The sequence below is a fragment of the Hordeum vulgare genome, chromosome 5H (assembly GCF_904849725.1).
Source record: "Hordeum vulgare subsp. vulgare chromosome 5H, MorexV3_pseudomolecules_assembly, whole genome shotgun sequence".
In the NCBI taxonomy this organism is placed as follows: domain Eukaryota; kingdom Viridiplantae; phylum Streptophyta; class Magnoliopsida; order Poales; family Poaceae; genus Hordeum; species Hordeum vulgare.
In genome coordinates, this window is record NC_058522.1 from 557,765,854 (window position 1) to 557,837,942 (window position 72,089).

Below are 72,089 nucleotides of genomic sequence, written 5' to 3' on the forward strand. Positions count from 1 at the left end.
GCGTTTCTTCTTCTCCAGAAAGAAGAAACGAACGAACACGCACAGCTACGATGCACGTACGCAGCCGGTAGACCGCCGACGCGCTGCATGCTGTCTTTTCCAGTGTCTAGTCTGGACGTGGCACGTCCATCCCAACTGTCCATGACTTTACCAACGTGCGTACGTGTGCGCTCGCTGCTGGATAGAAGGGGGGAAAATGTGTATGAGATGGATCTGCTGCCGTTGGCTCCTTTGCATCTAGACTAGAAGATGGAAAATGCCACGGGCGTAACTCTGGTCTCTGGCACGTACTACTAGTGGAGAAACACGGTGCCGTTGGCAATAGCTGGTTCATTTGCATCTAGGCTAGGTCTAGAAGAAGGTGCAAGAATCCCACGGGAGTCCCGGCCTCTCGGGTAAATCTTGGGAAACACACGTGCGTAGCTAGGGTCGAATTGGCACTGCAGATGACGGGCGATGTGTCATCCGTTCATGTGTAGCCTCATGGCTCCGTAACGGCGCCATCAGGTCACCGGCCTGGCGAGCTCGCCCGCAGGTCTTCAGCAGACGGCGACACGTACACGTGCCCTCCTGTAGCCCATAGGATGCGACGAATATTAAAAGTGTGCAACTACTAAATCATGAGTCAGGTTCTTTTCTTTAATGCAGGTTCTTACTAAAAAAACATTTTCTCCGCTTTGTACTACAAAGCAACCAATCGAACCATTAAGGAATAGGTGCTAGGGCGGAAGCAGCACAGTCACGCCAAAAAAACGACACAGAAAAAACAAAAGAAATAAATGCCAACAACGACGGATCAACAAAAACGAAGAAGCCTCGCGACCGCTGCGTCCACCGGGGATTCTCCACTAGGCTCCAAGACTTCAAAGCGCCGGCGCCAATCAACACCTTTAAGAAGGATCACGACGATGACGACACTGCTGCCAAGGGTTTCCTCCGATACACGATGAGGCGAGAAGAAGGGTAGCCCTCGACGCCCTCCCGGAAGGTCAGGTGGCACCCACAAGTGCCACCGTGCCGGTGTCGGCCATGCCGACAGGGGTTTCCCCCGATCCCAACCCGCACCTCGGGCACTTCGGAGCCTGCCACCAAACCAACCACCACCCTGCGGCAACGCGGTCTTGAGGCCCCCACGCCGCCTCACCACGACACCGCGAAGTGAGGACAACACGATGATGATTCGGAGTCGGGACTAGGGCAACAACGTCGTAGGCACGCGAGAGGGCTCAACCTCCGCCGTCAGCGACGATAGCCGTCTGGACGCAATAGCAGGAGTACACCAGGCCTCGTGGTCCCACAGACCCGGCCGAGCCCTCATAGACCCGTAAAGCTCCCGCCCTTGCGTTGCTGCAGGCACGCCGTCGGCGCCGCCACCCCATATCCGAGTTGCTCCTCCTCCTCACCGCGCAGCAGACAACGAGGCACGCCGGGGGGCGGCCCACTAGGACCCAGATGGGGACTGCCGGGCCTAGATCTGGGTCGGGGGCGCGACGCCGGCCACACTGCGCCACCACGCCGCCCCGACGTCAAGGAGCGGCGCCGACACCACGCTTGTCGTCGGACCATAGCCAAACCGGGTTGCACCGCCGCCGCCTCCCTACCCCGGGAAGGGAGCACGCGCGCGCGGGGACTAAAAGGCCCGCCGCCGCCGGCATCACCCGGGCCAGCGCCGGGGGCGACCACCGGCAGCGGCGGGGAGAGACGGGGGAGGAGGGAGCCCGCGGGAGAGGAGCTCGAGCTCCGCCCTTGGCCCCCGGCCACCTCCCAGGAAGGTGGCGCGAGGGCGGATCTGGATGGGGGAAGGAGGGGGGCGGAAGGGGACGGGGCCGGGGGGCTAGGCCGGCGGCGGTGGGAGGGGAGGAGGGGGAACCCTAGTCACCTCCTGGGCGGTATAGCTGAATGAATCCAGGTTCTTGCACGCATGCATGCATTGACGCTACTGTAGATTATCCATCCAATCAGGATCGCGCCGTCAAATGTGGGATCTGAAGTAGTTTCGGCTTCAGACACGCACATGTACACGTCGTCATCGCTCTACATAGGCATAGCAACGACAACTTTCATGAGGCCTATGATAGGCTTCAGTGGGTGTTCCCGGAGAAAACTTTGGAGCGGTTCGGTTTTGCCCAAGCCTGGATTAGTATGATACTGAGATGTGTTCAGAGTCCTAGGTTTGGTGTCAACCTGAATGGGGAGGGTGACCCCCTTTCCTCATATTTGTTCCTGTTTTGTGTTGAAAGATTTTCAGCTTTGCTTCAACAGCTAACAGGCACAAAGAGATAATCTTACTACTGGGGTATGTTTTGAGAGCACCGGCCCCCATGTTACTCACCAGTTATTTACACATGACAGCGTGGTCTTCTTGGAAGGATCACATGTTAAACTCCACTGCAATCATACCAAGTGGCGTCTGGATAGAAGGTCAATCTACATAAAATCATCAATCCTTTTTGGGGAAGGATGTACTGATGAGGACAAGGGCACTCTAAAACAAACCATGGGTATTAAATCTGAAGCACTGAGAGAGGGATATATTTGGATCTTTCAACTGTGGTAGGGAGATCAAAGGATGGTTCTTTCCAATATGTCATAGAGAGTTCAACTAATGGTTCTAGATAGAGGTGAAATTCATAAGATCTCGCGACCAACTAATGGTTTTGGATATATTATGTTAATAAATAAATAAATGTTGATTTTTTTGCAGTACTTATTACCTAAAATATATTTCATGACCATTTCATTTGGTAGTTTATTGCGGTGATGAGACGATTTAATCATATATAATAATTATATACGGTACCAAAAATATAATTTTAAAACAAAAAGAAATTCTGGTAATATCTGACATTATAAAACTATCCGAGTTTCCCACAAATAATTAAATAAAATAATAAGTCAATCGAAGTTGATATCTATATCTAACCTAATAATAAATGGGCTAGTGCTTCTGACAATATGTCATATAAATTTCTCTCAAAATTCTAAATACTACCTTCGTTCCTAAATATAATTTTTATAGAGGTTCCATTAGATGAATACATGCGGATGTATATAGACATATTTTTAAGTATAGATTCACTCATTTTGCTTCGTATGTAGTCCTTTTTTGATGGGTAAAAGACTCGTATGTAGTCCCTTTGTAGATTTTTTAAAAAGCCTTATATTTAGGAACAAAGGAAATATTACCCATCAATACCATCTATAAGTGACAAAACAGTTTCACGTAGAAAAATTCTCTGACTGAACCGGCCCATGTAGGGACCTCCTATACTGCACACTGGGCACTGTGGGAATGCGCACGGTTCCGTTTGGGCTGGCCCATGTCCGTGCATTACATTTCATTTTTCATTTTATTCTTTTCTATTCTATTTTCGTTTCTTCTAATTTAATTAATTTGGTTCTTTAAAAATGTTCAGATTTTTCTAAAAAAATGTGAATTTTGAATTAAAACCGTTAGTAAATCAGAAATGATTGTGGTTATAAAATATTAGTGATTTAATAATAAAATGTTTGCTTATGAAAAAATGTTCAAAATTATGAAAAACAAATGTTTAAGAAAAAGTGTTCATAATTTTATTAGTAGTGCGTGTAGGTAAAAGTGTTAATGAAATTGAATACAATTTCACTAATCCAAAAAATATTCATGAACGGAAAAATATTCTAAAAGTTTAAAAACTGTTCATGACTTACAAAATTATTTATTCATTCATGAAATGTGAGCTGATTCAAAAAATGGTTGTGTATTTCGAAACATGCTGTTTAAATGAAAAATAAATTCTTCAAATCAGGAAAATGTTTGCGAATTTCAAAAATATGTTCCACCAATTTTCAATAAGTCGATTGCACAAATGTTCGCCAATTCAGGAACATTGTTTAAAAACGTTCACATTTGTTTTCTTTGCGAATAACATAAAATGTTCATGAATTCAAAGCAATTTCTTGATGTTGGAAATTTTTTAAGTGTGTACGAATTTGAAAATGCTCACAATTTCAAATATGTACACGAGCTTATAAAAATCCTCATGATTACGCAAAATTGAGAGTGATAATGTATCTCGATGATGCAACAAAATGTGATCACGGCCATTAAAGGTTATGATTTTTTTTGCTACTACAAGTGTAAATAAATAGAGGCATTTTGCCTTGCAAAATATGCAAACATTTTGCGAGCTAGAAAGCGTAAAACGCGGGTACGCTTTCGTTGGCCTCCCTGTGCGTCATCCTCTGGTTTCACTGAACGGATGGAGCTCCCCGGCGGGTGAGGTGAGGCCGCGGTCGATTGCGCCGGAAGCTCCTCCACGGTCCGATTTCTACGAGCGGATGCCCGGCTGCAGCAGGAGGCTCCCCCCCCCCCCCCCCCCCCCCCCCCGGTTCCAGCGGGCGGCGACCTGAATCCGACTGGCGGCAGCCCGATGCCGACGAGACCCGGCGGCCTGACTGCGAAGGGGACGACTCCGGCTACGAGGTAATCGAAATTTTTGAAGCTCGATTCTGATTAGCGCGCGCTAGGAGTAGCACCCGGAATCGTTTCAGTCTGCACACAAACATGCTCTGAAACTGCGGGATTCAGCTTGCACACAACGCATCTCTGAAACTGTGAGTGCACATACATATCTGAAAGGGAGTGTCTAATGAACACACATCTGTTTTTTGATTTGGTTTAGGCCGCTTTCTAAGTTCAATCTCATTTAGACACGTGTCTATGGTCAGTAATTAGTGTACAACTCATTATAAAAAACGTTTGTTTCTCTTCTGGGCTCAGGCCGGATTTATGCGTCCGAGGATACATAGCTGGGCTCAGGTCACTAGTATATTCTTAACGGGCCGCGTACTCGGATCCGTGAAGGAAACCCACCACTCATCCAGCCCCTGACCCGTCCCCGGGCGTCTCCCTTTGCCCTAGCTGCGTGACGGCGGCTGTCGAGGGGAGAGGACATGAAGATTGATCCGGGGTTTGATGCAACTGGAGCTCCTTGCAATCCAGATCATGACAAGTTCGAGCCGCCGCGTGCGGAATCAACTAAGGTACGCCTCTCCCTGCCCCAGCAATGCAACATCCCCATCCCGTTCCTGCATTCTGAAAATTAGTGTTGTGCACGTAAACTGAAAATTCAGAAATGACAGACATTTCTTAGTTGGTGTGCGTATGTCAAGTCAGTGTAGAGCAGCCGTATGTTGGTGTGGATGTGGAGCTGATGTGCATGTGTCAATCAGTTCAGAGTTCTGAAGTCTGAACAAACATATCATTTGTGGAAGTTTGAGTATCTGAATCTATCATCATCCATGCCTACCTGCATCCCAAGGGCAAGGAGCATCTCGAGCTTTTTTAATTTGGTTGAGAAAAAGTTTCATTGCATTAGTTTAAAAATGAGCAGGTAGAATATTTTGCCCCAATCAGTTCAGGTAGAACATTTTGCCCCTAGAGAGTAAATAACTAGTGCCAGCAAAGTGCTCATACACCTTTCAAGACCGCAATTCTGCCAGCAAAGGACGAGCTGAGTTTTTGCCGGCTCGGGCCGCTTCTCCTGCTTCCGTTTTGCCCCATCTTGTTTCACCTGAAAGTTATGCACGCCAAATGAGGCAATGACACTACCAGAATCTCCATGACAGCAAAAAGCCCAAAACTAGATCTGGTATCCCATCTTTCAAAAAATAAAAGGAGACACTTCGATCGGTATTCCTTGAAATACTAGTGCACTTACATCGGTCCAATGTCCGCCAATGGTTTTCTTGATTTTGGCAGCTGGGTGCTAGACTGTTGAGAGTATTTCTTGTAGCCGGTGGCTGATCATTTTGCTCACATTGGTTGCACTAAACAAACATATGCCCAAACCCGGACTAGGAAGGCAAAACTGAAAGACTGGACAATTACAAAGATTGCAGAATGAGTGATTTTAAAATTTAATGACAAAATACAGAAATCTGAAATAAAAAAACAGAGGACACATATACTGACCATCAAAGAACAAAGAGCGCTAACCAGTTGGACTGGAGAAAAAAAAACACCTTCCTAAAACCGACAACAAGATTCCAAAACATGAATACAGGGTGTTGATATACAAAATCAGGAATACAAAGCCTCAGTGATACAAAATGTTATAACCCAAACTAATGTTTTCTGAAAGGAAGAAACTGTAGACCAACCGAATGGTTCGGCACAACACTATGTTTATTTTAGGAGATAAGGTTTTGCTATTCTTATGGTTTGGCATTAAAAAGAACAAACTTCAGGAAATGGGGGTGCTCTCTCTAATTTTTTTTAACCTAAACTAGACTAATGATGGATCAAAGATTGACCTACTGAAACTAAAACAGAGAGAAATAAAAAAAAATTAAGCTAACTACAACATGACTGAACATAGGCAGATAAAAATACAATACTGATAACTGACACTAAAATTACAGCTACAATGATAGAAAAAATTTCATGAAGACTGAATGCCCGACGAGTGAGACTGAGCAGAACTGAATATCAACACCCTGTATTCGAAAACTTACTGAAAACTAAAAATAATACAACACAAAACTGAACCAAAGACGACATATAGTGACATATACTGAAATGTAAATAATGTATGATGGACTGAAATAGTAAATAATGAGGCTGAACAAAAAAAAATCTGATGAAAAGGTACTGCTGAAAAGTGACTCAACAACACTAAAAAATGAATCCTGAAAATAAAATGGTGACAAACAAAACACTGAAAAACTGAAATAAATGACACCTAAACTGAAAAAAGGCAAAACTTAAAATAATGACATCTAACACTTAAAGTACTGACGAAAACAATTAAATGATAAATAATGAGGCTGAATACTCAAGCGCGAAAGACTTAATGACAAGACGGAGAAAACACTGATGAGTAGCGACAAATATACTGAAAACTTAAAATAATAAAACACATAACTGAACCAAAAGTGACATATACTGAAATGTAAATACTATATGATGGACTAAAATAATAAAATCAGTTGAAACTAATTTTTTTTGATAAATAATGAGGCTGAATACTCAAGCGCTAAAGACTAAAGACGAGACGGAGAAAACACTGATGAGTAGCGACAAATATACTGAAAACTTAAAATAATAAAACACATAACTGAATCAAAAGTGACATATACTGAATAAATAATGAGGCTGAACAAAATGCACTGATGAAAAGAAACTGATGAAAAGTGACTGAACAACACTAAAATATGAATGCTGACAATAAAATGATGACAAACGAAACACTGAAAAACTGAAATAACTGAATAATGAAGGAAAGTAATGAGATAATGAGATACAAATAACACTGATGATAACTACAATACTGATAACTGAATAAACTATGGACATGAAGAACTTACTTGCATTATTCTTATTTTCAGGGACATGGTTCTCGGGATAATTACATCCCACATAACTGCCTTGGAAGCCAAGAAAGATTATTCATGCAGGTAACTGATAAAGAATTACTCCTTTTTATGTATTGATTCTTGATAAAAACTTACTGATGACAGAAGAGAAAATTTTGTTGCATAAAAAATACAGCCAAACTTCTCTTACGTTGCGCTGCTGCGTGGATATCTTGATATGACCAACGGACAACATCTGTTGGATCACACGGTAAGCTGGTTGTGAAAAAAAGGAAAATAGTTTTGATTACAGGAAAGGAGAAAAAAGGAGGAACAAAAATGAAAAATTATATACAAACGGCTAATTGCTATTAACTATGTTCAAAATATATGCAGGACCATGAGCTATGTGTTACTTCAGGTGAACACACAAAATCAAATGTTGATGCTGATTATGAGGATGATTTAACTGATCAAAGTTTTGCTGAAAACTTGGAAGACAACGGTGCATCAACCAGCGCTGCAGGATATCAGGTACGTCAAATGAATAAACAAACGTTGATAACAAAAGGGGAAAGACACTCACCCCAACCCTTTGTATTAGTTGACCATGGAAAAAGATTCGTGGTTCTATGTATGTTCCAGGAATTAGGGGGGATGGGTGTCTTTATGGATGGGCCACAGAGTTATGCAACTCACAGTCCCAATCTTGGTGAAGAAGATGCAATGATTGCGGTCCGCCAACAACAAGACAATGTCTCCAATGATGAGACTGATGGAGATCCTTGGAGGATAACCTTATTTGATGATATACAGCTGGACCAGGTTAGTTCCACAAAAACATGAAAAAAATAGTTATTTATTTCAATATCTTTTATTGGGGGTGGGGGGCACATTAAAAAAGTTTAGTTATCTAATGCAATATCTTTTATTGTGGGGACAGATGAAAAAAATAAACTAACATATCATTGTATGCTTTTCATATGCAGGTTGAAACGAATAATGCAGGAGGTGAAGGGCCTAAAGTAAAAAAAGCAAATTCATACTTGGAATTTGGATCAAGAAACAACTGATGATGAATGTTCCTATGACGATCAGGATCGGGAGCGAGGCACGTCGCTTGATGCAGATGGACAACAAACAGAAAACAATGAGAATGAAGAAAATGACATCAATGAGGAAACCATATACGCTTTTTTGGAGAGTGAAAGACATGCTTCTCAGGAAGGAACAATAGAAGCATTGACAGTGAGCTGAAACCTGCAACAGGGATGCAATTTCAAACAAGGGAAGAGGCTCAAAAATTCTTAAACTTCTACGCCTTCGTAGCTGGTTTCTCCATATCAATCGTCTCGACTTCCCGCACGACCAGCAAAAAAAGAGATGGGGAGGTCACAAGAGTGACACTAAAATGCAACAAGTATGGACACAATACGGAGGCTGAGAGGGAAAAGCTGATTGCAGAAAGGCAGAGCACTGTTATAGACAAAACAAATTGTGAAGTCAAAATACTGATTGCTTTGAAAGATGTGGTGTGGCGCATAACAAATGTCCATCTAGAACATAACCATCCACTTGACCCTGGGAGTAGGTTTTTTAGGTCCCACGTTTACATGACTGCAGAAGAGAAAGCTTTGATCAGAACAATGAAACAGTGCAACATTCCAACAAGAAAAATTGTAGCGTTGTTGGCTTACATAAGGGGATGTATGGACAAACTACCATACAACAAACGGAAAGTGAGTAATTACGGAACAACCATAAGCAGAGAAATGGAAAATACTGATGTGATGGAAATGCAACCGTTTTTCCAAAAGAAACAAGCCGAGAGCCCTGGATTTTGTTATTCAATAGAGGTAGATGCAAAGAACAGGGTCAGGAGTGTTTTCTGGTCAGATGCAAGGTCTAGACTTATGTACCAAGAGTATGGGGATTGCATCAACTTTGACACAACATTCCTAACTAACAAATACAATCTCCCGTTTGCCCCTTTTGTTGGTGTTTCTCCACATGCGAAGACATACTTGTTTGTAATAAAACATAGTAATGTCAAACTAGATGAGTAACCAAAAAACAAGAACACAAAAAAGAGAAACATATAAGGTGAAGCAAAAAAATGAAGAAAAGAAAGATAGATAAAACCGCTTGCCTGAACAAGTAGCACATTAGCGAAAGTAGACATCAAATTGTCCTTGAAGGCTAATGACGCATCCATTGACCTTGTGTTGCTATGCCGAGCCCCAACATGTGCTTTGGAATCATCCTGGCCCCACAACAACAAAATGAATCAGCACATTTATGAAGACCAAAGGAAAGATGATAATCAAGGATAACAACAACACAAAACATACATGTTTCTTGAATTGTCTCCTTCCGAACAAGTTGCTCCTCTTCCGATCAAGTTCTGAAAAGTGCTTTATCAAATTCCCCTTCCAAGCAGTAGTTCTAGGGACGCCTTGATCGACCACCCGTACACCAAAATCAAGCTTGTCAAGGTATAAGACCTGACAAATTACGCCCAACAAATAAAATCACACATATATTCAACATGGAAAAGGAAGAACAAAAAAATAAAGAGGTGCACAAACAACACAGGGAAATAAAAAGAGAAAGAAGTAAAAGACCAACCGCGAGGCAGTAGGCACAGAAGTCAAAAACCTTCGGTTTCCGGCCAGTTTCCTTACCGAACATCACATACTTGTTGATGCCAGATAGGATCCATTCGTAGACGAGAAAACACATGTCGAAACCCCTTGTAGCAGAAGGATCTTCTAGAATCGACAAGAAATCGGTGTGTATCTGATCGCTTGAAGAAGGGAACAAGAAACATGACATAGCTACTATCATAAAGCAAATGAAAGTATCTTCTTCGCTGAGCTCTTCAGATGACATGAGCAAATTGCCAAAGTAAGTGATGTTGGGGAGCTCTGCTAAATTGAACCGAGACAGAATGAAATTCTTCCCACTCTCCTTGTTAGGCATTGCTACAACACCGCTCTTAGGCAAACCCAAAACAAGATGGACAGATTGTTTGGACAACTCTATAATCTTCTCATCGACAATGATTAATTGCGAGGACACCGTATCGACACAACCAACAAGCCATCTGACAAAAGGAGAAGGGACTTCTGTTCTCTCATACTTCCGAAGACACTCATATCCGTATTTTGAGATAACATCCTTCCGTCCTATTGGCATGCGTTTGATAATTTCAGAGAAATACTTGCCAGAATACACACTGAATGCATCCCTTCCCACACTTGGTGCTTTTAGCCTTTTATTCTGAAGAAACACAAAGTGATAAAATCAGTAACTGAAAAGAAAGGAACAAAGAAAATAAGAAAATCAGAAACTATAGAAAAAATCACTAAGAGTTGACAAAACAACCTGGGATGAAAACTTGGCATTGTGGCAAAACTTTGAGAAATCTCTCTTGAGTGATTTAATAGCCTTCCCAAAGAATAAACATACACAAAAAATAGAGCATTGTCAGAAAGGTGTATACCTCCTTCTTGAAATGTCGTCATAGAAAAAAAATAAAGCATTGGGATGAAAACACAGGAAATGCCGTCATAGAAAAAAAAATAACTAACAAAAAATAAAAAGGAAGTATACCTCCTTCTTGAAAAAACCAAACAAAGCATCCTCTAACAACCTTTTCTGCCTAGACACGTTCTCCTGTTATTGCAAAACAAAAATATGAATAAACAAAAAAGAAGAAGGAAGAAACTAGTCAACCATCAGGGCCATAAACCACTGCAAAAAATGACTAAAACATGATCATACATCATCAGTCGATGCGCTACTATCCTCAAGACTATCGCTGTCCGACAGACCACCATCAGGGTCGTAGTTGGGTTCGAACCCACTACATGATGACCTGTGACCCGCAAACTCTGCACACCTGCATGAGAGGAGAATAAATGTAACTGAAAAAGAAAGTACCCATGAAAAATATCATATATACAAACCTTATATCTACTTGTATGATCGGCATAAGCTAATTAACATAGATTTTGAATGTAGAATTTCCTGAAGTTGTCTCTGTGAAGCCTAACAATTTTCACCAAATGCACACAACTAAGTTGGGACTTCCTTGGCCTTCACCATAACCAGCCAGCACAACAACTTGGACTACTAAAAAAAGCAAAGTACGGTGAAGATATCATCATTGGAGTGATCGATTCAGGTTCGCCGTCTCACCTGTAATCTTAAATACAAAACATGAGAAATCCCAAGACAGGTAATGAGTTAACTCCATGCATTTGCTTGCTTATTTACAAGCATATGGCCTGTATGATGCAGAAAAGATTTTTGGATCGCATTTCTCCCCAAACAATTAACCCAATATGCCTCTCATTCTGCAATCGTAACCATGAATGAATGACAATATAAACTGGAAAATACAAGATTTAATTTGATTCAATTCGCTCGCTAGCTCGATACTGAAAATGAAAGTACCCATTACCATATACAAGCTACTATAACAGTAAACTACAAACACCCAAATACTGATTGATGGTACTGAGCAATTTGTGGTACTGAACCCTCTAATTGATGGTACTGAACCCACAAAAACATACATGACTGCAGAATGAGAATTTCTACCAGGCTTGATTTATAAAATGTTGAACTCACATGTAGAATGATAGGTTTGCTAAAAATGCTGAACTCAGGGTCAACTGGAAAATTTGAATTAAAAATCAGACACGGGGAGTGAGGGGGTGGGGGGGAGGAGGTACAAATAGCGAACACACCAGTACCTTCCGCTTGAGCGGCGACGACGGCTATCACCTCCCGCCCCTGCGACGGCTGCTGGCTGAAGGAGTGCCCGACGGGACAGCTCCGCCGAGCCCACCGGACCATCTCTGGTACCCCTCCCCATTGCAGGGAAGTGCCTCTCCCGCGTGGACGCGTTACTTGCGGCCGCCTCGCCGCACGCCATGGACCTCCAGCAGCCTCCGCCGCCGTCTCCGCCCACCCTGAGAAAATCCCCTCTCTCGGCTACACACCTACTGAATGGAAATTCAGAAAAAACACACGGAGGAACGCAGACCCGCAAGCCCGCAACCGAGAAGGAAGAAAGCCCGCACAGAAAACAAAGACGTCGAGATTCGTGCTGATCGGACGGATGAAAAAACGACCTAAAACTAAATCGAAAACATACGTCTGAAAATTAGAAAAAATGTATCTGAAATCCCTGCAGTGCAATTTGAACAGCAAATCTGCCACAAATCTGTACAAAACACACGCGCATGAAACAAAGGAAAATGTTCCTGATTTCCCGAAACAAGTTGCACAAAATGGTCCGAAAAGCAAACATACATAAAACCGTCCAATACATACAAGATACAACCTTATGAGCATCTGAATGAAATTGCTGTACGTACTTTAGACATGCAACCGATCATCCTCTGCACGTTTATTTCTAGGACATGCTACTACTCCCTCCGTCTCAAAATAAGTGTCTCAAGCTTAAGCTTACTATAATTTTGTACTAGAGTTAATAGAAAGTTGAGACACTTACTTTGGAACGGAGAGAGTACATTTTAATATATGTGCTCATACTAAACAGCGCCAGTATTCAGCGACGAAATTCTGTGGGCATCATCTTCCTCCGGAGAGGCCAGACATCGTGCAGAAGCTCGACGTGATTTGCGGATATGACATGATGAATGCATTGGGTCCATTGTTTGTGGCCAATGCCGCCATATTCAGGCTCAACTCCGTCTTCCTCAGCTCGGGCAGTGGCATATCACCGTCGAGGTATTGCATAACTTCCCGCATCCTAGGCCTTGAACTAGGAAACGGGTGCGAGCACAGAAGCCCCAGCTTTAACACGAGGCATGCCTCATCAACGTTGTAGTCACCTTGGAGCCTAACATCCACTGTCTCTATAAGCAACCCGCTGTTCCAATTCTCAAGTACCCAATCAACCAAGAAAACTTCATTTCCCTCTGCATTTTTCTTGACAGGCTTTTGCCCACAAGCAACCTCGAGAAGGAACAGGCCGAAGGCAAAAACATCTGTCTGAGGAGATGCCTTCCCTGTACGCAGTAGCTCGGGGGCTAGGTACCCTTCGTACCAACCATATGTGTGGTCTGTGGGTCAGTGCCATGATCATATAACCTAGCAAGGCCAAAGTCACCAAGCCGCCCATTCATTTCACTGTCCAGGAGTACATTGCTTGCCTTGATGTCTCTATGGATCACTATCTTCTCCCATTTCTCATGGAGATAAAGCAAGCCGGTAGCAATGCCTTTGATTACTCGAAACCTCTGAACCCAGTTCAAAATGGCTGTCTGCACTTCAGAGTGTAGGTATTTATCGAGGCTACCATTTGGCATGTAATTGTAAACCAAAAACAGTTCACCTTTTCTCCGGCAATAGCCAAGTAGCTGCACAAGGTTGCGATGGCGGAGTTGACCGATACTAACAACCTCAGTGACAAACTCCTTCATCCCCTGTCTTGATTCATGAGACATTCTCTTCACAGCAATCTCTACATTAGACAATGGAAGCACCCCTTTATATACTTTCCCAAAACCTCCTTCTCCAAGTAGGTGTTTGTTCTTAAATCCTCCCGTGGCATGGAACAAATCCTTGTACGAGAATCGGTGCGGACCAAACTCTCCCTCCCAATCCTCACGCACCTCAGCATACTTGATTCGCCTTCGCATAACTAGGGTGACAAGAGTGCCCATAGAGAGGATCAATGTTGCCGTGGCTACTGGTAGGATGATCTCCAAGAGCTTGGACTGGGCCTGGGGACCAACAAGAGGCAACTTAGGAAGCTTGGAGATGTCAATGGATGGAGCTGGTCTATTCATGCCAAAGCTCCAACCCATCACATAATCACGGGTGTTGATGGGAGTAGCTACGGATGAGAATCCAATGTATTGAGCTGAGTCAGAAAGTACAGTTGAGAGATCATAGGTTGCAGAGAGCAGTGGCCTTGATGGTTTGCCCATGTTGATTGGAGCCAAGGTCACATTGATCTGAGTATCACCCTCGTCATAGTCTACCCATAGTTGCATAGCCTTGTTTCCATTCAACGTCATGTTATTGAAGGCACCACCCTCGTCTTCATAAAAACCAGCTGTTGTAGATTCCGAGGAGACTGCACTGTTGATGTTAATGCCGATATGGTTGTCGTCGATGTCTTGGATCTCAGCATTTTTATAGGTGTCTAGCTCGATCATGAATATGTGTTCGCTTGTGTTGCCATTGTTCTTCTCGTTGAGGACACCAAAATACTTGGCTGCCCGTGCATCAGAGAAATTCTTGGTGGGGGCGATGAAGAAGGCCATGCCATCAGCGCTCAGGTCTGGGTACATGATAAAGATGCTGAAAACTACATTGACTGAGAAGGATTGGACTTTACCACCCAGCGACTTGCGGAAATGCAGAGGAGTGGGGTAGAAGGCATGGCCATTGAGACCACTCCTCCCATTGGATAGATCAAGAAGGCCACTTTCTGTGACTACACCACTGCCATCGAGGGTTAGGCTCGATTGGTTGAAGCCGTAGAAAATGAATTGATCATCACCAGAGGCCAAGGTTGCGATGATAAGACCAAACAGGAGGAGGAACTGCTGAAGGAAGGATGTATGCTTCATTGCAAGCATGCTTGTGACTTGCAAGCTGAAACTCAACAAGTGGCATGTGGGAGGTAAGTCTTTCATGGGGAACGAATGGTATGTAGTTTCAGGTTGCACTCAGTGGTGCAGTATTTCATATTACAATTCCACACCAAGTCTAGTCTCTTGGTTTTCGACACCTATCATTGTCTAAACTTCAATAGTTGATGGAGACGGTGATATTTCTTCAGGTTATTGTGAATACCGTATTAGAACTAATTTTGAGGAACACCCTAACAGATAGTCAGTCGCTAGATTAAGTTACTATAGCATGTCACAAAGACAGCGCTGAGTAGTTCAGATTTATTTCCTGCCATAGATGGGAGATGCACATCGGGTGTGTACGCGTCGTGTTGTCTGGATTGTATTATGTACTTTAATAAATCTCCTACAAAAGGCATATTTCGTAGCTGTAAATAAGTTATGGATCCAAATTAAACTTCTAAAGAGAACCACCATGTACGCCCCCAACAGGCTACAAATTTCAACACAAGCATAATGTAGAATCTCTGCTTTCATCCAAGATTTATAAACACTGTCAAGCTTAACAAAAATCTGTCTAACCAAGACAATGACTTGTGGGATTTAGACGGGGATATGAAGACAGTCCAATTTGGACATCCCTGTTCCGTTGCAGCGAAGGCAGAGCAACCCGACCAACCTTTTGTAGTCTTTTGTCAAGTCAAATGGACTAGAATGAAATTTGATAGTGCATTTAAAAATGGAAAATAACTGACAATGAAGCTCCGTGCAACGTATAGAGCTTTGATGTGTACCTATGATATGGACTGTTTGTCCAAGGCGTTGCTGATATTCCCTAGGATGGAGGGAACTTGCCATCTCATAACTCAGAGTTTGGAGTACCAAGTCCAGAAGCTGTAATCGTACTAGTATTATTATTTTTGTAGAGACAGAGAACGTAATCCTACTTGCAGAAAATGTCTAGTCTGAGTGTTCCGTTGCGGCAAGGGCAGAGGATTCATACGAACCTTTGTAGCCTTTTCGTTTTTATCATGTGAAATGGACACGAGTAAAAGTAAACAGATGCATTTAAAGATGGACAATAACTGAAAAGAAAGCTTGATGCAATGTTCATGCTTTCATGCATATGTACGTATAGTCATAGCACAATTTTTTTCCAGACAGTATTCTTTGCCTAACTGTGAAATGTGGAGGTTTTCTAGGATCAAGGGAACTTGGCATATGTGTATTCACTATTCAGGCTTCAGAGTGCAAAGTCCAGAATAGTACTTACTGCAAACATCTTATGTACATTCAGTAGAATGTGTTGAAGTGTATACGTGGATTGCCGAGCCTTTTTCATCAGTTCGGACTTTTGGTTGCATTGGCTAATGCATGAAGCTTAATAGAATGGATTTCAAATATGCCCTGTTTCTGGAAGAGAGTATCTAAAGAACACACACTTAGCTTGCCCGTAAATAGTAATTGGTGGCAGATGTCTGCTTAGCCTTCATCAAGGCTGGGGGTGGAAGTCCTTTTTGTTTTGTTTTGTTTTGTTTTGAACAACGCCTACTTCAGCCATGTGGCGTCGGGAGTATTTATTTATTTAAAGTTTTAAACCAACATGTATGTGTATACTCTTATTAATAAGAAGCAGATAATGGATATTACTCTCTCCATTTTTATTTACTCCATATTAGACTTGACCTAAGTCAAACCTTATGAAGTTTGACCAAGTTTATCAAAAACAATCTAAACTTCCACAATAAAAAATATATATGGTATGGAAATATATTGAATAATGATTCTAATGGTATTGATGTTGTATTGTGGATGCTATTTTTTTTTGTATAAACTTGGTCAAAGTTTAAAAAGTTTGATCCGAGACAAAGCTAATATGCGAAGTATATAAAAAACGGAGGGAGTATTTAAGAAAGATGGATAGACATGGTCTAGTAGTATTTATCATCCACGTAAGAGATGCTAAATACTCCCTCCGTCCGGAAATACTTGTTCGATGAATGGATGCATCTAGATGTATTTTAGTTATAGATACATCCATTTCTATCCGTTTTTGCGACAAGTAATTCCGGACGGAGGAAGTATTTTCCTATGAGTGAGTTATAGTAGTCTTAATTGCATTCTGTGGAAAACATGTGCAGCCTCATGTATCAGGAACTTTCGAAGAATACTCTAGTTTCTAGTGTAACCTCCCCTGTAGAAACGTCATCTCAGAAAATTATATCTTGTGCTTTAGACTTCGATTCTTATTGCCACTCAAGTTGCTTTCGATGACATGACTCTGATGTTGTCCTTTGAGTCCATTTATTTTGCGGTCCAAATCGGGCATCAAGTGGTGCTTTTAGTTTCAATCCCTCAAGTCAGTAAAAATCAACTAGCTGAATGGTGTTGCACGGCCAGTATTTCAAACATGTTTACTATACATGTATAAACTTGAACAACTTATACCCTGATTTGGTGATGATCTTTTTTCTCAATTCTTGCAAGAATTGTACTGTTTCTATAAAATCAGTACATTCTAAATTGGCAACTGTTGTAGTTTAATTAATATAAATTGTTCTTTATGTCCATCTTCCATGTTTGTAGAAAATTGAGATACTATTTTTTTAGCATTGGTATATTGGTGCATCTTTGATTTATGACCAAATTGCAGAAAATCATAGGTACTCGTACATTGGTAACAGAAAATCCTACCAAAATTGCCTGTTCATGCCGTTACTTTTCCGGAGCGCTAAATATTCTTGACAGATAGGATACATGTAGATGTTATCATATACTTCTACCATTGACCTCTTATATGAATTGCAGATAGGAAATTTCTGGGGGAGTGAACAAGTTGCATCTAGCTTAGTTGGTTGGGTTTTTTATCCATCCAGATTTATAATTTTTCTGGACACCACATTTGAATTGCTATTAAAACAAGCACACTCCATATGAATGTTGTGAACACTTACCATCAGAAGGCTTTATGAAGGCAAATCTAGTGATTTATTACACTGGCAGTATGTTACAGGAAGATGACTCACTGGAATACACGACATAACAGAACAAACAAGCAGTTGATGTTTTAACAGACAACCTAAAACTATCCTCAAGGTATAAAGATAGGCTTCCTATATATGCGTCGTCACACTTACAATATATGTGTTATCCTTAAGTTATTTAATAAATAAACCGGGATATCAGACATGACAAAACACCATGCTCATCTTCCTTCTGAGATGTGAGACATTGTGCCAATGCTTGTAGTTGACACAGGGTATGAGATGATGTATGGCTCGAATCCTTCGTTTTGCATCACAACTAGTGCCTCGGAGCTTAACTCTGGAGGTTCAATTTCTCCATCTAGGTATTGCATGACTTGCCGCATGCTAGGCCTTGCATTGGCAAATGGGTGTGAGCAGAGTAGCCCTATCTTTATCGTCAAGTATGCCTCACCAACATCAAACCGCCCTTTTAGCCTAGCATCCACTGCATCACAGAATGATTCTTTCTGCACATTGTCGATCACCCAATCAACCAACATGAGCTGGCTGTCTTGTGTGTTTTGGTGATTGACAGGCCTTTGTCCACAGATGACCTCAAGGACGAACATGCCGAAGGAAAATACATCAGTAGGAGGAGTGGCATTTCCGCTGCGTGCTAGCTCTGGAGCTAGGTAGCCTATGGTGCCAACCACATGTGTAGTCTGTGGGTCGATGCCATGATCATACAGCCTTGCAAGGCCGAAATCACCCAATCGCCCATTCATCTCATCATCAAGAAGCACATTGCTTGCCTTGATGTCTCGATGAACAACCACTTTCTCCCACTCCTCGTGGAGATAAAGCAAGCCAGATGCAATTCCTTTGATGATCTGAAACCTTTGAGCCCAACTCAATACTGTGTTATCCTCTTTGCCATGCAGACACTTATCGAGGCTTCCATTGGGCATGTACTCGTATACCAAGAGGAGTTCACCTTTGCGCCGACAATAACCAAGCAATGGCACAAGATTACGGTTCTGAAGGCGGCCTATGCTGACAATTTCTGCGATGAACTCCTTCATGCCTTGCTTGGAATCATGTGACACCCTCTTCACGGCTATCTTCAACCTGGATCTTGGAAGCACCCCTTTGTACACTCTTCCGAATCCTCCAACTCCTAGAAGGTTTTTGTCTTCAAATCCTCCCGTTGCATGGTACAAATCCTTGTACAAGAAACGGTGTGGGCCAAACTCCACCTCCCAGTCGTCTCGTACCTCCGAGTATCTGAAATGCCTCCGCACAAGGATGAAAGCAACGGCGCCCAAAGACAGGAGGATTACTGCCGTTGCTACCGGCAGAACTACCTCTAGCACCCAGGATTGACGACCCTTGGGATGATGCCGTGGAAGTTTTGGAAGCATGGTGAGATTGAAGGCTGGAGCAGGACTGTTCACGGCAAAGCTCCAACCAAGCACATAGTGCCGTGCGTCGATCCTGCCTGTTGAAGATGAGAAGCCGATGTATGCCACGTCTGTGAGCACAACTGAGAGGTTGTACCTGGCGGACACAGTGGGTTGCTGGGGCTTGGTGGCCATGTCGAGAGGAGCCATGGTAACATCGATCTGCGTCTTCTCTCTATCATAGTCCACCCACACCTGCATCGCCTCTTGGCTACTGAGAGTCAAGTTCTTGAATGTGCCGTTCTGGTCGTGGAAGAAGCCGGCTGGGTGGGACTTCACGGAGGCGAGGCCATTGATGTTGATGCCGATGTGGTTGTTGTTGATGTCCCCAAATTCAGGGTTTTGCCATGTGTCAAGCTCGACAGCAAAGATGTGATTTGTTGTGTTGCCATTGTTCGAGCCATTGACGAGGCCCAGGTATTGTACTGGCATCGCCTTGGTGAAATCCTTGCTTTGTGCGACCAACATGGTGAGGCCCTGACTGCTCAAGTCATAATAGATGGAGATGATGCCAAACACAAAGGAGGCAGAGAAGGACTGTATCATGCCGTTGGGCGAGTGACGGAGGCGCAGCGGAGCCGGGTAGAAGGCATGACCCATGCTCATGGCCGTGCCATTGGTCAGCTCGAGCAGCCCGCTTGGCATGACCGAGGCTGTGCCATCAAGGGCGAGGCTAGCATCGGCGAAGCCTGAGTAGACAAACCGATGGTTGTCATCGCCGGCGATAAACTGCGGTGCACTAAGGCCGATGAGGAGGAGCTTTAGAAAGAACATGGAAATGGGTGCCATTTTTGACATGGCCATGGACAAGATGGCAAGAGCAGGTGCGTGGATGGGTAACTGGATATGTCTGTGAAGTACAGCAACGCTCAACTTTTTCACTCTGCTCGGAGGGCAGAACTAGAAGGCCACACTACCTAGTAGGGGTACCCAATTTGAAGATTCGGCTTAATTTGAACATCATTGTTCCGTTGCAGCAAGGGCAGAGGATCCCAATCAATCCTTGTAGTCATTTGCCAGGTAAAGTCAGTGAAGTTGACGGGCCCAAAAGTAGTAAACAAGTGCATTTAAAGATAGACTAACTGAAAACGATGGGAAAATGTGTCTAGACTCTAGAGGACAACATTGTTGTCTGCCTCTTAAGTTTTGGAGATTATTCAGTTGTTGCATTCTGAACTGGAATAGTAATCTTAAATGCATAATGTGGAAAACCTGTGCAGCCCCCTGTATGAGGAACCTTTGAAAAGCCTAGCAAATTTTCTCTGGTTTCTAGCGTAGCAACCATTGCAGAAACATCCTCTAGAAAATAATATCTCAGTTCACGGGAAAAAGGAAAAAAGAAACATTCAACGTCTTGTGCTTTAGACTTTGATTCTTGTTGCCACTGATGTTGCTTTCCATGACATGATTCTGATATTGTCTTTTTGAATCCATTTATCCTGCAGTCTGAATCGGAGGGCAGAAGGCTACAGTACCTAGCAGGCGTACCCAATTTGAAGCTCCAGCTTAAATCTTAACATCGTTGTTCCCTTGCAGAAAGGCAGGTGATCCTAGTCAACCTCTTGTAGTCTTTTGTGTCAAAAACATTAGTAAAATGGACAGGACGAAAAGTAAACAACTGCATTTAAAACTGGATAATAACTGAAAGACGCGGAATAGTTTGTCTAGACGACAACATTGTGTGTGACTAGTTATCTCGAGATTATCTAGGATCAAGGGCATCTGAATATTCAGAGTTCAGATTAAGTACAAATTCTGGAATTTTCTATTTTTTCCTGGAGGGAGTAAATACAATTCTACCTCTAGATAATATCTTATGTATGTCAGTTGAACTTGAGAAAAAAGTCGAGTACCACTTACCGGCGGTAACTGGCAATACTTGCCATTTACCACCCAAAATATTTCAAATGGAATTTGAAGTTTGTTGTTCTTTGATAGTTTTCTAAATCGATGCTTATTCAAACCTTATATTTTTTTTATCAGTATGGTTGTTTGTCCACGGCCAACAGTTAGGCCTGGTCACAAGAACACCGGCAAGTATATATCATGTGTATAAGACATTAATAAAATCCTACTGTCACGACCTCTCCTACAGTTTTCCATGTCAAGCACTAGTTCTAGGAGGTAGGCTGCTATGTACATTCCGTTGTGGTTTTATCAGAAGGACTGACGGCAGACGCACACATAGTCAAGATTATTGGTGAGGCTTACCAATGAAACAAGATATTATGCTAAATATGGTTTTTTATTTGTCGAGAAGCTCTCTGATTTCTGTCCACGCCTTTGTTTTTCTGTTGAGTATGGAAGTTTTCATGAACTGCGACCAAAGCAATGAATAGGATGCAACTATTAACAAAGACTATCCATGTTCATTGCGCATCCAACAGAGGTCCTGTACAGAAGATCACGAGTGTAATGTGTGTAATTAACCATGCTTTATTCCTCATTTTCTTTGGTTGGTAACCTTCATGGTAAACTGACATTGCCTTTCATTTGGTTTGCAGGCTTGTTACTGACGACCTTTTGTTTTCGTGGTGAAGTGAAATGTTTAGTAACTTTGGCTGGAGCAGAAGCTTTTTCTTCTAATGGGTTCACGATTATGATTAGACTGCAGATGACGGCAAGTGTTTTACTAAACAGTCCATGCTAACTTTTTTTTTTAAGTAACCACATTCCATTAAACATGAAGATTACAACGTACAAGGACGTGGAAACCATACGAGCATCCAGAGAAACCGATGTCAAGAAGTTATGCACAAAGGAACCTGTAAAAGGAAAATACACATTCAGAACATCATATTCCCTTATACCTTGCCGGAACTGTCACCCCGTCCGTCACCACCGCCGACGTAGCGCCGCTGGAAGTACAACGGGTCATCCTTCAAACCCAGATCAGGACAAGCACCATCACAGACCATGCTGTTATTTTGAGCCGATTAAACGATCCGTCGCAAGTGACAAGATCGAGTCCATGCTAACTGTATGAGTAAGAAGCAAAGGAACATTTGTGAAACCGAACTCTCGCCTATTTGGTAGGACATCCTGTTGATCCCAAGGGCAAATGATGTGTTGTTTATGAAATCATTGCCAAATGGTGGATATGCAACAAGAATCGTCAAGCTCTAAACATTTTGCATGAATGCTGCAGCCGTCTGGTCCTTGTGGCAATGCAGGGATGATCTTCTGCTCAGGCCGTGCAAAAAAGCGCGTGGAGGAGTTGAGTTCGTCTCTCGGGGTGATGGCCGTGTGCTTTCATTTCCCTATCCTTGTGGTGTTAGCTTTCTCTGTCTCTCTGCGGTTTGCTCCAGCCCTGTGCCCTCGCGCGTTGCGGTAACTGAATCATGGTGGTTTCATTTCGATGAAATGGATCTGTAGCTTTGAGACCTTGTGCAACTGAATCCGCCTCGTAGGCTTGCTGGGTCTTCAATCTCTGCTAGTTGCCACATACTGAACGTAAATTCAGTCTTTTACCATCGTGTGTACTGCTATGATTTTTGTTCAGCTCTGACTCCATACTTTGTTCTTGATAGCTTGACGGGGGTGTGGCAATTGAACTGAAAACATCGTCCATGCATACGCCATGTTTGAGTTCATGGTATAATCGAGCATTGTGCATAAACTCCATGTTATCGAAAAAGGGTTTCCCCCGCTTTATATTATAAGCAACCATCACCGAATACATTAAGGAGACTTAACAATGCACACAACCAAGACAAGATACAAAGGTGCCGGACACCGACACATAACCCCACCGAGAACAATAGAGAGGTGAATCAGACACAACGAAGCCAGGCCTCCAAAGCGATGCCTCCAAGAAGGGGTACGACCAAGGATAGCCGTCATTGCTCGATCAGTGAAGATCAGGTTTTCACCCGGAGCAAGACAACGTGAGGGGGAGCGTCGCGACGGAGCTTTCAGGAAGGGTACGACGTCAACGGCCGCCGCCACCATCGGCCAGTCAAAGGACTGGGCAAGTGGTGTACTCCGGCGGTCACACCACACCATCGCACCCTAATTCCATCAACCACCCGCAACCACGCCACCCGCGAGGCCATGGTTGCCCGCCCGCACCTGAGACGCACGCTCCACCCACAAAACGCCGCGCCTCCCGCCGTTAGGGCTGCCACCCTGCAACCAGACAAGCCCGAGACCTATACAAAGGCCCTGGCTTTGGACCAACTGACAGCGCTCGACCGATAGATCCACCTACAGATGCTTCCCTGGGAGAATTGCACAGCCCGCCCGCGGCTGAGGAACGAGGGAGAGAGGGGAGCAGATGAATTTGTACTGGCACACCCCTTGCCGGCGATAGGTGACACGACCGCATCGAGGCCACACATCCCTCCAACCAAGCTCCTTGCAGAACACGCCACCATGGAACCGGCACAGCTCTCCGCGAGGCCATCTGCAAACGCTCGCCCGTCGACGAGGGAAACCAAATCAACCCGCCGAGGTAGCTCATCGGGGAAGTTTTTTCGCGCCGAGCGCCGTCGTCCAATCGTAAGGGTCGGACTAGACAAGGGCCGCCCACCTCCACCGTGGCCGTGATGCCCCCTCACCACCGCGCCACGGCGAGAAGGCCGCCCACGGCCCAGGCCGCCCCCACCCCGTAGCGACACAGGCGGATCTGGACGTGTCGTGCCGTCACCACCCACTGGCCTACAACACCCGCACTACAGCGCCGCTAACCCCGCCAGCATAGCCTCGACAGGAGGCGACCGCGTGTTAGGGAGTTCTGGATTAAGGGGTCCTCGGGCAGTCGGGTTGTCCCTTATGGGCCGATCATATGGGTTGCATCATTGAAGACCGGATTATCTGACAACTGTGTGATCAAGATGGGAAGCTCCGAAGACTAGGCGTGCACTACAAGGCAGGCGGACCAATTCAGCCCATCTACCCCCAATTAAAGTCGGTAACATGTAACCCTAGGGGCCCTGGTGTCTATATAAACCAAAGGTTCTTATGCTTAGAGGCAGGTTATCTCATCTAGGGTTTATCTCGTACGATCTCCAGGTAGATCAACTCTGTAATCATCGTTCCCCCATCAATATAATCAAGCAAAACGTAGGGTTTTACCTCCTCAAGAGGGCCTGAACCTGGGTAAACATCGTCTCCCCCTCTTTCCTGCAACCCATTGATCTAAGGTCCATAGTTCGGGACCCCTACCCGAGAAGTGCCGATTTTGACGCCGACACTGGTGCTTTCATTGAGAGTTCCGCCGTTGGATCACTGAAAGGATCAATGGATCATTTGATCATCAACGATCGAGGCTGCGACGGGGGCATCTTTGCCCCCCAATAGGTCCCCGGGCTCGACAGCATCACGCCACGCGTGGACCTAATCGGTCGTCCTGGTGAGATCGGAGGTTTCGTCCCCGGTCACTGAATAAGGTTCAGAGACTTTGAATTCTCCACCGACTCGCGAGGTGATCTGTTCCCCGCCAACATCACGATCTCGGCCGATGAAACTCAAAATCCCGAAGCCTTGACTCCGGGTCCCTCTCTGGCCACTGTCTCGGTCCCATCCTCATGAGAAAGGTGGCCTTGAGCTTGGAACCGACCATAGTGTCCGGACAACAGGAAACAACCATTGCCGAACTGTCTTCCCTTGTGGAAGTCACGGGGGTCAGCTCCAGAAATCTCGAAAGAATTGGTCAGGTCAACCTCTCGATGTTAAACGAGACGCTCGACCAGATCCAATCACTTCAAATCTCACTTACCCAAAGTCCGCCTTTTCGAAGATTGGCTCCGAGGTGGATTATGGGGACTCTTACGACCCACCCATTACCCACTTGATCGCCACCGTTGAAGATACAACCGACACATTGGACTATGCCTCCGAAGAGCTCGAGGATATGGACGATGAGGCCTACTACCCCACCCCCATAAACACCGGGCGGTGGACCGCAACATCTACCTACGATGTTTACATGGTAGACACACCTCGCGACACAGATAAACGTCACACCCGAGCAAAACGGTGATAAGCCCGCGGAAGAGCCCTCAAAACGTCGAAAGCCACGTAAGCGCACCAAGGCAAATAAGGGAAGGGGCTCCGCACAAGCCACATGGGAGAACGCGACCCCAAATGGGCACGACAACCCTGAAGCTCCCAAGCACCAACCAGAGGAATCGGCCAATGCCGATCCCGATGACCGCCACAATTCGGACGACAACGACGATTACCTCCCTCCCGTCGACGACCTAGACGGCCTTGAAGCCGAAGAATTCGTAATTCCTGAAGATCGTGAAGGCTAGGAGCAATTCCGGCAGTGGCTTATAGCCACCGCCCAAAGCTTAAAAGCAAAACAACGACAACTCGAGGACGAACATGATACCATCAATAATAGGTGGACCAAAATACTAGCAGCCGAAGAAGCATACATCACAGAGTGGCCGGACCAGAAGAAAACATACCCACGCTGACGACTACTCCCACACTTCGATGACGATGCCCCAAAACAAGTGTCCCCCCCGACGCACCGACTATGACCAGCCTGACCGCCCACCCCAAGGGCATGATAGAACGACTACAGACCCGAACCTCTGCGCAGTAAAGGCAAAGAGCATATCACCATGGGGACAGACCCGACCCACGATATGTCAAATCAGGTCCCAACAAGTCCATCTACGGATCTAGGAGGTACTCTCCCACTCGATGGGATTACGATCCACCTCGGGTCGCTTACAAGAGTAGAGGTCGGGAAACCTACCGACAACCCGGAGCCGATCTCCGACATAGCATAGCCCGGATCAGAGGCGCCACTCACCCATTGTGTTTCACAGATGAGTTCATGGAGCACCAGTTCCCGAAAAGGTTTAAACCCGTAAACATTGAACAAAATAACGGGACAACAGACTCCGCCGTGTGGATAGAAGATTTCCTTCTCCACATTCATATGGTCAGAAGAGACAATCTCCACACCATAAAATACTTGCCGCTAAAACTCAAAGGACCGGCACGACATTGGCTAAACAACCTACCTGAAGATTCCATTGGAAGCTGGGAAGACCTTGAGGAGGCTTTCCTATCAAACTTTCAGGGAACGTATGTTCGGCAACCGGATTCATCTGATCTAAGCAACGTCGTCCAAAAGGCGGGAGAATCAACCAAAGAATTTTGGAACCGGTTCCTCATCAAGAACAATCAAATCATAGATTGCCCGGATGCCAAAGCAATAGCTTCTTTTCGGCACAACATCTGGTACGAATGGCTTGCCAGACAGCTCGGCTAGGAGAGGCCAAGAACAATGTTCGCTCGTACCTCCCTCATGACCCGCTTTTGCGTGGGTGAAGATAATTGGCTAGCTCAGTGCAAACATAATGCGGACGACCTTGGAACCTCTGAAGTTTAAGAGGAAATGGCACACCAAGAAAAAAGAAGAATAAACGCTTCCATCGTAATGGTGATGCCGATGACACAACAGTAAATAATGGATTCCGTAGTACAAAGCATGGACAGAGGAAGATACCCTTCAAAGGGAACAGGGGTGGACCAACTCCATGGGATAAAACTCGGCCGCACATCTTCCGCCTGCTTCAACGTTGTACCCTACTACGCCTACATGAAGCTCAAAATGCCCGGACCCAAGGAAGTCATCACTGTCAACGACAATACAGAGCATTCTCTCTGGACTGAGGAGCATACGGACGCACTGGCAGCTGAGTGCCAACATGACAACGAAACTTCAAGCCACAGGCCGGCAATAAAGGCGCGGAGGGAAGGCAAGCAAGCACCAGCTCAATCAGACTAGTCGGATACCTCTTTGGCTCAGAGTACATAGGGATACGACTCCCACGGCACGACATGAACACCTTCAAGGTATGTCCGTCGTAAACACAATTTCATCCTTAAAATTCCATGGGCAGCCGTGGGAGCAACCCGCCAGGGATTATGTGATTGGGTCAACCGAGCTATGGTCCAACACACCCCTATGGACCAAAGGCAGGGCACCATGAAGATCCCCAAGAGTCAAGCTCCTCCGTTTCATCAGCAGCTTCTCAAGGCCCTCTACTCAAGGTCCGCATGTTGACATCAACTTCCTGTAAAGGATAGTACCTCCACCCCCGGCAAAGGTAATATATATAGTACGACCGAAAAAGGGCGGACGTCAAGTCGCCCCTAGAAGGTCACTCAAAAAAGTTGCTTTAAAAACTTGTATCGATAGTTACCTGTAACAGCTGCCTTGGTGCCACGAGTTATAAAATTTCATCGCACACATTATTCCAAGTACTTTTGTATACACATATTTCATGCTTATCGGCGCTGACAGGTCAAAATTACTTTTTACACATGATAAAGTGCTATCGATCATATACCGGGGGCTTCGATGGGAACACCACCCTGATTACTATGCAATCACTTCTTCTTAAGTGTCCAGTCTCTCGGGTCTTGCGTTATATGCATCGGTTTCGAATTATGTCTTGGGTCCATAGTTGGGTTACCCTGCTCCTGTGCTTACCTCCTTATGCTCCGCTAGTTCGGCTAAGGGGTAAAGGGAGAACCACTACGATTGTATTGCCGGCTAGTCTGGCTAAAAATACCTCAGTGGAGAAAGACGAAAACTGGTGTCATAATCAGCAAGGATTGGTGTGCAACCCGAGCTCAAAATAAAAAGACATTGGAGGCTATTCCTTGATACACGGAGGGTTTATGCCTTTACGAACCCTATGGTAGCTATTTCAAAATTCGGCTTACCCGACTACCCTAAAAAAACATGAGGGCTTTCGATCACCCCCCCCCCCCTAATTTCAACTCCTAAGGCTAAGTGAAAGTGATAAAACTGCATGTCTGATTGCCTCATTTCCGTCGCACACTACCACCTTCAGGCACCTACTCATCGGCTAAGGGTAATAGCACCAACGATGAAACACCCCTAATAGTACCTACCCGGGGGCTGAAGCCGACGACTAGTAACTTTCATATTAAACTGGCCAACTGATAGGAGTCAAAATAATATACAAAACACAAAATACTAAACATTATAAATATAAGTTTTTCGGATGCACATGACAATACAATTACTCGAAGAGTACATATTTCTAGCACTGGGCCTCTATAACCCGAGCACCCTCCATCGCGGAGGGAAAATACAGCTCAGGGCGTGTGTGCTCCTTCCCCGCTGGTGGAGATGCGGTGGCCATCGTCAGGGGCTTCATCCCCGGATAGTGCACCTGGGTCCTCGCAAAGGCCATCTGAGCTCCTTCTATGCAGACGGAACGCTTTAGGACCTCAATCTGGGGCACGACATCAACCAACTTCTACACTAAGCCAAAGTAACTGCTCGACACAGCCTCGGTAGGCCATAGCTGGATGCAAAGATCCTTCGTGGATGGCTCCGCCATTCTATGCAACTCCATGAACTGTTTCATTTGATAACTCAGACTAGGGTTGGGCTCGGGAGTCTGAAGTTGAGCCCAGAAGAGCCTCCGCTCAACATCCCCATCATGTGCCGAGTAGTGCTTGTTTGCTTCCGCCATATTCCTTGGGAGGTCCGTGAAGGCGCCTAAGGAATGCCACATCCGCGTAAGAAATGCATACCTATTTCCACCAAAGGCACATTGCAATAAGTATGGCTTACCAGTTGCCATCTGCTTGGTCTGGCGCACTTCTTGTTCATAGAACCTTCGTTCCACCCACTCTGATTTAAGCTCGGCGAAAAACTTGGAGAGCTCGGTCATCTTCTCCTAAGACTTCTGCTCCAAAGCCTCACATTTAGACTTGGCTTCATGCAGCTCCTGTTGAGCGTCGACCACCCCGGCCTCATGCTTGCTACTTTCAACCTTAATGGAGCTTAGCTCGGCCGCCACCTTGTGAGCAACGGCCTCCTTCTTGGCCTGCTCCAGTTCGGCCTTGAGTTTCTTGAACTCTTCGTCCTGTGCTGCTGAACAAATCGACATAACGAGGTAAGACATTAAAAATCAGGAGAGGCCTTCTGTATTAAAAGGGAGTAACACTATTACAACAGTACTTGCAACTTACCCTTCTTTTCATCAAGCCGAACATTCACGCGACTGAGCTCCTCATCGGAAACCTTTAGTTTCCGGTTCAGCTCGGCTGTCCCGAGCGCGTTGGCATTCGCAATGGAGCATGAAGCATGCATGGCAGGATTATGAATTTTAATGACTACGAGTTATTGGCATACAAGGCATTTGACCAGAATTACTTTAGAACGCTGTTATAATTGGAAAATATCATGATTACTCTTCCTGCCTAGGAGTTATTCTGAGCCACGGATAAGCTTGTCAAACTTACCCCTGACTTGGGGGTTGTTATACCCACAAAGGCATATATAACTTTGTAAATGAAATTTAAAAGATTACACGGCTTACCTTAAAATCCGTCAGCAAGTCGTTGAAGGATTCGTTCAGTCCGCTGTTAACAGACTGAATACTTTTTAAGACCACACCCATAACGGTGCGATGTTCTTCGACAATAGAGGAGCTAGTCATGGTGTCCTCCATTATGGTCGGCCACCCAACCATAGCTTGTTGTGCTATGGGCGGTGATGGGTGCGGCACTGAAGACACTAGAGCATCAGGTCCCATGGAAGCTTTCTCTGGGCAATGCTTGGAGGGAATTTGGTTCCTTTCTCCACTTGCGGAGAAGGAACCAGCCCCCTCGGTCCCAATGAATGAGATATGGACCTCTGCCAAAATCTCCTGGTCTTTGGTAACCGGTGTATTAACACCAGCTGGAACCTCTCGGTCCTCGGAGGCTGGTGTATCAACTTCGTCCGGGACCTCCTGATCCTTTGCGTTTGATTTATCCGCCTCGACCATCGCCACCTCGGTAGTGATCGGCGGGCCCTGATGGGACATCACCTCAGCCAGCTCAGCCAAGGCCGTGATACGTTCCAAATGTATCTATAATTTTTGCTTGTTCCATGATCTTTTGGGTGACACTGTTATATGTTTTTCTACACTTTTATATCTCTTTACACATATTTGGACTAACCTACTAACTCACTGCACCCAGTGCCAGTTTCTATCTGTTGATGTCTTTTTTGCAGGGGCTTTTACCCAAATTTCCAGAGCCCCAAAAATCCCTAGAAAAATATATAAAAATCAGTGTGACAGAAGCTTCCAGATCACCGAAGAAGGGCCAGAGGGGAGCCATGGGCTGCCCAGGCGGCTTCCCCACGCGACCTGGCCCCTGGCCGCGCCCACAGGTCGCCTGGGTGGGGGCCACCTCCTTTGACGCCCTCCTTTGGCCTATATTTACCCCCTCCGATCAGAAACCCTTCCAACATATCTAGAATCGCGAATTTCTCCATCGTTCCGTCGCCGCAGCACTTCCGAAATCGGGAGCGTCAGCAGACCTCTTCCCGACACCCTGCCGGAGGGAGGATTGACCTCCGGGAGCTTCTCCACCGCCATGGACGCTTCCCGTACATGTCGTGAGTAGTCCTCCTTGGACCATGAGTCCATGACCAGTAGCTATGTGATGTTTTCTCTCCAATCTTGTGCTTCAATGATTAGCCCTTGTGAGCTGCCCTACATGATCAAGGCATCTATGTAATTTTCCTCCTATTGCTATGCTCGGTTTGCTGGGATCCAATGGATTATGAGATTATGTTCAGATTGTGATGAGTTATATATTTGATTATCCTTTTATATTATGTTCTTTAGTGATGCATGCATGTTCTCCGTTGCTCTTTATTGCTTTGGCCGAGTAGTAGATTGTAACTCCAAGAGGGAGCGTTATGCATGATTGTGGGTTCATGCCCCCTGATGTCTAGCTTGAGCGATGGAAACATGAGACTAGGGGAAGTGTTGTTGCCACCGAGGAGAAAACAACAGTGCTTGTGACCAAGGTTGCAAGGATTGTTTACCTTACACATAGTTAGTTAATGCAGTTATCCGTTGCTTTGAGTTTACACTTTGGGTGGGGCTCGCAACTTAATACCAGCGAGATGTTCTAGATAGATATCTCAAGGTGGATGATTAGTAAGTAGATGTTGATGAATAAACGGTCTAATTGTCTTGGCGTAGTGCCCATTACTATTGAGCCTCTAACTTTCTAGCAGCATAATTAGCATTGCAGTGCGTTTATAATTCTGTCAATTGCCCACCTATAATTTGTTTACCCAAGCATAGTTGTTTATCGTCTTTTGGGAGAGAGACATCACTAGTGAACATCATGTGACTCCGGTCCATATCACCACCATTGCTTACACCTCCATCATTTACTGCTTTTATTTTCTTTTCCGTGGCAATCACTATCACTATTCCCGCTTGTGTTTTGATCCTTTGCAAACTACAAGGCCGGAGAGTTGACAACCTCTCTGTACTCGTTGGGAGCAAAGTTATTTGTTGTGTGTGCAGGTCCACGTCTTCTGCTAGCTCCAGAGCAGCGCACACCTACTTGTTGATCTTCGTAGTCCTCCTGGTTTGATAAACCTTATAGTCCCCGTGTAAGGGAATTTTGTTGCTGACTACATCTCCACCTTCCACTTGGGGTAACCAACAAGGGTCGAGAAGTATATCCATCAACTCTTCATCAAGCAAGTTTCTGGCGCCGTTGCCGGGGACTCCAGTCTTCAAGATAGGGGAGTTGCAAACTATCTTTTACCTTTGCTTTTTAGTCTTGTTAGTTTCATTTCTAGTTTTTGCCTTAGAATCTTATACCAAAAACCACAAAAAAAATAGTTACTTTTGCTTTGTTTAGTAAGTATGTCTAAGTCCTTTGCCTTTGGTGTTGCACCCGAAGGAGAGATTTCCATCTTCAAACAAAGGGTTGGAGAAAGTTTGAAAGATGCTTCGTATTGAATTAAAAATTCTCAAGATAGAGCCACCAAGAAGCAATCCACCACTACTTTTCCTAGAAAGTTTTAGGGCCAATTCCATTCCCCCCCTAACTTTGTCCCGAGCTCATCTTTACCCCTAAAATAAAACGGTGCTCAACTATACCCCTCTTCCGTTAGATGGCGTTATGGAAATACCCCTCCGCACCGTTTCCGTCCAGTCAAAGGAGTTTGACTGTCTTCGGGACTTTTTCTGGACAAGTATGCCCCTCCTTACAAGTGGGACCTGACCGAACAGTTATCTATCTCACTCATCTTCTTCAACCTCACGACGACCATAGGAGACAGGAAGGTGGCAGAGCACCGGCGATTTGGAGCTCTGGGAGGGAGGCACGACTGGGGCCTGTCCATGTGTACGTTCGCAATGTCGTCTGCAAGCTCCTCCGCAGACAATGAGGTAAGTCGATTTGGATTTTCGGTTGACATTGGATTTGTGGATTTCTCATCTAGGGTTTCGCGGGATGGGCCGTAATATGCGCCTTTCTGGCTCGTAGGTGGATGGCTGCAGGATTGTGCAGTTCCAATCGGAGTTTTTCATTCCCAATCCAAGTTTCTACGGCCTTGAGGAGCGCTCGAAGCACCGTTGCCTGGGGCATGGGCTAATTCCTGCTCGTCGTGTTTCTTGGGGTGGAGCAAGCACAGGAAGAAGGTTTTTGGGTTGTCCACTCGATGTAATTCCTCAAAACATCATTTGGTACTCTGTTTTCGTCGATTTATTGCAAAGTTATGAATTTCACCTAATTATGTGAACTCTGATTTAACAGCTTCCTCATGAGTGTGATTGGGTTATTTGGATTGACCCCCTCCCACTGAGTTAGTGGGGCAAGCTTTTGAGGAGCTCCATGGTGGCCTTGAACGTAGTTGGATCAAAGCTAGTAGGATGGAGAAGAAGGTTATGGATCTGAACAGTGAAAACAATAAAATGCAATTGAAGTTGAAGAAAAGGAATGAGTTCATGGAAACAATGGGGTTTCTCTTTGTTCTTGGCATCAGCATTGTGGCTAGTTTAGTTTCTATTTGGTCTAAGCAAGCTAATTAAGTGGCAGTGTGTGTGCTATGTTTTTGCTAGTGTGTTGTGCCCTAGATGTAATTCTATCATTTGTGCACTGTTGTGAACTTGAGCAGATGTAATGCTGTGCCCTAGATGTAATGGATATCATGTGTTGTGTTAAAATTGTCACCAATGTCTGGTAGTTCAGCATAGAATGACATCAAAAGGTGCAATTTTGAGCACCTAGCAAGATATTTAGGGGCAAAAGTGAGCAATCATATGATTCCACAACACACTCGAGCATTAAACAGAATAGATTCCACAACCTGATCAATTCATCTACCTGGCTCACTTTTGTCAATTTTGAACTCACTTTGTGTCTTGATTGAGAAAGTTGCTAGTGCATTTCTGCATTCTATCACATCAGAGAATATAGTTCCTTCTGCCAAAGAAGGATCATCTATGTTAAATTGCACTTCTGCCCTATCCTCATCAGAACTCTCAGAATAAGCCATGTCATAATCCTCCTCTCTCTCATCTGAATCTGTCTCTTCAAATTGAGGGAGGGGATAGAATCTTCATCTTCTTGAACTGCCTCTTTCCCATTGGGCACTTTCCCAATTACAAATTCTGGATGCAAGATTTCATCCTCATCATCTGTGGGAACATCATCAGGAGCTTCCTCTTCTATGATAGGAGCAAGATCTGATTGTTTGCTACTGCTAGGACCAGCTCCAATTGGTTCATGTACTGAACTAGCCTCTGAATTTCCTGCATTCCTACCACCAGAACTACCTCTGCCACCAGAACTACCTCTCCCTCTTGTCTGGCTGCACCTAGCTTGAGAACTATTAGCTTGTGATCTAGTAGTTCTCCTCTCAATCTCTCCTCTCATTTTTTGTATTACATTGATTTCAATCTCTGCTGACTTACTTTCTGCACATGTTCCAAACATGATAGCTAGCTTATCATCACACTGGACAGGCAGCCAAGCAGTATTTGCCATGTCCCAATACCTAATTTCAACAGCATCATATAACCCCCATGGATATTTCTCTGATATAGCACTTCTAAACTTGATAAAAGTTGATGTACAATCAACAACCAATGGGAAAGAAAACCTTGTGCCAGATCCTTTGGTACCAGAACTGCCTAACACACTTGTTTCCATTCTACAGTTCAGATTAAACGCTCTAGCCGAGTCCATCCTACGTCAAATATTCAGAAAGAAAAAGCAAGTTCATGAACATAGCACAAACACGGGAGCCCTTGACGAAATTACCCTAAACAAGCGCGCATGCAAGCAAATGATGAGTGCACATAAAGACATACCCTCTTGGAACCGCCCTTGTAGTCGCCGCCGTGCCGCCCCCGCCGCTACCATGAACAGCGGCCATTCCGTTTGGTCGCCGCCGCTTCTACCACTTCTAAAGACCGACGATTGAGCGGGGCAATCAGATCCATCGCCTCCACATGTGGATCCACGAGCTTGCCCTCGGCAGCCGCCGCGATAGAGGAAATCGATGAACTAGGGTTATAGTTTGTGTCACGAGAGAGAACATAAGAGAAGAGAAGGGGGAAATGAGATGGGGTTCGAGAGATGCGTGCATACCCCACATGTAAGAAGGAAGGGGCAAAGATGTCCAGAATAACCACCTAACATGGTCAAAGCACTTTGACCAGACGAAAAGGGTACGGAGGGGTATTTTCATTAGCGTCATAGACGGAAGAGGGGTATAGTTGAGCACCGTTTTATTTTAGGGGTAAAGATGAGGTCGGGACGAAGTTAGGGGGAAAAATGTAAATGTCCCAAATTTTTATGTTGGTATTACTTCTTGGCATAGGTTTGTTCTAGACACACCAATAGGAGGGAATTTCTTAGAAGCTCCCGTTGGGAACACTCTTAATGTTATGGAAAATCTTGTCAGAATCACACCTATTGTTGACATAAAGGATGATATCACTTTAGCTCACATTATGAGTAAACTTGAGAAGATAGAGCTAGAGATGCCAAGCATGAGCAAAATAAATGAAGTAGATCGTAGGATTCAAGGGAACTTAAAATAGACTTGATAGCTCCATGCACAACATTTAGAAAACTTTGGAGACCCTTAAATCCCATGATATGGATCCTTCTAGGATTGATAAGATCGAGGATATTTTTGAAACTTTAGGAACTACTCTATACTCCATCAAGACTAAAAAGGTAGAAACCCCCGCAAGGAAGGGACCTAGGTTCGTTAACGTACCCAAGGTTCCTCAACCCAAAACGAGTATACCTATTGCTAAGGGTGTTGAAACTGTGAAGACCTTGGAAGAGATAGCTCTCTTAAATAGAATTAGAAATGAAATTCCAATTGGTCCTACTACCTTTGCTTTTGTTCCTAGAAGTGTTGCCACTAGGACTCTCTTTGAGAGTCCTCTTAAGATTAGTTTTACTATTGAAGATCTTTTTGATAATCTTTGTGATGGTTCCATTGATACAACTTGATCTTTTTGCATCATGCCTAGCTCAAAGGCATAAAGGAAAGCGCTTGTTGGGAGGCAACCCAATTTGTTTTTACTTTCAGTTTTAGTGGTTTTGATGCTTGTTACTACTGTAGCAACATCACTGTATCTTTATTTTCAAGCTTTGTATCAAGTTTTAGCCTCCGATTGCAAGAAAGTTCAAAAGTTGTGACATGTTGTCCAGAAACAGATTATGTCTGCTTGACGAAAAAATTCGCCAAAAATCACCAAATCATCTTTTTGATCTGATTTTTTTACAACATGCTCTATATAATTGTCTTTCTGGCGTATGTTCCGAGTTTTTTTATTTGAGTTGAATAAGTGCCCCGAATGTTTTTTACTACCTGTTGTTCTGTTTTTCATAGATTCTGCCACTTTTTGCGTTTTCATCATTTTGCAAATCTTAAGCTTGCTTTTTCTGTGCAAAAAACTTTTGGCAATCATGAGAAACACTAGCTTTTCATGAAATCTTTATTTTCAATATGTAATGAATTATTTTATCATGGGTACTAACCACTCTAATCATCTTATGATGAGTTTCGTATGAAGGGTGTTTTCAAGTATGCGATGGAAGATGATGAAAGAAGATCCAGGAGTGTCAAGTGCTCAAGCTTGGGGATGTCCCCATGCACCCCCAAGAAATATTCAAGGAGACTCAAGCGTCTAAACTTGGGGATGCCCCCGTGCATCCCCTTCTCTATCAACAATCATCAGTTCGTCCATCTCCATGCTATATTTTTATCACTTCATATGTTACGTGCTATACTTGGAGTGTCCTGCTCTTTAATTTTTAGTTCGTTTTAGTTTTGCTTGATGTTCATAACAAGTCGGAAATTATCCTTCCTTGTTTGGGAGATAAACATGCTACATTCCACTCGAGAACACAACATAGGTTTCCATGCTTATCTTTTTGTGTGTTCTCTATGTTTACATAGCTGTTGTCATGCTTAGCTCTTAGTTTTCATGCTATATCTTTTTAAGAGCTTTTATTTAGGTTGCTTTTGGAACTCTGTTGAGTTATCGTTCTTATCTTGTTTAGAGAGTTGGCATGTTGCACTAAGTTGTGTGTCTTGCATGAGTAGGTAATTGAGGTTGCTATTTAAGTATAGTAGTAACTTGAAATAGTTTTGAGGTATTGATTTGAGTAATGTTTGGACTATTGGTGCCAAGATCTTGAGCTTATTAGTGATAGGTGTCGTATTTTGGGAAATCCGTGTGTTTTTCAAAAACTAAAAAATAGTTGAGAACTCTAGCTACTAAATTGATCGCTAACCTCTGGAGGGGATGGAATATATAGAGTACCCTCACATTACCATGGGTCGAGGATGTGCATGCATAACCAAACCCCCAAACACTCCTCCTCGGGGTACTTGTATCTTTGTGAATCTCTTGACTAGATAGAGAGTTATCGATAATAAGTGTATGAGTTCTTCGGACTAATGCTGAGTATTCGAGTGTTGGCACTTCCACCATCCATATTTTGCTAGCCTCTTCGGCACCGTGCATTGCCCTTTCTCACCTTGAGAGTTGGTGCAAACTTCGCTAGTGCATCCAAATCCTTGGCATGATACGCTCTGTCATCATAAGCCTCATCATATCTTTCCTCAAAACAGCCACCATACCTACGTATTAAGGCATTTCCATAGCCTTTACGATATACATTGCCATGCAACATCCACCATCTCACGACTTGATCTTCATGTCATACATGCTTTTGCTTGATCGAGGAGCCGCATGATAGTTGGGCCTTGCCCTTATTATTGCTACATGACGCGCTAGTTTCATTGCATATCCTACTACACTGGCAGAGGCATACATTTGCATACATCATGATAGTTTTCATTTGCCTTTATGTGAGTACTTCTTATAAAGTGTGATGATCTTTTTTTATTCTTGTAAAACATAGATTATTTCCCTTAAGTGAGGAAAAGATCCCAAAGAGGACAAATTAAAAGATCCCAAAGAGGACAAATTAAAAGATCCCAAAGAGGACAAATGAGAGATAAATAGAAAGAGCCAAAGAGGCCACAAAAAATAAAGAAAAAGAAAAAAGGAAAAAAAGAAATAAAAAGAGAGAAGGGGGCAACACTACTATTCCTTTTGAAAGATCCACACTCATACTCCATTGTTATATTTGTACTCCATAGAGATTGTCATGCATGCATAACTATGTGGGGACCCTTACACTATAGAATTTGGCTTGTATATTCCAATGATGAGTCTCCTCAAATGAGCTCTAGTCTTCATGAGCAAGCAAGTTAGATGCACCCCCACTAGTTTCATTGGAGAGCTTACCATAGCTCATATGTGCATCCGTTGCATGGCAATCCCTATTCCTCACATCATATCTATTATTTGGCTTTCTCTCGCCTATGGTTGTCCTCATTGATGTGAGTCTTCCACACCTTTTTGTTTTCCTTCCCCATCATTATTCTCTTTGCCATTCTAAGTGCCAACATATCTTGCTCGCTCTCATCCATTGCATGAGTGCTCAAAGTCGAAAGGGGGAGCATCATTTTGACTTGTGCCTGACTACTGGTCTGGGGATGAGTCAAAATAAGATTCCGAAGGAGACCAAGTGTCAAGTTTAGTAGATTGAGTTCTCAATTAAAAAAATATATTTTATACTCTCAACCCATCTCCCATTTCTTGCACGCAAACACCATTTGGAGACATTCGAGTCACGGACAACGAGAGCTCTTGCACCTTTATGTTCTTACTTTGCTAATTTCAATACTAGATATAGACTCTTGCTTGTTATTGTCTTGACTTTAATTGCATATCTTACTTGCTTTACTTTGAAGTTCTTATATGTGTGCTGGCATGTCACCATAGAAATTATTTGTGTTATCATTTACCTACTCGAGGATGAGCAGGAATTAACCTTGGGGATGTTGATACGTCCCAAACGTATCTATAGTTTCTGTTTGTTCCATGATCTTTTGGGTGACATTGTTATATGTTTTGCTACACTTTTGTATCTTTTTACACATATTTGGACTAACCTACTAACTCAGTGCACCCATTGCCACTTTCTGTCTGCTGATGTCATTTTTGCAGGGGCTTTTACCCAAATTTCCAGAGCCCCAAAATCCTGAGAAAAATATATAAAAATCAGCGTGAGAAAAGCTTCCAGATCATCGAAGATGGGCCAGAGGGGAGCCATGGGCTGCCCAGGCGGCCTCCCGGCGCGGCCTGGCCCCTGGCCGCACCCACAGGTCGTCTGGGTGGGCCCCACCTCCCCTGACGCCCTCCTTTGGCCTATATTTACCCCTCCGATCGGAAACCCTTCTAGCATATCCAGAATCGTAAATTTCTACATTGTTCCACCGCCGCAACGCTTCTGAGATCAGGAGCCTGAGGAGACCTCTTCCCGGCACCCTGCGGGAGGGAGGATTGACCTCCGGGAGCTTCTCCACCGCCATGGACGATTCTCGGACATGTCGTGAGTAGTCCTCCTTGAACCATTAGTCCATGACCAGTAGTTATGTGATGTCTTCTCTCCAATCTTGTGCTTCAATGATTAGCCCTTGTGAGCTTCCCTACATGATCAAGGCATCTATGTAATTTTCCTGCTATTGCTATGCTCGGTTTGCTGGGATCCGATGGATTATGAGATTATGTTCAGATTGTGATGAGTTATATATTTGATTATCCTTTTATATTATGTTCTTTAGTGATTCATGCATGTTCTCCGTTTCTCTTTATTGTGTTGGCCGAGTAGTAGATTGTAACTCCAAGAGGGAGCGTTATGCATGATTGTGGGTTCATGCCCCGTGATGTCTAGCTTGAGTGACAAAAACATGAGTCTAGGGGATGTGTTGCTGCCACTAGGGAGAAAACAACGGTGCTTGTGACCACGGTTGCAAGGATTGTTTACCTTACGCATAATTCGTTAATGCAGTTGTCCGTTGCTTTGAGTTTACACTTTGGGTGGGGCTCGCAACTTAATACCAGCGAGATGTTCTAGATAGATATCTCAAGGTGGATGATTAGTAAGTAGATGCTGATGAATAAACGACCTACTTGTCTTGGCGTACTGCCCATTACTATTGAGCCTCTAACTTTCTAGTAGCATAATTAGCATTGCGGTGCGTTTATAATTCTGTCAATTGCCCAGCTATAATTTGTTTACGGAAGCATAATTGTTTATCGTCTTTTGCGAGAGAGACATCATTAGTGAACATCATGTGACTTCGGTACATATCACCACCATTGCTTACACCTCCATCATTTACTATTTTTATTTACTTTTCCGTTGCAATCACTATCACTATTCCCGCTTGTGTTTTGATCCTTTGCAAACTACAAGTCCGGAGAGATTGGCAACCTCTCTGTACTCGTTGGGAGCAAAGTTATTTGTTGTGTGTGCAGGTCCACGTCTTATACTAGCGCCAAAGCAGCGAGCACCTACTTGTTGATCCTTGGAGTCCTCCTGGTTCGATAAACCTTACAGTCCCCGTGTAAGGGAAATTTGCTGCTGACTACATCTCCACCTTCCACTTGGGGTAACCAACGAGGGGCGAGAAGTATATACATCAACTCATCATGAGGCCCGGGAAGGGGTATTGTGGGACGCGTTCCCACTCTCTGCTAGCTCGGCGGATAGCGAACCCTCCTCCGACACCCGATTTGTCGGAAGATCTCGGACCGGGCTATGATAGGAAACATTTCAGTTCTCATTATTGATAAAATTTGGTATAAATTCTGTTAATTTAAGGAGTGGATTCCCTACCTTCAGGTCGGGGGCTTGACCCTAGGGGTTCGGTAAGGAATCACCCCGAAGGCTCCGACCTCATCATCGGAGTCCGGGCCAACACTGAGAAGGGCGACCTTGCTCTTGCAAGGTTTCTTCGGAGCCCGAGGGGGTCGTCCCTCCTTGGCCCTCTCCGGTGCCTCCCTCTTCCTCGCCTGAAGAGAATCTTTCTCTTCCTCCTCATCTGCATCCTCCCCCTCGTGGGTGGAGGAGGCATGAGTGTCCCTGGACTTTGTATCCGGCGGACCCCTCGAACAGAGACCCCCGTGGGTCTCCTTCTTCTTATTGTCCGGCGCGATGTAAGGTGCCTCTACCAGCATCAGATCCAGCGGAGGAGACCGGGATTCCTCGGGCAGGGGAGCTAGGCCGTCTATGTTCTTAGTCAGTTCCAGCCTATCCTGCAAAGAAGGAGGGGTAGTAATACCTTTAGTAAACCAAGGACTTCGAGTAAGTATAAGAGCTCAGACGTACCTCCAAGGGGGGAGTATTCTCGTCCAAGCCAGTGTCTTCATCCTCAGTCGGCCACTCCTACTGCGGTTTGAGTAGTATCCGCCACAAGTTTTCATGAGTGGTGCGGTAGAACTCGAGCACCGTCCAGGGCTCATCGTCCTTGTGAGACCACATCGGGTTGTCCCGATGCTAGCAGGGAAGGATGTGGTAATGGAGCGTGACCTGGACTACGTCGGTCACCTGGATGTTGGACACCACCATCTTCTTGATGCATTTTTGCAGCAGCTTCACCTCCGAAGACGAGCCCCAGTCCAGACCTTTCGTGACCCATGAGGTCAGCCTCACCGGGGAACCACACCTAAACTCAGTGGGCATCACCCAGTTTGCTTCTCGGGGTTCTATGATATATAACCAATCCTTCTGCCAGCTCTTGATGGTGTAGATGAGTGTGTGATACGTCTCCGTCGTATCTACTTTTTCGAACTCTTTTGCCCTTGTTTTGGACTCTAATTTGCATGATTTGAATGGAACTAACCCGGACTAACGTTGTTTTCAGCAGAATTGCCATGGTGTTGTTTTTGCGCAGAAATAAAAGTTCTCGGAATGACCTGAAAATTTACGGAGAATTTTTCTCGGATTTATGAAAATACTGGCGCAAGAATCAGCGGAGGGAGTGGAGCCGTGAGCCCACAAGCCCACCAGGCGTGGGTCCCCCCTGGCCGCGCCTGGCAGGCTTATGGAGCCCACGACGCTCCACCGTCTCTCAATCCAGCTCTATATAGTCCGTTTCGTTCGGAAAAAAATCAAGGAGAAGGATTCATCGCGTTTTACGATACGGAGGCGCCGCCACCTCCTGTTCTTCATCTAGAGGGTAGATCTGGAGTCCGTTTGGGCTCCGGAGAGGGGAGATCGTCGCCATCATCATCATCAACCTTCCTTGATCGCCAATTCCATGATGCTCTTCACCGTTCGTGAGTAATCTCATCATAGGCTTGCTGGACGGTGATGAGTTGGATGAGATCTATCATGTAATCGGGTTAGTTTTGACGGGGATTGATCCCTAGTATCCATTATGTTCTGAGATAGATGTTGCTACTACTTTGCCATGCTTAATGCTTGTCACTAGGGCCCGAGTGCCATGATTTCAGATTTGAACCTATTATGTTGTTGCCAATATATGTGTGTTTTAGATCCTATATTTCAAGTTGTAGGCACCTACTATGTGTTATGACCCGGCAACCCCGGAGTGACAATAGCCGGAACCACTCCCGGAGATGACCATAGTATGAGGAGTTCATGTATTCACCAAGTGTTAATGCGTTGGTCCGGTTCTTTATTAAAAGAAGAACCTTAATATCCCGTAGTTTCCATTAGGACCCCGCGGCCACGGGAGGGATGGACAATAGATGTCATGCAAGTTCTTTTCCCTAAGCACGTATGACTACATACGGAATACATGCCTACGTTAGATTGACGAACGGGAGCTAGATACATATCTCTCCGTGTTATAATTGTTGCATGATGAATCAAATCCGGCATAATCATCCATCACCGATCCAATGCCTACGAGCTTTTTACTACTGGTCCTTGCTATGTTACTTTGCTGCTACTGCTGTCACTGCTGCTACTGTTACTCTGTTGCTACTGCTGTCACTTTGCTGCTATTGTTTACTGTTGCTACTGCTGCTATCACCCTACCTTGCTACTGATACTTTGCTGCAGATACTAAATCTTTCAGGTGTGGTTGAATTGACAACTCAGCTGCTAATACTTGAGAATATTCTTTCGCTTCCCCTTGAGTCGAATCAATAAATTTATGTTGAATACTCTATCCTCGAAAAATGTTGTGATCCCCTATACTTGTGGGTTATCAGTGTGCCCTCCGGCCACGGCACGGGGCAGATCTTGATTATCATGGCCCCGTCGCAGTCAGCGTGTTGGCTGCTGACCGACTTTGGCTTGACATTGAAAACTTTGAGCCAAAGACCGAACTGCGTATGAACCCACAGGAAGGCCTCACAAAACGATGATGAAGATGGAGATGTGCATAATAGAATTCGAGGGAAGGTCATGCAAATCTAACCCATAATAAAAAACATTAGACCCTCACGAAGGGGTGAAGCGGGAAGCCCAGTCCCCGTAGGAAGTGGGGGATGAACACCACCCGCTCCCCGGGCCTTGGCGTAGGTACCACGTATCCCTTCTCCGGTGCTCGGTGGGTGATGCCGGCTGCAATATAGCCACACCGCTTCAGCTCCTGGATGTCCCTTTCGGGGACACAAGAGATCTCCCATTTTCCCTGAGAGCCCGAGCCGGCCATTGCAGAGCTTGAAACGGAGGGCGGCTGGAAAGGGTGGGAGATGGAACGGATTTGGACGTTTGAGCTTGGAAGGAGAAGGAACAAGGGTTTGGAATGCCTGTGGTGGGCTTTGGATATTTTCCCCTTTTAAGGGAGGTCGCGAGACCAAGAGTTTCCGCTTACTGCGCCACCAGCTCTGCCACTTCCCGAAACAACCGCACCATTGAAACATGCGTAGGTTGGCCCGGGTAATTAATTCAAATCCCCTTAAATGTGGGACACGATCTCTTTTGTTGATAGAATGTGCCCCGGGGAAAGTGGTCTCGAGCCGCGATTCGAGTTTTTCTCATTATTTGTGATCACGACTTTTCGTCAGAAGAATTATCAGATGGATGATTATTCACCTCTGGGCCTCTAAAAGCCTTTAGATTTAATGACGCCCGTTTTTGAGAATACGACATCATTGGAGCGACTAAACTGATACCGGCAGAATATGGGGGAACTCGTCGTACAAGCCGATTTGACTATGTGTCCGGCTGCCGAGGACCATACACGTCGGCGTTGAAGGCCAGTTCGGGGGCTACTGAGGGAGTTCCGGATTAAGGGATCCTCGGGCAGTCGGGTTGTCCCTTATGGGCCGATCATATGGGTTGTGTCATTGAAGACCGGATTATCTGACAACTGTGTATCAAGATGGAAAGCTCCAAAGACTAGGCATGCACTCCAAGGCAGGAGGACTAGTCCCATCTACCCCCGATTAAAGTCGGTAACATGTAACCCTAGGGGCCCTGGTGTCTATATAAACTAGAGGTTCTTATGCGTAGAGGCAGGTTATCTCATCTACGGTTTAGCTCGTACGATCTCGAGGTAGATCAACTCTGTAGCCATCATTCCCCATCAATATAATCAAGCAGGACGTAGGGTTTTACCTCCTCAAGAGGGCCCGGACCTGAGTAAACATCGTCTCCCCCTCTTTCCTACAACCCATCGATCTAAGGTCCATAGTTCGGAACCCCCTACCCGAGATCTACAGATTTTGATGCCGACAACGTGCCGGCCGGATCTGTGCGCCGTTGCCACTCCTTCCCTCGCCAACACGCGTGCACCACCAGCTCGCCTCCTGTCACGCGCCATCCCACATCGCCATCGCACCTTAGCGCTGATGCCCGTCGTACCCGACGCCGAGCGCTGCGTCCCCGATCAGCCACCGCAACCCGCACCGAGGCCGCCGCTTGGGGAGACGAAAGATCCCCGTCGTCGCTGGCGACGGCCGGAGTTTGCTCGGCCGTGCCTCAGAAGGCGGTGAGGAAGGAGGAGAGTAAGGAGGGAGGGAAGCCCGGTGATGATGGGGAGAGGAGCCAAACGCCTTTTTCCTACAAACTTGTGTTATTTTCATTCGCTAAATTCCATGTTCCCACACCTGATGTTTTATCACCTCATAATTTCACTCAAGGCGAAGGGGATGTCAACAAGATACTCATGTTTCAGGCTGTCCATGGACGTGTAACAAATGTTCCCTTTTTTAGAAAGAAGGCTTGAGACGAACCCGGCTGAGAAGGCAGTCTCTCTCGGAAAACATGGCCCAAAACTATAGCTTTTCATGTCTGCCTTTTTTGTTAGAACAAATCCAAATTAAAGCCATCAACCCACCAAAATTACAACGACCAGTAACTTACAAAGTAGAAAACTATAAAAGTAAGAATATAAAGTGTTGTGCATACATCCAACTAAGCATCAACAAGGTAACACGATTTGTTTTTGAAGACTAATCCACAAATTCAACTTGAAGTCGATGAAGCCCTCCATGATGTAGACACAAGCCAGATCTTGAGGGGAAGACTCCATGCGCTTAAGCTGACATAGTAATAGCCTCCTCGCATTGGCCCAAAGGGCTTTGATTTGTTGAAAGATAAAGAGGTTCACCCAAGAGCTAAGGTGTGTACCGATGCCATAGCCATCACCATGTTATGTCAAGCCCATCAAGAGAGTAGCTTCGCAACTGACCATAAATCCGCATGCAAGGAGAGGCAATTGCAAGTGTAGGCTGATGATGATGACAAAGATGCAACGTAGGGGAGATTAAGAGTAAGGCCCTTCTTGGATTACCTCCACTCCACAACTCCACTCAGGGAGCAGGTGGAGTTATACTAGAATAACACGGAGCACCTGTTTCCTAGATCCGCAACTCCTAGGATTTCACAGAGTGAGTGAAATTCCGAACATGGGCTAGGCGTCGAGCAACGACACCTTATCCATGAGGAAGAGGCCCATTGTCACGCCCAAGATGCGACCCTATCCTCAATTTGGCACGAGGGCCTCGTCAGGGATAGAAGCGCATCTCGTCGTGTCGCAAGAATGGATATCGTTACAAGTACATGTGCTGAAAAGAAGAGATATATAAAGAGTTGGCTCACATTCGCCACAAGCTACATCAGTGTCACATCAGTACATTACATAGTCCTCAAGAGCAAGAGCAGGGTCCGACTACGGACGAAAACAAACGACAAAAGAAGAACGATGTCCATCCTTGCTATCCCAGGCTGCCAGCCTGGAACCCATCCTAGATCGACGAAGAAGAAGAAGAAGAAGCAACTCCAAATGAACAATCAACGCGCTCGCGTCACGTAACCTTTACTTGTCCCTGCAACTGGTGTTGTAGTAATCTGTGAGCCACAGGGGACTCAGCAAACTCATTTCCGAAGGTATCAAGACTAGCAAAGCTTAATGGGTGAGGTATGGTTAAGTGGTGAGGTTGCAGCAGCGGCTAAGCATGTATTGTTGGACTTATGCCCTAGAGGCAATAATAAATATAGTTATTATTATAATTCCTGTATCAAGATAATCGTTTATTATCCATGCTATAATTGTATTGAATGAAGACTCGTTTACATGTGTGGATACATAGACAAAACACCGTCCCTAGCAAGCCTCTAGTTGGCTAGCCAGTTGATCAAAGATAGTCAGTGTCTTCTGATTATGAACAAGGTGTTGTTACTTGATAACTGGATCACGTCATTAGGAGAATCACGTGATGGACTAGACCCAAACTAATAGACGTAGCATGTTGATCGTGTCATTTTGTTGCTACTGTTTTCTGCGTGTCAAGTATTTATTCCTATGACCATGAGATCATATAACTCACTGACACCGGAGGAATGCTTTGTGTGTATCAAACGTCGCAACGTAACTGGGTGACTATAAATATGCTCTACAGGTATCTCCGAAGGTGTTAGTTGAGTTAGTATGGATCAAGACTGGGATTTGTCACTCCGTGTGAACGGAGAGGTATCTCGGGGCCCACTCGGTAATACAACATCACACACAAGCCTTGCAAGCAATGTAACTTAGTGTAAGTTGCGGGATCTTGTATTACGGAATGAGTAAAGAGACTTGCCGGTAAACGAGATTGAAATAGGTATACGGATACTGACGATCGAATCTCGGGCAAGTAACATACCGAAGGACAAAGGGAATGACATACGGGATTATATGAATCCTTGGCACTGAGGTTCAAAACGATAAGATCTTCGTAGAATATGTAGGATCCAATATGGGCATCCAGGTCCCGCTATTGGGTATTGACCGAGGAGTCTCTCGGGTCATGTCTACATAGTTCTCGAACCCGCTGGGTCTGCACACTTAAGGTTCGACGTTGTTTTATGCGTATTTGAGTTATATGGTTGGTTACCGAATTTTGTTCGGAGTCCCGGATGAGATCACGGACGTCACGAGGGTTTCCGGAATGGTCCAGAAACGAAGATTGATATATAGGATGACCTCATTTGATTACCGGAAGGTTTTCGGAGTTACCGGGAATGTACCGGGAATGACGAATGGGTTCCGGGAGTTCACCGGGGGGGGCAACCCACCCCGGGGAAGCCCATAGGCCTTGAGGGTGGCACACCATCCCTTAGTGGGCTGGTGGGACAGCCCAAAAGGGCTCTATGCGCCAAGGAAAAGAAAATCAAGAGGAAAAAAAAGGGAGGAGGTGGGAAGGAAGGGGGACTCCCTCCCACCAAACCAAGTCCAACTCGGTTTTGGGGGGGGGGGTCCTCCCCCCTTGGACTCGGCCGACCCCCTTGGGGCTCCTTGAGCCCCAAGGCAAGGTCCCCTCCCTCCCGCCTATATATACGGAGGTTTTAGGGCTGATTTGAGACGACTTTTCCACGGCAGCCCGACCACACACCTCCACGGTTTTTCCTCTAGATCGCGTTTCTGCGGAGCTCGGGCGGAGCCCTGCTGAGACAAGGTCATCACCAACCTCTGGAGCACCGTCACGCTGCCGGAGAACTCTTCTACCTCTCCGTCTCTCTTGCTGGATCAAGAAGGCCGAGATCATCGTCGAGCTGTACGTGTGCTGAACGCGAAGGTGCCGTCCGTTTGGTACTAGATCGTGGGACTGATCGCGGGATTGTTCGCGGGGCGGATCGAGGGACGTGAGGACGTTCCACTACATCAACCGCATTCTCTAACGCTTTTGCTGTACGATCTACAAGGGTACGTAGATCACTCATCCCCTCTCGTAGATGGACATCACCATGATAGGTATTCGTGTGCGTAGGAAATTTTTTGTTTCCCATGCGACGTTCCCCAACAGTGGCATCATGAGCTAGGTTCATGCGTAGATGTCTTCTCGAGTAGAACACAAAAGTTTTTGTGGGCGGTGATGTGCGTTTTGCTGCCCTCCTTAGTCTTTTCTTGATTCCGCGGTATTGTTGGATTGAAGCGGCTTGGACCGACATTACTCGTACGCTTACGAGAGACTGGTTTCATCGTTACGAGTAACTCCGTTGCTCAAAGATGACTGGCAAGTGTCGGTTTCTCCAACTTTAGTTGAATCGGATTTGACCGAGGAGGTCCTTGGATGAGGTTAAATAGCAACTCATATATCTCCGTTGTGGTGTTTGCGTAAGTAAGATGCGATCCTACTAGATACCCATGGCCACCACGTAAAACATGCAACAACAAAATTAGAGGACGTCTAACTTGTTTTTGTAGGGTATGCTTGTGATGTGATATGGCCAATGATGTGATGTGATATATTGGATGTATGAGATGATCATGTTGTAATAGAAATATCGACTTGCACGTCGATGGTACGGCAACCGGCAGGAGCCATAGGGTTGTCTTTATACTAACGTGTGTGCTTGCAGATGCGTTTACTATTTTTCTAGGATGTAGCTTTAGTAGTAATAGCATGAGTAGCACGACAACCCCGATGGCAACACGTTGATGGAGATCATGGTGTGGCGCCGGTGACAAGAAGATCGTGCCGGTGCTTTGGTGATGGAGATCAAGAAGCACGTGATGATGGCCATATCATGTCACTTATGAATTGCATGTGATGTTAATCCTTTTATGCACCTTATTTTGCTTAGAATGACGGTAGCATTATGAGGTGATCTCTCACTAAAATTTCAAGACGAAATTGTGTTCTCCCCGACTGTGCACCGTTGCTACAGTTCGTCATTTCGAGACACCACGTGATGATCGGGTGTGATAGACTCAACGTTCACATACAACGGGTGCAAAACAGTTGCACACGCGGAACACTCGGGTTAATCTTGACGAGCCTAGCATGTGCAGACATGGCCTCTGAACACATGAGACCGAAAGGTCGATCATGAATCATATAGATGATATGATTAGCATAGGGATGCTTACCACTGAAACTATACTCAACTCACGTGATGATCGGACTTGAGCTAGTGTAAGTGGATCATGAACCACTCAAATGACTAGAGAGATGTACTTTTTGAGTGGGAGTATAGCGAATAATTTGATTAAGTTAAACTCTAATTATCTTGAACATAGTCTAAGTCCACCTTGAATATATTTGTGTTGTAGATCATGGCTCACGCGACAGTCATCCTGAATTTTAATGCGTTCCTAGAGAAAGCTAAGTTGAAAGATGATGGAAGCAACTTTGTAGACTGGGCTCGTAATCTTTAGCTGATCTTACAAGCTGGGAAGAAGGATTATGTCCTTAATGCTGCGCTAGGAGATGAACCACCCGCTACGGCTGATCAGGATGTTAAGAACGCTTGGTTAGCACGTAAGGAGGACTACTCAATAGTTCAATGTGCAGTCTTGTATGGCTTAGAACCGGAACTTCAACGTCGCTTTGAGCGTCATGGAGAATTTGAGATGTTCCAGGAGTTGGAGTTTATCTTTCAGAAGAACGTCCGGATCGAGAGGTATAAGACCTCCGATAAATTCTATGCTTGCAAGATGGAGGAAAACTCATCTGTCAGTGAACATGTGCTCAAAATGTCTGGGTACTCAAACCGTCTAGCTGAGCTAGGGATTGAACTCCCGCAAGAAGCTATCACTGACAAAATCCTTCAATCACTGCCGCCAAGCTATAAAGGCTTTGTGTTGAACTACAACATGCAAGGGATGAACAAGTCTCTCGGCGAGTTGTTTGCGATGCTGAAAGTCGCAGAGTCCGAACTCCGTAAAGAACATCAAGTGTTGATGGTGAATAAGACCACTGGTTTCAAGAGAAACGGCAAAGGCAAGAAGGGCAATTCAAGGAAGAGCGGCAAGCCTGTTGCCAATCCGACGAAGAAACCCAAAGATGGACCTAAGCCAGAAACGGAGTGTTTCTATTGCAAGGGTATGGGTCATTGGAAGCGCAATTGCCCCAAGTATCTGGCAGATAAGAAGGCCGGCAAAGAAAAATCAGGTATATTTGATATACATGTTATTGATGTGTACTTAACCGGCTCTCGTAGTAGTGCCTGGGTATTCGATACCGGTTCTGTTGCTCATATTTGCAACTCGAAACAGGAACTGCGGAATAGGCGAAGGCTGGCAAAAGATGAAGTGACGATGCGCGTAGGAAATGGTTCCAAGGTTGATGCAATCGCCGTCGGCACAGTGTCACTTCAGTTACCGTCAGGATTAGTGATGAACTTAAATCATTGTTATTTAGTGCCTGCGTTGAGCATGAACATTATATCTGGATCTTGTTTATTGCGAGACGGTTACTCTTTTAAGTCAGAGAATAATGGTTGTTCTATTTCTATGAGTAACATCTTTTATGGTCATGCACCGAATGTGAGAGGATTGTTCATATTGAATCTTGATAACGATACGCATATACATAACATTGAGACCAAAAGAGTTAGATTTAACAATGATAGCGCCATATTTTTGTGGCACTGCCGCTTAGGTCATATTGGTGTAAAGCGCATGAAGAAACTCCATGCTGATGGACTTTTGGAGTCACTTGACTTTGATTCACTTGACACGTGCGAACCATGCCTCATGGGCAAGATGACTAAGACTCCGTTCTCAGGAACAGTGGAGCGTGCAAGTGACTTGTTGGAAATCATACATACCGATGTGTGTGGTCCGATGAGCGTGGAGGCACGCGGCGGATATCGTTATTTTCTCACCTTCACTGACGATTTAAGTAGATATGGTTATGTCTACTTGATGAAGCACAAGTCTGAGACATTTGAAATGTTCAAGCAATTTCAGAGTGAAGTGGAAAATCATCGTAACAAGAAGATCAAGTTCCTACGGTCTGATCGTGGGGGTGAATATCTGAGTTTCGAGTTTGGTGCTCACTTAAGACAATGTGGAATTGTTTCACAGTTAACACCGCCTGGAACACCACAGCGTAATGGTGTGTCCGAACGTCGTAATCGTACTCTATTAGAGATGGTGCGATCTATGATGTCTCTTACTGATTTGCCGTTATCTTTTTGGGGCTATGCATTAGAAACAGCTGCATTCACTTTAAATAGGGCACCATCAAAATCCGTTGAGACGACACCATACGAACTGTGGTATGGCAAAAGGCCAAAGTTGTCGTTTCTTAAAGTTTGGGGATGTGATGCTTATGTCAAAAAGCTTCAGCCTGAAAAGCTGGAACCCAAAGCGGAAAAGTGTGTCTTCATAGGTTACCCAAAAGAGACAGTTGGGTACACCTTCTATCTCAAATCCGAGGGCAAAGTGTTTGTTGCTAAAAACGGAGCTTTTCTCGAGAAGGAGTTTCTCTCGAGAGAATTGAGTGGGAGGAAGATAGAACTTGACGAGGTTGTCGAACCTCTCATCCCTCTGGATGGTGGCGCGGGGCAAGGGGAAACCTCTGTCATTGCGACACCGGTTGAGGAGGAAGTTAATGATGATGATCATGAAACTCCAGTTCAAGTTTCTGTCGAACCACGCAGGTCGACGAGACCACGTGCTGCTCCAGAGTGGTACGGTAATCCCGTCTTATCAATCATGTTGTTAGACAACAATGAACCTGTGAATTATGAAGAAGCAATGGTGGGCCCAGATGCCAACAAATGGCTGGAGGCCATGAAATCTGAGATAGGATCCATGTATGAAAACAAAGTGTGGACTTTGGAGGTACTACCCGAGGGCCGCAAGGCTATTCAGAACAAATGGATCTTTAAGAGGAAGACGGACGCTGACGGTAATGTGAGCGTTTATAAAGCTCGACTTGTGGCAAAGGGTTTTTCACAAGTTCAAGGAGTTGACTACGATGAGACTTTCTCACCCGTAGCGATGCTTAAGTCCGTCAGAATCATGTTAGCAATAGCTGCATTTTTCGATTATGAAATCTGGCAGATGGATGTCAAAACGGCGTTCCTTAACGGTTTTCTTAAGGAAGAGTTGTATATGATACAACCCGAAGGTTTTGTCGATCCTAAGAATGCTAACAAGGTGTGCAAGCTCCAGCGATCCATTTATGGACTGGTGCAAGCATCTCGGAGTTGGAACAAACGCTTTGATGAGGTGATCAAAGCATTTGGGTTTATACAAGTGGTTGGAGAATCTTGTATTTACAAGAAAGTGAGTGGAAGCTCTGTGGCGTTTCTAATATTATATGTGGATGACATATTACTGATTGGAAACAACGTAGAGTTTTTAGAGAGCATAACGGATTACTTGAATAAAAGTTTCTCTATGAAGGACCTAAGAGAAGCTGCTTACATTCTAGGCATTAAGATCTATAGGGATAGATCAAAACGCCTGGTAGGACTTTCACAAAGCACATACCTTGATAAAGTTTTGAACAGGTTCAAAATGGAATAGTCCAAGAAAGGGTTCTTGCCAGTTCTACAAGGTACGAGATTGAGTAAGACTCAGTGCCCAGCAACTGATGAAGATAGAGAGCATATGCGCTCCGTCCCCTATGCTTCAGCCATAGGTTCTATCATGTATGCGATGCTGTGCACAAGACCGGATGTTAGCCTGGCCATAAGTATGGCAGGTAGGTTCCAGAGTAATCCAGGAGTGGATCACTGGACAGCGGTCAAGAATATCCTGAAGTACCTGAAAAGGACTAAGGAGATGTTTCTCGTGTATGGAGGTGACGAAGAGCTCGCCGTAAAAGGTTACGTCGATGCAAGCTTTGACACAGATCCGGACGACTCTAAGTCGCAAACCGGATACGTATTTATTCTTAATGGGGGTGCACTAAGCTGGTGCAGTTCCAAGCAAAGCGTCATAGCAGATTCTACATGTGAAGCGGAGTACATGGCTGCCTCGGAGGCAGCTAAGGAGTGTGTCTGGATGAAGCAATTCATGACGGATCTTGGAGTGGTGCCAAGCGCACTGAATCCAATAACCTTGTTCTGTGACAACACTGGTGCCATTGCCTTAGCAAAGAACCACGGTTTCACAAGAAGACCAGACACATGAAACGACGCTTCAACCTCATCCGCGACTACGTCGAGGGAGAGGACGTGAATATATGCAAAGTGCACACGGATCTGAATGTAGCAGACCCGCTGACTAAACCTCTTCCACGACCAAAACATGATCAACACCAGAACTGTATGGGTGTTAGATTTATTACAACGTAATTCACATGGTGATGTGAGGGCTAGATTATTGACTCTAGTGCAAGTGGGAGACTGTTGGAATTATGCCCTAGAGGCAATAATAAATATAGTTATTATTATAATTCCTATATCAGGATAATCGTTTATTATCCATGCTATAATTGTATTGAATGAAGACTCGTTTACATGTGTGGATACATAGACAAAACACCGTCCCTAGCAAGCCTCTAGTTGGCTAGCCAGTTGATCAAAGATAGTCAGTGTCTTCTGATTATGAACAAGGTGTTGTTACTTGATAACTGGATCACGTCATTAGGAGAATAACGTGATGGACTAGACCCAAACTAATAGACGTAGCATGTTGATCGTGTCATTTTGTTGCTACTGTTTTCTGCGTGTCAAGTATTTATTCCTATGACCAGGAGATCATATAACTCACTGACACCGGAGGAATGCTTTGTGTGTATCAAACGTCGCAACGTAACTGGGTGACTATAAAGATGCTCTACAGGTATCTCCGAAGGTGTTAGTTGAGTTAGTATGGATCAAGACTGGGATTTGTCACTCCGTGTGAACGGAGAGGTATCTCGGCGCCCACTTGGTAATACAACATCACACACAAGCCTTGCAAGCAACGTAACTTAGTGTAAGTTGCGGGATCTTGTATTACGGAACGAGTAAAGAGACTTGCCGGTAAACGAGATTGAAATAGGTATACGGATACCGACGATCTAATCTCGGGCAAGTAACATACCGAAGGACAAAGGGAATGACATACGGGATTATATGAATCCTTGGCACTGAGGTTCAAACGATAAGATCTTCGTAGAATATGTAGGATCCAATATGGACATCCAGGTCCCGCTATTGGGTATTGACCGAGGAGTCTCTCGGGTCATGCCTACATAGTTCTCGAATCCGCTGGGTCTGCACACTTAAGGTTCGACGTTGTTTTATGCGTATTTGAGTTATATGGTTGGTTACCGAATGTTGTTCGAAGTCCCGGATGAGATCACGGACGTCACAAGGGTTTCTGGAATGGTCCGGAAACGAAGATTGATATATAGGATGACCTCATTTGATTACCGGAAGGTTTTCGGAGTTACCGGGAATGTACCGGGAATGATGAATGGGTTCTGGGAGTTCACCGGGGGGTGCAACCCACCCCGGGGAAGCCCATAGGCCTTGAGGCTGGCACACCAGCCCTTAGTGGGCTGGTGGGACAGCCCAAAAGGGCTCTATGCGCCAAGGAAAGAAAATCAAGAGGAAAAAAAGGGAGGAGGTGGGAAGGAAGGGGACTCCCTCCCACCAAACCAAGTCCAACTCGGTTTGGGGGGGGGGAGTCCTCCCCCCTTGGACTCGGCCGACCCCCTTGGGGCTCCTTGAGCCACAAGGCAAGGTCCCCTCCCTCCCACCTATATATACGGAGGTTTTAGGGCTGATTTGAGACGACTTTTCCACGGCAGCCCGACCACATACCTCCACGGTTTTTCCTCTAGATCGCGTTTCTGCGGAGCTCGGGCGGAGCCCTGCTGAGACAAGGTCATTACCAACCTCCGGAGCGCCGTCACGCTGCCGGAGAACTCTTCTACCTCTCCGTCTCTCTTGCTGGATCAAGAAGGCCGAGATCATCGTCGAGCTGTACGTGTGCTGAACGCGGAGGTGCCGTCCGTTCGGTACTAGATCGTGGGACTGATCGCGGGATTGTTCGCGGGGCGGATCGTGGGACGTGAGGACGTTCCACTACATCAACCGCGTTCTCTAACGCTTCTGCTGTACGATCTACAAGGGTACGTAGATCACTCATCCCCTCTCGTAGATGGACATCACCATGATAGGTCTTCGTGTGCGTAGGAAAATTTTTGTTTCCCATGCGACGTTCCCCAACAGTGGCATCATGAGCTAGGTTCATGCGTAGATGTCTTCTCAAGTAGAACACAAAAGATTTTGTGGGCGGTGATGTGCATTTTGCTGCCCTCCTTAGTCTTTTCTTGATATCCAGGGGGTCCCCATAACAACCCCGATCGTGTTAGGAGCGCTCGTTTATGGAACATAACACCGGTAGCCGAAACTAAGGGGGCAAAGGTGGAACAAAACACCAGGCTAGAAAGGCCGAGCCTTCCACCTTTTACCAAGTATATAGGTGCATTAAATTAAACAACATTAATATGGTGATAAGACAAGGAACCCATGTTTTCACATGGAAGCAACTGCACCTGCAACTAGCAACGCTAACACAGGGTTAAGCAAGCGGTAACATAGCCAATCAGTGGTTTGCTAGGTTGAACAGGTTGAAGGTTTCATGGCATTGTTGAGAGGCTGATATTTAACATGTGGTAGGCAACGAGACATAATCGATAGCATCGAAATAACTAGCATGGCAATGATAGTAATGGTATCTAGGGAAATGATCATCTTGCCTGAGATCCCGCTTGGAAGAGGAATGCCTTCGTGAAGCAGACGAATCGACGTAGTCGAACGGTCCTCACATCCGACACGCTTGCGGAACTCTATCGAGACGGAGGAAGCCGGAAACAAGCATCAACACACGAGAATCACCACACGATGCGAGACACATATGATGCATGAACGGTCTAATGCAAGGCATGACAATCACAACAATCAAACACTACACATTAAGTGAAGCTCGATATGCAACGAGTTGCATATCGACGAAACTCCACATTTAATTATTAGTTCACTCCCGTTTATTTACACGGCAATATTAAAATGTTGTTAGCATGGCACGGGGTGAAGCACAAATTAAACTACCTATCTAGGCATTTTAAATGAGACCGGAAACGAAATATAGCATCTCCGAAATGACCCCACGTGTTAAATCTTAATTCTGCCCAGATTTGTCCTAACCACATTTTATGTTTGTTAAACGACGAAACAAAGTGGTGCACATGAAACTACACGTCATACTAGTCCATTTACATATATGGACCAATTCCAACGGAGTTACGAACTAAAAGATACGAGCAACACAAGATTGTATGCCAAGGATGCATCACGCATGCAATGACAGTCACAACACGTTCCGGTACTGATAGCTCGACAAGATACCGGTGCAACGAATTGGAGGTGTGTGCATATCATTTCAAACAATATGATGGGGTGATCCCGATTACCGGGTTCCCCATGTGCCGGAGGCAGATTATGGGGTATCTGCAACTAGCAAAAAAAACTACAAGAAGAAAATGAAAAGAAAAGAGAAAAAAAAAAGAAACATAATAATTTGGCCTCTATGGGATTTGACCCCAGGACCTCCTGCATGTGGATTGACAGGGGAACCAAGATGACATGCGGATGCTAGTGAATTCAAAGGAGCAAGAGTGAACATAAAACAGATGCACTACTTAAAACTATGAAAACGTAAATAAATGCAGAAGCTAAAAGAATGCAGTCATGGTGATTTGATCCGTGGACCTCCAGGAGGAGGTAGCACTACTGCGCTAACCAACTCGGCTAGCACCCCGTTTTGATATTTCACAGGATACTCGCCAGAAGAAGTAGCACCTCTACAGGCACATCAACGGAAATAGGGCAAAAATAAATTGCCACACCTTGGTTTCGAACCCCAGATCTCTGGGAAGCAGATTGCCACTATAACCAGTTGGACTATGAAGGAACTATGCTGAAATACGGGTGGTTTGCTACAAGACCATACCATGTCGCGAACCTGACGAAACTGAACATGAACACCTTTGTTGCAGGTCGGGATGCAGGGGAAGCCATGGCGGAATCGTCCTGGGGATGAGGTCTGGCGGCACGAAAAATGGCGGGGTTCAAAAGCTTCGGTACCGGGGGTTCCATTCCCGGCAACGAGGTGGCTTGGGGCGGCACGTACTCGGAGATCCTGGCCGATGGTGACATGGCTGTACCTGAAGAAGAAAAGAGAAGAGGAAGAGAGGTGAGGGACATGGGAGAGAGGGAGAGCACAACGAGGGGAAGGAAGCAGGGGCGCACTTGGCACTAGCCTGAGCAGCGACGGCTTGGGCACGGGGATCCACCTGGGTGCAGCAACGCGCGAGGCGATGGCGCGGCGCGGTCAACAGCCGAGCGAGCTGTTGCTGCTCGTTACCTGTCGAACAGAAGCAGCGGCAGGAGTCTGCTGGAGCAGAGGACGGTGACACGGGAGGTCGGGCGACGGGGTCGGCGGGAACCGGCTGGATCCGACGGGAACTGCACGGGGAAAACCCAGATCAGGACCTTGGCATACAGGGGCGATGGCTGAGGCACATATGTCGTGATCCAGGGCGGCGGTGGCGGGTCTCCCGTTCTGCTCCTGACAGTATAAACGAGCAAAGGGAGAGGTTAGAGCAGAGGACGGGGAAGAAAAGAGAGAGGAAGAAGAGAGGGACTGCACACGGGCACCGGCCTGGGTTCATCGGCGGCAAGGGCTGACGCAAGGGGCGAACGACGGTAGCTCCGGGCTGCCCTGGCGCTGCTGCAGCCTGAAGAAAGAGAAGACAGAGAGAGAGAGTTTAGAGAAGAAACGTGGGAAAGAAGAAGAGAGAGGGAGAGGGATTCGGGCATGAGAGCCATTGCGCTGGCCTGGTTCTCCGACGGGGCGATGCTACGACGGCCAAGGGCGCGACGGCGACGGGCTCCTGCGAGCTGGCTCGTACGCGGGGGTTCGAGGGAGCTTGGGAACGGGATCTCTCCTTGGACATAGGGAACGCAGGGGCTCAATCTCCTCGGCCACGGGTGGCTGGCTTGCCATGCACTAGCTGGATTGGGTCTGCGGGATCCCGAGGTGGGAGGAGACCTAGAGTGGGTGGCGGCGGCTATTGGACAGGGAGAGGATTTCTAGGGATTGGTCTAGGGTTAGACTAGGTGGTCTATATATATAATAGGTGGGTTAGATTAGGGGCTATTCGGACCCTCCGATATAAATCGGACGGTCGAGAATGAATAGGCTAGGGAGTCCAATGGACAAACTGATGACTGTTTGCGGTAAAATGGGGTTGATCTGGACCTAACGGTTACGACCGTGTGTTCCGGGTACCGGGAGGTTTTCGGACTGGGCTGCGAGTAGGTTGGTGCATTGTGTAGAGAGGCTAGGCGGAGATGAGAGGGAAAACGGGCATGACGGCAACGCGATTTGAAACACCGACAAACGTCCGACGGTAGACCGAATACGGTGCCTCTACGGTCGACCGTTCGGGTACCAGACGGACTCTGATGTGATGACGGAATTCGGCAGGCGGCCTAGCTATATCTAATTACGACCGCATGCCAAGTTTCACCTCGATCAGAGAAAGTTTTAAACGCACTTTAAAAACAGGGTTTCGACGGTGCCGCGGACGCGTGCCAGTGCGGTTAGGCTCGGAAGAACAACGACGCGAACCGGCAACTAACAACGGATGGAAGTTTTGAAAACTGGCGGCAACGGAGATGTCGATGCAATGCAGATGATGCGCATGATGCGATGATGACGCGACAAAATAAAATAGGCACACGACGAAAACGGAAAGAAAGGGGAATCTTCTGGAACGTCGGTCTCGGGCTGTCACAACTCTCCTACACTACAAGAGGATCTCGCCCCGAGATCCAAGAATGAAAGGGGGAGAGGAGGAGAAAGCAAGAGGTAAAAAATTTAGTCGCTTCTTTGACAAACGAGTGAAACCGACGATCCTTGAAGGTTGCAAAGAGACGAGGACTGATATGAGAGACAATATTCACAACAAACAAGTAAATAGAACAAGGGAACACCATGATCTTGATAGAACAACAAGATTGACCCAAGATAGCAATATCACAACGCCTCCGGAACAATAGAATAGGAACTAGCTCATACAGAAGAAGAGAATGAAGAGAGAATGACAACTACTATCACGATAGAATTGAAGAGCCTCCGGATAGAGAACTGACACAGTAGTTGGAAAACCAACAACAAAAAGAACCAGATAGTAGTGGGCTTATGAAAACCGTCTCAACAAATATGAGGTGACAAACAACCACTAAAAGAACCAAGGATAGATTGGGAGAAACAAGATATGAACAATTCTTACACCAAGAGGATACATTGAGAACTCGGATTAATGACAAGCACCAAGATAGCACAATCCCTAGGAAAAGCTTTAGGTGAAATCCAAACCAAAATAGCTCAATGAAGAAATCATGGGTTGAAAATATCTCATGATCGTAGAATTGATGGATCTAATTATCTCATACTTGAGAGGAAAACTCTTCGAGGCTCCTACACTAACAAGAATGCTATAATACCACCTCAAAGGATAAAGGAAGAACAACGCACTGAAAATGGACGATGCAGACTACTTGAGGTATTCCAACAAGAATCTTGAAGAACACTTCAGAATGAATGAAATCTTGATGAACCACCAAGAAGGACCTCCGTATACGAATGAATGATGCAAAGATAACAAGGTAGAAAAGAATAAGATTTTGACCTTGCGAAGATATAGATGAAGCCTCACAAAGAGATACTTAAAGGAACTTGGAACTCCGGAAAAGAAAGATAAGAACACTTGAGAAAAGAAATTGATACCAAGAGCCACTCCGGAAGAAGAATTTTAAAATCTCTTGGAAGAAGGAAGGACAAGAATAAGAATTATGTTATGCTCATCCTTCATCAAATTAAACTGATGACAAGCAACGGATTTAGCATACAACTTATTCTTCTTGAAAAGATTGAGGAGAGATATGAGCACAAACTAGAAGAAGTCTTGAAGGAGACACCGGTGAGAATTGAAATGAACGAGGCAACCATGAATGACTCGAGATACATGAGAATGATGAGATCATGATCCACCTAACAGAAAAATTGAATAAGACAATGGAATAACCGAGAGACGAACGAAGAGGCAACAATTGAGAAGATTTGAGGATGAAAGCTGAAAGCTGAGAACGAAAAATCTTCTAAAATGATGGCCTTCGGAGGAACGAGAAATAAAAACAACTCAGAAATGCACCGGATAGCAAGAAAGGGATTACCCACGATTGGAACAAATAAGATAATGGCACAAAGCTGAAATGATGAATCTTCAAAAGAACGGACCAAGATTGAGAGAAACACTCCTTCGGATTGCAAGGTGAGAATGATGACGAGAAACAACACCAAGAATAGCCGAGACACTCTGGAATAATGAAGAATGAATGGTTGAGCCAAATATGAGAATTAATTCGAATAGGCCTTGGAGAAGGGATATGACTGATGAAATTCATACTTACGTCATAGTTAAAAAGAATTAATGATCTCCGGGAGTAGATTAAAAGAGCTATAACAGATCCTGAGAAAAACCTGTGGGTTATGGGCCCACTCAAAGAACCACCGTTAGAAAAGATTTCTTAGAAGAGAGATATTGCACCGGTATGAAGAGAACTAGATGAGGTTAAAAAAAACCTCAAAATAATGAAAGATTTGAAAATAAGAAACTCTCGGATATCTTCAATACTCCGGATAGAAAAGAGAGGAATGAATAACAAGAAGACTGATAAGAATTTCCAACATGGGAAAAATTATAAGGATGAAAAGGTTATGATGAACACGGACAACTGAATTAAATTCACCGAGAAGGAACAAAATGAAGAAATGATGACTCGACTCCTGAGAATGTTCACAATGAATCACCGGTTACGAAAAGAAGAAAAGATAGCGGAAGCATCACTGAATAAAAAGGGTGGGAGGGTGGGGAAAAATAAAGACAACTTGGGCTAGATGAGATGAACTCCAGATGAATAAGAGAATGCTCTTGCAAAATTGGAGAGGATCGAATTCTCTTGAAGAGAAACACACCGGTTGGAAAAGAATTAACATGACGAATCCGGTTAACAAGAATTTACATGACAATTGAACGAACAAAAGAATTTGCATTCTCACATAAAAATATGAGAACACCTCTTAGGAAAGATCTGAAATCATCACTTGACATCGAAGCAACTTGAATACCATATTCAACAAAACAAAGGGATGAGGCTTATGAAACAAGCCAGAACAAACTCATGAGAAAGATTTCGTCCGATATTTTCGTGGACAGGATCGCACAGGCACGATTTACAGTAGTCATCAAGTGCAAGGCAGTGCACCCGACATACGAAGCGTCCCCGAGTCGTAGCAAGCTACAAGGACTCTTTAAGACACAACGTGTACCGCTGTAAGTCGACCGTGAACAAATGAATCCACTAGATGTCGAACCTCAACCTAACATCATGCATTTGTTGGAAGAATGTCCTATAAATAACTACTTGAATTCCCACCTATGAATTCCCGAAATATCTGGTCATGCAATCTGGTACATGGATACAAGGAGTAATAATCACACAACTCCTATACTAACCCGTCACCTGTATCACATCCGTCAACACACGACCAGAACCTCGGACCTTCATCTACAACAGACCCTCGTGATCACAACGATACAAAGTATGGCAGTACCCCCGAACAATCTGCACCAGTACTGGGGACATCGGGGTTATCTCGCCACTACTCGTATTGAAGCAATTACGAACATCCTTCGTTCTGAGATATTAAGAAATCTGAATGATAATGATGTGCTCGAGAATCCCCTGGAGCTCAACTCCCTGGAAGAAGATCAAGTCAGACAGGAGGCACCAAGACAGAACTCCGTCACATTGGCATCATATAGATCCCAAGAATATCCGCGTGATCCTAAAAATTTTTGAGTGAGAAGAGGAGTAGAATAAATTATTGCGTCACGATTCCTCACCAGAGCATAGAAGAGGAGAAAAAAGAATCCTACTCTTCGATATATAACTAAGACTCAAATAGTTTTTCACTAGACTCGACTCAGCCAAGTTCGATCAATCAAGGGGGCTCCTAGGTCGGTCCTTGCTCTGATACCAACTTGTCACGCCCAAGATGCGACCCTATCCTCAATTTGGCATGAGGGCCTCGTCAGGGATAGAAGCGCATCTCGTCGTGTCGCAAGAATGGATATCGTTACAAGTACATGTACTGAAAAGAAGAGATATATAAAGAGTTGGCTCACACTCGCCACAAGCTACATCAGTGTCACATCAGTACATTACATAATCCTCAAGAGCAAGAGCAGGGTCCGACTACGGACGAAAACAAACGACAAAAGAAGAACGACGTCCATCCTTGCTATCCCAGGCTGCCGGCCTGGAACCCATCCTAGATCGATGAAGAAGAAGAAGAAGAAGCAACTCCAAATGAACAATCAACGCGCTCGCGTCACGTAACCTTTACCTGTCCCTGCAACTGGTGTTGTAGTAATCTGTGAGCCACAGGGGACTCAGCAAACTCATTTCCGAAGGTATCAAGACTAGCAAAGCTTAATGGGTGAGGTATGGTTAAGTGGTGAGGTTGCAGCAGCGGCTAAGCATGTATTTGGTGGCTAACTTACGAGTACCAGAAATAAGAGGGGGAAGATCTACGCATAGCGGACGTGAACTACAGATGATCAACTGAATGATCCTCAACACCTATCTACGTCAGACATAACCCCACCGTGTCCTCGATCGGAGAAGGAACTCACGAAAGAGACAGTCACGGTTACGCACACAGTTGGCATATTTTTAATTAAGTTAACTTCAAGTTATCTAGAACCAGTGTTAAACAAAGTATCCACGTTGCCACATAACCACGGGCACGGCTTTCCGAAAGATTTAACCCTGCAGGGGTGCTCCAACTAGTCCATCACAAATTACCACAAGCCGCATAGAAATCCTCAATCACGAAGCTCGCGATCTCGTCGGATTCCCTAGTGGAAAACCTCAACTCTGAGATTACCCAAAGCATCACCGGAATCCCGATGCACAAGATATCTCGTCAAAGGTAAAACTAATCCAGCAAGGCTGCCCGACGTGTCGACGATCCCAATAGGAGTCGCGTACCTCGTTCTCAGGACACGGCGGATGAGCTAGACGTTGGGATCGCTAAACCTCCGAGTGACCAGAGGGGCGCCGGACATCGCTCAGGTGGGACCAACACTCATGAGGAGCACTGGCCCGGGGGTTGATTAAATTATCCTCGGGGTCCGGAAAGTCCCTATGCAATTTTTATTAGGTGATTAGGCAAATGTAGTACCAAAGTTGGGCCTTGCCAAACCAGCTTTAATCTAAAATAAATTATCCAGGGGGTCCCCATAACAACCCCGATCGTGTTAGGAGCGCTCGTTTATGGAACATAACACCGGTAGCCGAAACTAAGGGGGCAAAGGTGGAACAAAACACCAGGCTAGAAAGGCCGAGCCTTCCACCTTTTACCAAGTATATAGGTGCATTAAATTAAACAACATTAATATGGTGATAAGACAAGGAACCCATGTTTTCACATGGAAGCAACTGCACCTGCAACTAGCAACGCTAACACAGGGTTAAGCAAGCGGTAACATAGCCAATCAGTGGTTTGCTAGGTTGAACAGGTTGAAGGTTTCATGGCATTGTTGAGAGGCTGATATTTAACATGTGGTAGGCAACGAGACATAATCGATAGCATCGAAATAACTAGCATGGCAATGATAGTAATGGTATCTAGGGAAATGATCATCTTGCCTGAGATCCCGCTTGGAAGAGGAATGCCTCCGTGAAGCAGACGAATCGACGTAGTCGAACGGTCCTCACATCCGACACGCTTGCGGAACTCTATCGAGACGGAGGAAGCCGGAAACAAGCATCAACACACGAGAATCACCACACGATGCGAGACACATATGATGCATGAACGGTCTAATGCAAGGCATGACAATCACAACAATCAAACACTACACATTAAGTGAAGCTCGATATGCAACGAGTTGCATATCGACGAAACTCCACATTTAATTATTAGTTCACTCCCGTTTATTTACACGGCAATATTAAAATGTTGTTAGCATGGCACGGGGTGAAGCACAAATTAAACTACCTATCTAGGCATTTTAAATGAGACCGGAAACGAAATATAGCATCTCCGAAATGACCCCACGTGTTAAATCTTAATTCTGCCCAGATTTGTCCTAACCACATTTTATGTTTGTTAAACGGCGAAACAAAGTGGTGCACATGAAACTACACGTCATACTAGTCCATTTACATATATGGACCAATTCCAACGGAGTTACGAACTAAAAGATACGAGCAACACAAGATTGTATGCCAAGGATGCATCACGCATGCAATGACAGTCACAACACGTTCCGGTACTGATAGCTCGACAAGATACCGGTGCAACGAATTGGAGGTGTGTGCATATCATTTCAAACAATATGATGGGGTGATCCCGATTACCGGGTTCCCCATGTGCCGGAGGCAGATTATGGGGTATCTGCAACTAGCAAAAAAAACTACAAGAAGAAAATGAAAAGAAAAGAGAAAAAAAAAGAAACATAATAATTTGGCCTCTATGGGATTTGACCCCAGGACCTCCTGCATGTGGATTGACAGGGGAACCAAGATGACATGCGGATGCTAGTGAATTCAAAGGAGCAAGAGTGAACATAAAACAGATGCACTACTTAAAACTATGAAAACGTAAATAAATGCAGAAGCTAAAAGAATGCAGTCATGGTGATTTGATCCGTGGACCTCCAGGAGGAGGTAGCACTACTGCGCTAACCAACTCGGCTAGCACCCCGTTTTGATATTTCACAGGATACTCGCCAGAAGAAGTAGCACCTCTACAGGCACATCAAATACGGGTGGTTTGCTACAAGACCATACCTTGTCGCGAACCTGACGAAACTGAACATGAACACCTTTGTTGCAGGTCGGGATGCAGGGGAAGCCATGGCGGAATCGGCCTGGGGATGAGGTCCGGCGGCACGAAAAATGGCGGGGTTCAAAAGCTTCGGTACCGGGGGTTCCATTCCCGGCAACGAGGTGGCTTGGGGCGGCACGTACTCGGAGATCCTGGCCGATGGTGACATGGCTGTACCTGAAGAAGAAAAGAGAAGAGGAAGAGAGGTGAGGGACATGGGAGAGAGGGAGAGCACAACGAGGGGAAGGAAGCAGGGGCGCACTTGGCACTAGCCTGAGCAGCGACGGCTTGGGCACGGGGATCCACCTGGGTGCAGCAACGCGCGAGGCGATGGCGCGGCGCGGTCAACAGCCGAGCGAGCTGTTGCTGCTCGTTACCTGTCGAACAGAAGCAGCGGCAGGAGTCTGCTGGAGCAGAGGACGGTGACACGGGAGGTCGGGCGACGGGGTCGGCGGGAACCGGCTGGATCCGACGGGAACTGCACGGGGAAAACCCAGATCGGGACCTTGGCATACAGGGGCGATGGCTGAGGCACATATGTCGTGATCCAGGGCGGCGGTGGCGGGTCTCCCGTTCTGCTCCTGACAGTATAAACGAGCAAAGGGAGAGGTTAGAGCAGAGGACGGGGAAGAAAAGAGAGAGGAAGAAGAGAGGGACTGCACACGGGCACCGGCCTGGGTTCATCGGCGGCAAGGGCTGACGCAAGGGGCGAACGACGGTAGCTCCGGGCTGCCCTGGCGCTGCTGCAGCCTGAAGAAAGAGAAGACAGAGAGAGAGAGTTTAGAGAAGAAACGTGGGAAAGAAGAAGAGAGAGGGAGAGGGATTCGGGCATGAGAGCCATTGCGCTGGCCTGGTTCTCCGACGGGGCGATGCTACGACGGCCAAGGGCGCGACGGCGACGGGCTCCTGCGAGCTGGCTCGTACGCGGGGGTTCGAGGGAGCTTGGGAACGGGATCTCTCCTTGGACATAGGGAACGCAGGGGCTCAATCTCCTCGGCCACGGGTGGCTGGCTTGCCATGCACTAGCTGGATTGGGTCTGCGGGATCCCGAGGTGGGAGGAGACCTGGAGTGGGTGGCGGCGGCTATTGGACAGGGAGAGGATTTCTAGGGATTGGTCTAGGGTTAGACTAGGTGGTCTATATATATAATAGGTGGGTTAGATTAGGGGCTATTCGGACCCTCCGATATAAATCGGACGGTCGAGAATGAATAGGCTAGGGAGTCCAATGGACAAACTGATGACTGTTTGCGGTAAAATGGGGTTGATCTGGACCTAACGGTTACGACCGTGTGTTCCGGGTACCGGGAGGTTTTCGGACTGGGCTGCGAGTAGGTTGGTGCATTGTGTAGAGAGGCTAGGCGGAGATGAGAGGGAAAACGGGCATGACGGCAACGCGATTTGAAACACCGACAAACGTCCGACGGTAGACCGAATACGGTGCCTCTACGGTCGACCGTTCGGGTACCAGACGGACTCTGATGTGATGACGGAATTCGGCAGGCGGCCTAGCTATATCTAATTATGACCGCATGCCAAGTTTCACCTCGATCAGAGAAAGTTTTAAACGCACTTTAAAAACAGGGTTTCGACGGTGCCGCGGACGCGTGCCAGTGCGGTTAGGCTCGGAAGAACAACGACGCGAACCGGCAACTAACAACGGATGGAAGTTTTGAAAACTGGCGGCAACGGAGATGTCGATGCAATGCAGATGATGCGCATGATGCGATGATGACGCGACAAAATAAAATAGGCACACGACGAAAACGGAAAGAAAGGGGAATCTTCTGGAACGTCGGTCTCGGGCTGTCACAACTCTCCTACACTACAAGAGGATCTCGCCCCGAGATCCAAGAATGAAAGGGGGAGAGGAGGAGAAAGCAAGAGGTAAAAAATTTAGTCGCTTCTTTGACAAACGAGTGAAACCGACGATCCTTGAAGGTTGCAAAGAGACGAGGACTGATATGAGAGACAATATTCACAACAAACAAGTAAATAGAACAAGGGAACACCATGATCTTGATAGAACAACAAGATTGACCCAAGATAGCAATATCACAACGCCTCCGGAACAATAGAATAGGAACTAGCTCATACAGAAGAAGAGAATGAAGAGAGAATGACAACTACTATCACGATAGAATTGAAGAGCCTCCGAACAGAGAACTGACACAGTAGTTGGAAAACCAACAACAAAAAGAACCAGATAGTAGTGGGCTTATGAAAACCGTCTCAACAAATATGAGGTGACAAACAACCACTAAAAGAACCAAGGATAGATTGGGAGAAACAAGATATGAACAATTCTTACACCAAGAGGATACATTGAGAACTCGGATTAATGACAAGCACCAAGATAGCACAATCCCTAGGAAAAGCTTTAGGTGAAATCCAAACCAAAATAGCTCAATGAAGAAATCATGGGTTGAAAATATCTCATGATCGTAGAATTGATGGATCTAATTATCTCATACTTGAGAGGAAAACTCTTCGAGGCTCCTACACTAACAAGAATGCTATAATACCACCTCAAAGGATAAAGGAAGAACAACGCACTGAAAATGGACGATGCAGACTACTTGAGGTATTCCAACAAGAATCTTGAAGAACACTTCAGAATGAATGAAATCTTGATGAACCACCAAGAAGGACCTCCGTATACGAATGAATGATGCAAAGATAACAAGGTAGAAAAGAATAAGATTTTGACCTTGCGAAGATATAGATGAAGCCTCACAAAGAGATACTTAAAGGAACTTGGAACTCCGGAAAAGAAAGATAAGAACACTTGAGAAAAGAAATTGATACCAAGAGCCACTCCGGAAGAAGAATTTTAAAATCTCTTGGAAGAAGGAAGGACAAGAATAAGAATTATGTTATGCTCATCCTTCATCAAATTAAACTGATGACAAGCAACGGATTTAGCATACAACTTATTCTTCTTGAAAAGATTGAGGAGAGATATGAGCACAAACTAGAAGAAGTCTTGAAGGAGACACCGGTGAGAATTGAAATGAACGAGGCAACCATGAATGACTCGAGATACATGAGAATGATGAGATCATGATCCACCTAACAGAAAACTTGAATAAGACAATGGAATAACCGAGAGACGAACGAAGAGGCAACAATTGAGAAGATTTGAGGATGAAAGCTGAAAGCTGAGAACGAAAAATCTTCTAAAATGATGGCCTTCGGAGGAACGAGAAATAAAAACAACTCAGAAATGCACCGATAGCAAGAAAGGGATTACCCACGATTGGAACAAATAAGATAATGGCACAAAGCTGAAATGATGAATCTTCAAAAGAACGGACCAAGATTGAGAGAAACACTCCTTCGGATTGCAAGGTGAGAATGATGACGAGAAACAACACCAAGAATAGCCGAGACACTCTGGAATAATGAAGAATGAATGGTTGAGCCAAATATGAGAATTAATTCGAATAGGCCTTGGAGAAGGGATATGACTGATGAAATTCATACTTACGTCATAGTTAAAAAGAATTAATGATCTCCGGGAGTAGATTAAAAGAGCTATAACAGATCCTGAGAAAAACCTGTGGGTTATGGGCCCACTCAAAGAACCACCGTTAGAAAAGATTTCTTAGAAGAGAGATATTGCACCGGTATGAAGAGAACTAGATGAGGTTAAAAAAAACCTCAAAATAATGAAAGATTTGAAAATAAGAAACTCTCGGATATCTTCAATACTCCGGATAGAAAAGAGAGGAATGAATAACAAGAAGACTGATAAGAATTTCCAACATGGGAAAAATTATAAGGATGAAAAGGTTATGATGAACACGGACAACTGAATTAAATTCACCGAGAAGGAACAAAATGAAGAAATGATGACTCGACTCCTGAGAATGTTCACAATGAATCACCGGTTACGAAAAGAAGAAAAGATAGCGGAAGCATCACTGAATAAAAAGGGTGGGAGGGTGGGGAAAAATAAAGACAACTTGGGCTAGATGAGATGAACTCCAGATGAATAAGAGAATGCTCTTGCAAAATTGGAGAGGATCGAATTCTCTTGAAGAGAAACACACCGGTTGGAAAAGAATTAACATGACGAATCCGGTTAACAAGAATTTACATGACAATTGAACGAACAAAAGAATTTGCATTCTCACATAAAAATATGAGAACACCTCTTAGGAAAGATCTGAAATCATCACTTGACATCGAAGCAACTTGAATACCATATTCAACAAAACAAAGGGATGAGGCTTATGAAACAAGCCAGAACAAACTCATGAGAAAGATTTCGTCCGATATTTTCGTGGACAGGATCGCACAGGCACGATTTACAGTAGTCATCAAGTGCAAGGCAGTGCACCCGACATACGAAGCGTCCCCGAGTCGTAGCAAGCTACAAGGACTCTTTAAGACACAACGTGTACCGCTGTAAGTCGACCGTGAACAAATGAATCCACTAGATGTCGAACCTCAACCTAACATCATGCATTTGTTGGAAGAATGTCCTATAAATAACTACTTGAATTCCCACCTATGAATTCCCGAAATATCTGGTCATGCAATCTGGTACATGGATACAAGGAGTAATAATCACACAACTCCTATACTAACCCGTCACCTGTATCACATCCGTCAACACACGACCAGAACCTCGGACCTTCATCTACAACAGACCCTCGTGATCACAACGATACAAAGTATGGCAGTACCCCCGAACAATCTGCACCAGTACTGGGGACATCGGGGTTATCTCGCCACTACTCGTATTGAAGCAATTACGAACATCCTTCGTTCTGAGATATTAAGAAATCTGAATGATAATGATGTGCTCGAGAATCCCCTGGAGCTCAACTCCCTGGAAGAAGATCAAGTCAGACAGGAGGCACCAAGACAGAACTCCGTCACATTGGCATCATATAGATCCCAAGAATATCCGCGTGATCCTAAAAATTTTTGAGTGAGAAGAGGAGTAGAATAAATTATTACGTCACGATTCCTCACCAGAGCATAGAAGAGGAGAAAAAAGAATCCTACTCTTCGATATATAACTAAGACTCAAATAGTTTTTCACTAGACTCGACTCAGCCAAGTTCGATCAATCAAGGGGGCTCCTAGGTCGGTCCTTGCTCTGATACCAACTTGTCACGCCCAAGATGCGACCCTATCCTCAATTTGGCATGAGGGCCTCGTCAGGGATAGAAGCGCATCTCGTCGTGTCGCAAGAATGGATATCGTTACAAGTACATGTACTGAAAAGAAGAGATATATAAAGAGTTGGCTCACACTCGCCACAAGCTACATCAGTGTCACATCAGTACATTACATAATCCTCAAGAGCAAGAGCAGGGTCCGACTACGGACGAAAACAAACGACAAAAGAAGAACGACGTCCATCCTTGCTATCCCAGGCTGCCGGCCTGGAACCCATCCTAGATCGATGAAGAAGAAGAAGAAGAAGCAACTCCAAATGAACAATCAACGCGCTCGCGTCACGTAACCTTTACCTGTCCCTGCAACTGGTGTTGTAGTAATCTGTGAGCCACAGGGGACTCAGCAAACTCATTTCCGAAGGTATCAAGACTAGCAAAGCTTAATGGGTGAGGTATGGTTAAGTGGTGAGGTTGCAGCAGCGGCTAAGCATGTATTTGGTGGCTAACTTACGAGTACCAGAAATAAGAGGGGGAAGATCTACGCATAGCGGACGTGAACTACAGATGATCAACTGAATGATCCTCAACACCTATCTACGTCAGACATAACCCCACCGTGTCCTCGATCGGAGAAGGAACTCACGAAAGAGACAGTCACGGTTACGCACACAGTTGGCATATTTTTAATTAAGTTAACTTCAAGTTATCTAGAACCAGTGTTAAACAAAGTATCCACGTTGCCACATAACCACGGGCACGGCTTTCCGAAAGATTTAACCCTGCAGGGGTGCTCCAACTAGTCCATCACAAATTACCACAAGCCGCATAGAAATCCTCAATCACGAAGCTCGCGATCTCGTCGGATTCCCTAGTGGAAAACCTCAACTCTGAGATTACCCAAAGCATCACCGGAATCCCGATGCACAAGATATCTCGTCAAAGGTAAAACTAATCCAGCAAGGCTGCCCGACGTGTCGACGATCCCAATAGGAGTCGCGTACCTCGTTCTCAGGACACGGCGGATGAGCTAGACGTTGGGATCGCTAAACCTCCGAGTGACCAGAGGGGCGCCGGACATCGCTCAGGTGGGACCAACACTCATGAGGAGCACTGGCCCGGGGGTTGATTAAATTATCCTCGGGGTCCGGAAAGTCCCTATGCAATTTTTATTAGGTGATTAGGCAAATGTAGTACCAAAGTTGGGCCTTGCCAGACCAGCTTTAATCTAAAATGAATTATCCAGGGGGTCCCCATAACAACCCCGATCGTGTTAGGAGCGCTCGTTTATGGAACATAACACCGGTAGCCGAAACTAAGGGGGCAAAGGTGGAACAAAACACCAGGCTAGAAAGGCCGAGCCTTCCACCTTTTACCAAGTATATAGGTGCATTAAATTAAACAACATTAATATGGTGATAAGACAAGGAACCCATGTTTTCACATGGAAGCAACTGCACCTGCAACTAGCAACGCTAACACAGGGTTAAGCAAGCGGTAACATAGCCAATCAGTGGTTTGCTAGGTTGAACAGGTTGAAGGTTTCATGGCATTGTTGAGAGGCTGATATTTAACATGTGGTAGGCAACGAGACATAATCGATAGCATCGAAATAACTAGCATGGCAATGATAGTAATGGTATCTAGGGAAATGATCATCTTGCCTGAGATCCCGCTTGGAAGAGGAATGCCTCCGTGAAGCAGACGAATCGACGTAGTCGAACGGTCCTCACATCCGACACGCTTGCGGAACTCTATCGAGACGGAGGAAGCCGGAAACAAGCATCAACACACGAGAATCACCACACGATGCGAGACACATATGATGCATGAACGGTCTAATGCAAGGCATGACAATCACAACAATCAAACACTACACATTAAGTGAAGCTCGATATGCAACGAGTTGCATATCGACGAAACTCCACATTTAATTATTAGTTCACTCCCGTTTATTTACACGGCAATATTAAAATGTTGTTAGCATGGCACGGGGTGAAGCACAAATTAAACTACCTATCTAGGCATTTTAAATGAGACCGGAAACGAAATATAGCATCTCCGAAATGACCCCACGTGTTAAATCTTAATTCTGCCCAGATTTGTCCTAACCACATTTTATGTTTGTTAAACGGCGAAACAAAGTGGTGCACATGAAACTACACGTCATACTAGTCCATTTACATATATGGACCAATTCCAACGGAGTTACGAACTAAAAGATACGAGCAACACAAGATTGTATGCCAAGGATGCATCACGCAT

At 45.3% G+C, this 72,089-nt stretch overlaps 3 protein-coding genes and 3 pseudogenes across 7 annotated transcripts; 1 reads left to right on the top strand and 5 right to left on the bottom strand.

Moving 5' to 3' along the window:
* Positions 1-4,384: 4,384 nt before the first annotated feature.
* LOC123452917 lies at positions 4,385-8,864 on the top strand. Of its 2 annotated transcripts, XM_045129658.1 has the most exons (7): positions 4,385-4,465; positions 4,763-5,025; positions 7,372-7,440; positions 7,535-7,609; positions 7,735-7,872; positions 7,984-8,163; positions 8,328-8,864. In XM_045129658.1, the coding sequence occupies exons 2-7, from the start codon at positions 4,936-4,938 to the stop codon at positions 8,409-8,411; spliced, it is 636 nt and encodes a 211-aa protein (XP_044985593.1). In that variant the 5' UTR covers positions 4,385-4,465; positions 4,763-4,935; the 3' UTR covers positions 8,412-8,864. The 2 variants fall into 2 exon arrangements, with proteins under 2 accessions (XP_044985593.1, XP_044985594.1); XM_045129659.1 differs by lacking the exon at positions 4,385-4,465 and having other exon boundaries at positions 4,672-5,025.
* Positions 8,371-12,466, bottom strand: LOC123452915. 4 transcript variants are annotated; one of them, XM_045129655.1, is made up of 7 exons: positions 12,102-12,461; positions 11,125-11,242; positions 10,954-11,016; positions 10,726-10,788; positions 9,997-10,620; positions 9,690-9,842; positions 8,371-9,601 (listed from the first exon to the last, which is right to left on the bottom strand). In XM_045129655.1, exons 1-7 carry the CDS (start codon positions 12,281-12,283, stop codon positions 9,182-9,184), a joined length of 1,623 nt encoding a protein of 540 aa, XP_044985590.1. In that variant the 5' UTR covers positions 12,284-12,461; the 3' UTR covers positions 8,371-9,181. The 4 variants fall into 4 exon arrangements, with proteins under 4 accessions (XP_044985590.1, XP_044985589.1, XP_044985591.1 ...); XM_045129654.1 differs by having other exon boundaries at positions 9,967-10,620; positions 12,102-12,456; XM_045129656.1 differs by lacking the exon at positions 10,726-10,788 and having other exon boundaries at positions 9,967-10,620; positions 12,102-12,457.
* A 128-nt stretch (positions 12,467-12,594) lies between these two features.
* LOC123452918 lies at positions 12,595-20,376 on the bottom strand (annotated as a pseudogene).
* Positions 20,377-23,377: 3,001 nt separating this feature from the next.
* LOC123399219 lies at positions 23,378-23,848 on the bottom strand (annotated as a pseudogene).
* A 16,579-nt stretch (positions 23,849-40,427) lies between these two features.
* Positions 40,428-57,398, bottom strand: LOC123397290 (annotated as a pseudogene).
* Positions 57,399-64,451: 7,053 nt separating this feature from the next.
* Positions 64,452-65,377, bottom strand: LOC123397291. Its single transcript, XM_045091899.1, has 4 exons — positions 65,368-65,377; positions 64,956-65,274; positions 64,657-64,870; positions 64,452-64,457 (listed from the first exon to the last, which is right to left on the bottom strand). The coding sequence occupies exons 1-4, from the start codon at positions 65,375-65,377 to the stop codon at positions 64,452-64,454; spliced, it is 549 nt and encodes a 182-aa protein (XP_044947834.1).
* Positions 65,378-72,089: the final 6,712 nt, after the last annotated feature.

Excerpts from the sequence above, each read along its gene's own strand:
- LOC123452917 (XM_045129658.1), top strand. The coding sequence starts at position 4,936 with ATGAAGATTGATCCGGGGTTTGATGCAACTGGAGCTCCTTGCAATCCA. Across the intron at positions 7,873-7,983 it reads CCAGCGCTGCAGGATATCAG|GAATTAGGGGGGATGGGTGT; the intron begins GTACGTCAAATG and ends TGTATGTTCCAG. Across the intron at positions 8,164-8,327 it reads ATGATATACAGCTGGACCAG|GTTGAAACGAATAATGCAGG; the intron begins GTTAGTTCCACA and ends TTTCATATGCAG.
- LOC123452915 (XM_045129654.1), bottom strand. The coding sequence starts at position 12,283 with ATGGCGTGCGGCGAGGCGGCCGCAAGTAACGCGTCCACGCGGGAGAGG. Across the intron at positions 11,243-12,101 it reads CGTCGCCGCTCAAGCGGAAG|GTGTGCAGAGTTTGCGGGTC; the intron begins GTACTGGTGTGT and ends CCTCTCATGCAG. Across the intron at positions 9,843-9,966 it reads TCTGTGCCTACTGCCTCGCG|GTCTTATACCTTGACAAGCT; the intron begins GTTGGTCTTTTA and ends GTAATTTGTCAG.
- LOC123397291 (XM_045091899.1), bottom strand. Across the intron at positions 64,871-64,955 it reads GCTGCTCAGGCTAGTGCCAA|GTACAGCCATGTCACCATCG; the intron begins GTGCGCCCCTGC and ends TTTCTTCTTCAG.